A 72,089-nucleotide genomic window follows, 5' to 3' on the forward strand; every position below is an offset into this window, starting at 1 on the left:
AGTGGCGCCTAATCTTGTCTGTGTATCTATCCTAATCACCACAGGTGATTAAAATTTCTGATGCCAGCTCTCACCACAGAGAGGCCGACTCTGTCTGGGTTAGGGCTGGGACATAGATGTTTTTCTAAAGTCCCTCAGAAGAGTGTGCTGTATTCCTGAGGTGTGAAACTGCTACTCTAAACACTTCTTGTTTAGAAATCACACTCTTTTATCATTTAAGGATGAAGGGCCTCTTCTGGGTTGCTCCCCTGCCTCATGGGCTATAATTTCCTTGATCTGGCCATTACAGTTTTACCCTTTAGTAGTTTGAACATGTGCTTTCAATCTTGCTTTGTTCTCTGGATGATTTGAATGTCTTCATGCTTGGTTTCCAGGCAGGATTTCTAAGGGATCTTGAAGCTCCCTTCCTGTGTACTTGAAGCACATATTAAAGTTGAAATCACAGTCACTGATAACTTTAACTACATGACTTCATCACCACGAGGAAAATAAATGGGATTAAGTTGTCAGTTTTCTCATAAACCTTGCCTTGCTATTTTTATTAGGGAAACTGTTGTTGAGAAACCAGAGGCTGTTTCACTGGAAAGGCAAAGTGTAATGACTAGGGAGAGGCAGAGAGCACTATAAATTAAAGACCTCAGCCACTCACTCTACATAGCTTCCTAGTTCCTGTCCAGCCACTGTTGTCTCTTCAGAGCCAGGTAAGTTCTTCCTCAGATCCAGCTTGAGTTCTCTGCTTTGAAAATATAGCTGTTGTGGATTTGAAATAAATATATTTTGTTGTGCATAGACTCTTCTTGAGGTGATTTTATTTATTTCAGCACCCACATGGACTTGGCAATTTATCTTCTTTGATAATGAGTTAAATCCTTTTATTTCTGAGTAAGTACTCACCATAAAGAACGGAGGTGGAACCTCTAACAGCAGGATGGCGGACTTCATAGCAGGGATGAGACCTAAAGTGTGAGGGCTGTTGGGAACTTTATGTATCTTAACTTATTTTTCTTTTTTCTTTTTTTTAAAACCTTTATTACATAAATGCTGAAGCATTTCATAAAGCATATTCATACTTTACTTGCTTATTTGGTTGATATTGACAGCTCTTTGAAAATTACTTTTTGTGATTTAATAGCAGTAAGATTAGCTCACTGAATAAATCCAAAATAAATTTTTAAAAAGTGCAAGAAAGGAAAACCCTTAACCTAATAACCCATGACTAGGGATACTCCACTGCCCTTTAGGGAAAATTCAGACCACACTAAACTTTTTGTGGACTTAGGAATCAGGGATTAGGGATTTAACTCTGTTCTTATATCCTGGACTCTATTTGGATCTCTCGAGAAATGAAAAGTGTCAGATAAGAATACAACTGGTGTCACTGTGATGAGTCTGGATTGGAGAATACTGCTTGAATGTAAGGCCAGTCGGGAGTCCCATGCTTTCAGAACTCTGCCTTCCCACAAGCTGGGTAGCTGGATAAGCTACATTTGTGTAGGTCAAAGGGTGGGTCTGCTCAGTGGAGCTTAGGTGATGTGAGGAGGGAAGCAGATTCTGACTACAAGGAAACCAGAGGAGAAACCATTAAGGCATTACCACACCTCGCTGGGAAACAAGAACTGATAACTACTGGATGAAACTAGTTTATGCTTCTTATGCTGACTTACATCTTCTATTATGGGAGCAGGGCAGGGAGTGGGCAGTAGTTCTGAGGGTCAGAAATCACAGTGTTCTGGATAAATGAAGGAAAGAATAACTAGAGCACAAAGCAGCCACTCAAGACTTTGTGTTGATTGTTATTGCTGTTCTAGATCACTTGGAAACCATCATGGACTCACTAGGCACAGCAACCACACGGTTCCTGTTTCATCTTTTTAAAGAACTGAATAAAACAAATGACGGCAATGTCTTCTTCTCCCCGGTGGGCATCTCAACAGCCTTCGGCATGATCCTCCTGGGGACCCGAGGAGCCACTGCCTCTGAGTTACAGAAGGTGGGGAGCTTCCTTTCCTTTCCAGGCAAGGAAAGGTTTTGAGATTCAATCCTCTAGCATTGCCTTGAAAATGTGTGCAACTTGACCTGCTGCTGAAGATGTGGAAGAATTTCAGGTCTGTCAGGGAAGGCCTCTTCCCTTTCCAGGTCCCATTTGCTCCTTGATGCTTGGCATTCCTTGAAGCAGGGATATGATAAATACCCTTTTCAAAAGCCATTATTCTCATAGTTAAAGAGAATATGAAAACCCAAAGTAACTATGATCACCTATGGAGTTTCTATTTGGCCTAAATGACATATCAAAGATGAAGACCCAAATGAGCCATCAGTAGGCTTCTTTGAAGATATCAGTGGACAACTTAGACATTTCCCTGGTGTTTCAAGGAGATGATGTTCCCTACATACCATTGAAAACATGAGTATCAGCTTTTCCTTGACCATGTGACATTTCTGTCTATTTTGACAATAGTAACAATATTTTCTCTCTGCTAGGTACTCTACTCTGAACAAGACACAGAAAGCTCCAAAATGAAGTCTGAAGAAAAAGAGGTGAGACACACGTGTTGACTACCGTGTAGGATCTGTGTAGAAAAGTAGGAAAAGCGTGGAAGAGGCTAGTGTTGCTTACATCACACTCTCAAGTAGTAGTCACTAAAGCCAGATCATATTTATAGGCATATTAGTTTATTTTCTGTTGCTATAGCAAAGTCCTGGGGGCTAGATGTTTTATAAGCAAGAGTTTGCTCAAAAGCTCCTGGTTTGGGGATTGAAAGTTCCAGACTGGGTGGCTTTATCTCTTTGTTTCTTTGGAGAGTCTTCTGGAATGCATTATAATGTAAGGGGATGAACTCTGGTGGCCCCACAGAAGGGGCTGAGTTGTGGCTGGTCTCTCAGAGAGCTAACTTCTTCTGGGGGAATCTCATTAACCTTTTCTGAGGGTAGTGCCTTCGGTGACCTAATCACCAGGTCTCTTAAATGTTTCTCTCTCTTGACACCAATTATACCTGGTGTAGGCTTTTAGAACATGAACTCTGCGGAGAAAATCCACCTCCAATCACAGCATTTGGACTGCACAAAACTAAATTTCTACTAAGAAGAAATCACAACAGCCAGTAGTCACTATGACTACTAACACACCAAAGTTATAACAGCTTTGGAGTTACAGAGAATTCGGTCAAGTTCTGTCTTGGGCTTGTCAGGACTATGAGACTTTGGCAAGTAATTCACTTTCTTTAATCCTGTGACATTTCCAGTAGAATCTTCTAGATCATGCATTTAACTCACCCAGTAATGCTAATTTGAATTAATTATTGCTAAATGGAATTAATTTTTTGCCCCTCCTGCTAGTATTTCCTTAAATTCTATCAACACAGGGCCATTGCGCTTCTTCCAGATCTAGTGTTCTGATCTCTCCCATTGGTCTTATTGAATACAGGGTGGGGATAAGGCTCATTAGGTCAGGGAGAGCATCAGGAGGTGATCAATGCCCTCAGTAGGTCACACTGGCTCCAACAATAATCTCAGCCCAGTGCCTTTCATAAAGCCAAGAGGTTCTTTGGACCTCTTGGCATTGTGTTCTATTAGTTTCACAATCCCATAATGCTGTGTTGTCTGAAAGGCTCAGTTTCAGTTGGGGGCTTCTTTCTCAGGATTGTTTAACTGACTTAGGTCAGGAGGCTGCTCTCCTGTGAGATCAGTTGTGATATGCAGTGGCTTCCAGAATACTCCCCTTTCTAAGCATAGTAGTGTCTGCAGAACCTTCCTGAGGACTAGACAAGGCATCTTACCTAAGACAGCTGCCCTTCTCCTGGGTGGAGAGCTTCAGAACTGGGTGGAAGTTGACTTTCAGCTTTAAGCAGGTCTAACCTGTAATCTTCCACCAAGAGCCAGCCTCCTTCCTCAGGAGATTTTAAGAGCTAAGGCTAGACAATCCAATCTCCTTATTAACAGATGAAGAAAGAGATGAGTAAGGTCCAGTGAGGCAGAGGTGCGTACCACTTGAATATCACATGAATTCAGAGTATTCTGAATCTTTCTCTTACAAAGTGATGTTAAAATCTCAAGGCTACATAGTAAGGTAGAAGGAATAATGCAATGAGTACCTCTCCTAGTGTGAGAAACAAGAGATTATCACTCCCCGATGCACTGGCTAGAAACCTTCTCGCTGGAGAATGCAGGCTCCGTTCTCCTGAAGGAGGAATTCGTTATCCCAATGTACTTCTTACTTCGTTACATATGGCAGCTTTGGTCCTCATCTTGGCAGTCTGGTTATTTATTTTTGGACCAACACTGTAGACCTAGTTTGCCCATTTTTACAGGTGTGTTTTTGTTTGTTGTGTTAATGGGCCCTTCTTTCTTCTCTCCATCTCTCCCTTTCCTCTTTTCTATTACAAAGAATGTGTAAGTTATCCTTTACACAAGTCTCCTGGTATGCCTGGAATGTGGGTGGTACTCAGCCAAGTGAACACTGGAGATGCATCTGGCTTGAACTGAGATGTGCTAAAGGTATAAACTACTCACAGGATTTCGGGAGCTTAGTATAACATTCATATCAAAATCACTAATTCTGTGTGCTGCATGTTGAAACACTCTATGGGCTCTATCATATATGAGCATATAATTTATTTATCTTGCATTTATATACGAAAATGAAATTCTAGACATTTTGGATTAGATAAAGTTTTAAAAGTTAATTTAGTTAAAAAAGTTAAAGATTTTAAAGTTAATTTAATTTCTTTACTTTTACTTGTTTTAAAACAGATTTATTAAACTATAACTCATGTATCCTGAAATCTACCTATTTCAGTTGTGCAATTCAGTGGTTCTTAGTAAGATTATACAATTGTGTGGCCATCATAATCACATTTAGAAAATTTTGTCACCCAAAATGAGATCTTCATAGCTACCAGCACTGATCCACATCTCCCTGTGGGATCCCCATAGCCACCAGCACTGATCCCCATCTCCCTGTAGGATCCCCATAGCCACCAGCACTGATCCTCCATCTCCCTGTGGGATCCCCATAGCTACCATTGGTGATCCCCATCTCCCTGTGGGATCCCCATAGCCACCATTGCTGATCCCCATCTCCCTGTGGGATCCCCATAGCCACCAGTGCTGATCCCCTTTCCTCCCCTCTACTCATCATTTCTCCTTCCTCTTCTGCCCTAGAAAGTCACTTACTGACTCTGTCTGTTTCTCTATACTAGACATGATTTTTAAAAACTATCCCTTCTGTCTGAGGATAAGCATATATATACTCTGACCAATGTTTCCCCCTGATTTATTTTCTCCTATCTACCCTGCCTCTGGTAAACAGCATTTACTCTCTACTGTAAGAACAATTTCAGATTCTCCATCTGAGTGGGACTATGTGGAATGTGTTATCGTATGCTTGGCTTATTTCATGCTGTATCAGAGGACAAGAGTTTTAATGGCTAAGTAGTGTTTAGTTGTGTATGTAAGTCTGAGTATGTGGGACATTTTCTTTAGTTTCTCACCTGCTTTTTCAACCTTTAAAACATAGTTACTAAGGAGTTTGTATTACATGTGAGGTTCACATCTATATGCAAATGTCTATAAAAATTAATTGCTACTAAGCAGTTTGCTAAAGGGACTGTATTAACACTTATCACTATCAATAGTGATTATAGGTTCATTTCATAATTTCATTCAGCTGTCTAAAGTCTTAATCAAGGCTTGAAATCCCATAGGCTAACAGCCTTTGGGAATCTGTGAATACATGTACTGTATTCTATATTCTGTTGCTCCTGGTGATCATATATGACTTTTCTTTGTCATTGGAATAGATTTCCTTAACAGAATTTCTAGTGATAAACTTCTATTTGTGGGATAATATACTTAGTCATAATATTTAAAAATCAAATGGATTTGGTTTACTAATTTTTTACTTTTTAAAAATGTTATAATGTCAGAAATATTTTTCTTGAGCATTTTTGCGCTGTTTCAGTACCAGAATAACATTAAACTCTTAAAATAAGTGTGGACTTACTACATATTTTAAGTATATAATATTTTACAAAATTTGCAAAAGTTTTATCATGTATATAGTGTACTACTGATCATATTCACCCCTTTTTCCCCCAAGTCCTTGAAGATTGCTCCACCTTCCTCATTTCATCTTTTTTTTTTTTTTTAATTTAAATAAGCCACGGAGTTGATGCTGTTCATACACTCACGAATACAGTGCCATCTACTGTAGTATCATCCACCCACCATGGGCAACAGCTTAAAGAAGGCTGACTTTCTCTCCCGAGGAACCCACCAACTGTTAATAGCTTCCTGGATTCCCCCCTCCTCCCCAATCTCCATGCTGGAACCCGAGCCTTGTGGAGGTCTTGTTCAGGCAACCACAGCTATTGTGAGCTAATGGGTACAGAGGTCTTGTCATGTCCTGAAGACACTTTTGTTGTGGTCCTTCCCAACTTCTTGCTCTTAATCTTCTGTGATGGTCCCTGGAAGGAAAGAATGTGATATAGAAGTTTCAATAATGGTACAGTACTTCTTCTCTGTATTTTGACCAAATTTTAAAAAAAAAATTTGTGGGTTAATTTCTGTAATTCAGAAACATTCCAGCTGGGCAGTGGTGCCACACGCCTTTAATCCCAGATCTTTGGAGGCAGAGGCAGGCAGATTTCTGAGTTTGAGGCCGGCCTGGTCTACAGAGTGAGTTCCAGGACAGCCAGGGCTATACAGGGAAATCCTGTCTTGAAACAAAACAAAACAAAACAAAAAAAACCCCAAAACCAAACCAAACCAACCAAACCAAAAAAACAAAAAACAAAAAAACCACTCCTAATTAATCGGGTAGCAAACCCATGGGTTTTGCTACCAGTGCCCCAATTCCTTAATAATTAATAACCCAGAGGCTTATTTATTTATGAATAAATGCCTACTCTGTAAGGTTTGGCTTGTTCCCTGACTGGCTTACAACTTGTATAGCCCATTTAAACTATTCTATGTCTGCCCCGAGGCTAGTTACCTTTCTACAGTTTCACGTGTGCAGCTTCCGCAGAGTCCCGGGCAAATCTCCTACCTCTGAGCATCTTCCAGAGTTCCAGTCTTTCCAGCAGAACTTGCAGCTTCTCTGTCCTGCCTTTGCTAACAGACCATCAGCACATTATTGACAGGTGATCTTCCATACAGTGCACAAGAGGCTATCCCTACAGGGCAGAATTTGGACTCAAACTCTCTTGGCCTTTGCTTTTGTTTCTTTTTTATGAGACTTGGGTTTGTACTTATTTAGTGGATTTCTTATAAACGAGTAGTTTTGCTTCCTTTCTCATTTTTATAGACAGAACATTTAACCTCATAACAGTCTGTTATTTGAAATTGATAATCACATAACATCTATCATATGCAACACTTTATTCCTTGCATCCTTAATGTACATCTTTCCCTCTCTGGTACCAAAAGGCAGCTTGCCTCCTCTTCTTAGATTATGTATTAGTAATATAGATTTTTGTGCTGAAATTTTTCTACCAAATATAAACGTGTTTTATGAGCTACAGGATTCTTTATTTTCTATATATTTATTGTATCAAGACAGTTTTAGCTTTTATACAGTTTTTTTTTTATAGTTTAAGAACATCATCCTAAGTGAGGTAACCCAGTCTCAAAAGAACACTCATGGTATGCACGCACTGTTTAGTGGATATTAGCCTAGAAGCTTGGACTACCCAAGACACGATGCACATATCAAATGATGCCCAAGAAGAAGAAAGGAGTGGCCCCGGTCCTGGAAAAGCTCAGTGCAGCAGTGTTGGGGAATACCAGAACAAGGAAGTGGGAAGGGGTGGATTGGGGGACAGGGGGAGGGAAGAGGTCTTATGGGACTTTCTGGGAGGGGGGATCCAGGAAAGGAAAAAAATCACTTGAAATATAAATAAAGAATATATCGAATAAAAAAAAATAAAAAAAAAATCAAATAGCTCCATTCAGTACTTTTCTCCCCCTCCTTTGGTATTCTTTTTTTTTTTTTAAATTTTTTTTATTCCATATGTTCTTTATTTACATATCAAATGATTTCCCCTTTTCTGGGTCCCCACTCCCCGCAAGTCCCATAACCCTCTTCCCTCCCCCTGTTCCTCCATCTACTCCTTCCCACTTCCCTGTTCTGGTATTCCCCTATACTGTTGCATTGAGTCTTTCCAGAACCAGGGGCCACTCCTCTGTTCTTTTTGGACATCATTTAATATGTGGATTATTTCTTGGGTATTCCAAGTTTCTAGGTTACTATCCACTTATTAGTGAGTGCATACCATGATTGATCTTTTGAGACTGGGTTACCTCACTTAGTATGATGTTCTCCAGCTCCATCCATTTGTCTAAGAATTTCATGAATTCATTGTTTCTAATGGCTGAATAGTACTCCATTGTGTAAATATACCACATTTTTTGCATCCATTCCTCTGTTGAGGGACACCTGGGTTGTTTCCAGCTTCTGGCTACTACAACAAATAGGGCTGCTATGAACATAGTGGAGCATGTGTCCTTATTACATGCTGGGGAATCCTCTGGGTATATGCCCAGGAGTGGTATAGCAGGGTCCTCCGGAAGTGTCATGCCCAGTTTTCTGAGGAACCTCCAGACTGATTTCCAAAGTGGTTGCACCATTCTTACAATCCCACCAGCAGTGGAGGAGTGTTCCTCTTTCTCCACATCCTCGCCAGCACCTGCTGTCTCCTGAGTTTTTGACCTTAGCCATTCTGACTGGTGTGAGGTGAAATCTCAGGGTTGTTTTGATTTGCATTTCCCTAATGATTAATGATGTTGAACATTTCGTAAGGTGTTTCTCAGCCCTCCAAAGTTCTTCATGTGAAAAATCTTTGTTTAGCTCAGTACCCCACTTTTTAATGGGGTTATTTGGTTCTCTAGGTTCTACCTTCTTGAGTTCTCTCTCTATATTAGATATTAGCCCCCTGTCAGATTTAGGGTTGGTGAAGATCCTTTCCCAATCTGTTGGTTGACATTTTGTCCTTTTGACAGTGTCCTTTGCCTTACAGAAACTTTGTAGTTTTATGAGCTCCCATTTGTCAATTCTTGATCTTAGAGCATAAGCTATTGGTGTTCTATTCAGGAACTTTTCCCCTGTGCCCATGTCCTCAAGGGTCTTCCCCAGTTGATTTTCTATTAGTTTCAGTGTGTCAGGTTTTATGTGGAGGTCCTTGGACCATTTGGAGTTGAGCTTAGTACAAGGAGATAAGAATGGATCAATTCTCATTCTTCAGCATGCTGACCTCCAATTGAACCAGCACCATTTGTAGAAAAGACTATCTTTTTTCCACTGGATGCTTTCAGCTCCTTTGGTCTCCTACTTTCATTTAACTAAGAAAGTCTTAATTTCCCCTTTGCTTTTATTTTTTTCATTTTTGTTGGTTATTTTATTTATATTTCAAATGTAATCTCCCTTTCCAGTTTCCTATCCAAAGTCCTCTATCCCCCTCCCCCTGCCTCCTATGAGGGTGCTCTCCCACCTGGTCACCCACTCCTACCTCAGTGTCCTAGTATTCCCCTAACCTAAGTCATAGAGCTTTCACAGGATCAAGGGGTTCCCCTTCCAGGGGACCCAAATAAGGCAGTTCTCTGCTACATATGCAGCTGGAATCATGGGTCCCTCTATCTGTTCTCTTTAGTTTCTGGTTTAGTCCTTTGGAGCTATGGGAGGTCCGGTTGGTTAATATTGTGGTTCTTTCTATGGGGTTGCAAACCCCTTCAGCTCCTGCAGTTCTTTCCTTAACTTCTCCATTGGGCCCCCCTTGCTCAGTCTGAAGTTTGGCTGCACAATCTGCGCCTGTATTGGTCAAGCTCTGGCGCCTCTCAGGGAACAGCTATACCAGACTCCTATCAGTAAGCACTTCTTGGCATCAGCAATACTGTCTGGGTTTGGTGTCTGCAGATGAGATGGATCCATAGGGACAGTCGCTGGATGGCCTTTCCTCCAGTCTCTGCTCCACTCTCTCTCCCTGCATTTCCTTTGGACAGGAGGAATTTTGGATTAATATTTTTGAGGTGGATGGGTGGCCCCATCCCTCAGCCGTGGGCCATGCCTATTTACTGGATATGGTCTCTACAGGTTCTTTCTCCCCTTTGTTGGGTATTTCTGCTAATGTCCTCCCTGTTGGGTTCTCCCTGTTGGGAACCTCTTGATCCTTGATATCTGGAACTTTCCAGTAGGTACCCCCAGTTCTCCCCTCCACTGCTACACACCTCCTTTCATTTTCCTGACCCTCTGTACTTCTCCCCCATCTCCTGCCATATCTGAACCTGCCCCCCTTTCCCTCCCCTCCTCTCCCCCTCCCACATCTCTCTACCTCTACTTCCTGGAGCTTATTCTCTTCCCCCTTCTTCGCAGGACTTTAGTATCCACACTTTGGTGTGACCTTCTTTCTTCTTGGGTTTCATATGGTCTGTGAGTTGTATCTTGGGTATTCTGAGCTTCTGGGCTAATATCCACTTATCAGTGAGTGCATACCATGTGTGTTCTTTTGTGTCTGGGTTACCTCACTCAGGATGATAGTTTCAAGTTCCATCTATTTGCCTGTAAATTTTATAAAGTCATTGTTTTTAATAGCTAAGTAGTACTCCATAGTGTAAATGTTCCACATTTTCTGTATTCATTCCTCTGGTGAGGGACATCTGGATTCTTTCCAGCTTCTGGTTATTATAAATAAGGCTGTTATGAACATAGGGGAACATGTGTCCTTATTATATGTTGGAGCATCATTTGGGTATATGTCCAAGAGTGGTATTGCTGGGTCCTCAGGTAGAACTATTTTCGATTTTCTGAGGAACCACCAGACTGATTTTCAGAGAGGTTATATTAGCTTGCAATCCTACCAGCAAAGGAGTTTTCCTCTTTCTCTACATCCTTGTCAGCAGCTGCTGTCATCTGAGTTTTTCATCTTAGCCATTCTTACTGGTGTTTTGTTCTGACTCACATTTCCCTTATGATTAAGGATGTTGAACATTTCTTTGAGTGCTTCTTAGCCATTCAAAATTCCTCAGGATGAGAATTCCTCAGTTGAGAATTCTGTTTAGCTCTGTACCCCATTTTTAATAGAGTTATTTGATTCTCTGGATTGTAGCTTCTTGAGTTCTTCATATATTTTGGATGTTAGTTCTCTACTGGATGTTTATTTCCCTTTGCTTTTAAATGACAGTTCAATACTGTCCTTTCGAATATAGTATTCTTGGTATATTCTATAGTATTTTTCTTTTCTTTGAGTACATTTTCTTTTTTTTTTCTTTTCTATATTTTTTGCTTACATTCCAAATGATTTCCCCTTTCCTGGTTCCCTCCTCCCCATATGTCCCATAAGTCTTCTTCTTTCCACCCATTCTCCAATCACCTCCCTCCTTTTTCTCTGTCCTGGTACTCTCCTACAATGCTGGATCAAGCCTTTCCAGGATCAGGGCCCTCTCCTTACTTCTTCAAGGAAGTCATTTGTTATGCTAATTGTATCTTGGGTATTCAGAGCTTCTGGGCTAATTAATATCCACTTATCAGTGATTGCATTCCATGTATATTCTTTTGTGATTGGGTTACCTCACTTAGGATGATATTTTCCAGTTCCAACCATTTGCCTAAAAATTTCATGAATTCATTGTTTTTAATTGCTGAGTAGTACTCCATTGTGTAAATATATCAAATTTTCTGTATCCATTCCTCCATTGAGGGACATCTGGGTTCTTTCCAGTTTCTGGCTATTATAAAAAAGGCTGCTATAAACATAGTGGAACATGTATCCTTATTGCATGCCGGGGAATCCTCTGGGTATATGCCCAGGAGTGGTATAGCAGGGTCCTTCGGAAGTGTCATGTCCAGTTTTCTGAGGAACCTCCAGACTAATTTCCATAGTGGTTGTAGCCTCTTATAATCCCACCAGCAGTGGAGGAGTGTTCCTCTTTCTCCACATCCTCGCCAGCACCTGCTGTCTCCTGAGGTTTTAATCTTAGCCATTCTGACTGGTGTGAGGTGAAAGCTCAGGGTTGTTTTGATTTGCATTTACCTAATGACTAATGATGTTGAGCATTTCTTAAGGTGCTTCTCAGTCATCTGAATTTCTTCAGGTGAAAATTTTTTGTTTAGATTTGTACCCCACTTTTTAATAGGGTTATTTGGTTCCCTGATGTCTAACTTCTTGAGTTCTTTGTATATATTGGATATTAGCCCTTTATTGGATGTAGGGTTGGTAAAGATCTTTTCCCAATTTGTTGCTTGACATTTTGTCCTTTTGACAATGTCCTTTGCCTTATAGAAACTTTGTAATTTTATGAGGTCCCATTTGTCAATTCTTGATCTTAGAGCATAAGCTATTGGTGTTCTGTTCAGGAACTTTCCCCCTGTGCCCATGTCCTCAAGGGTTTTCCCCAGTTTCTTTTCTATTAGTTTCAGAGTGTCTGATTTTATGTGGAGGTCCTTGATCCACTATGGAGTTGAACTTAGTACAAGGAGATAAGAATTCACATTCTTCTGCCTGCTGACCTCCAGTTGAACCAGCACCATTTGTTGAAAAGGCTATCTTTTTTCCACTGGATGTTTTCAGCTCCTTTGTCGAAGATCAAGTGACCATAGGTGTGTGGGTTCATTTCTTGGTCTTCAATTCTATTCTACTGGTCCACTTGCCTGTCACTGTGCCAATACCATGCAGTTTTTAACACTATTGCTCTGTAGTATTGCTTAAGGTCTGGGATACTGATTCCCCCAGAAGTTCTTTTACTGTTGAGAATATTTTTAGCTATCCTGGGTTTTTTGTTATTCCAGATGAATTTGAGAATTGCTTTTTCTAACTCTGTGAAGAACTGAGTTGGGATTTTGATGGGGATTGCGTTGAATCTGTATCTTGCTTTTGGCAAGATGGCCATTTTAACTATATTAATCCTGCCAATCCATGAGCATGGAAGATTTTTCCATTTTCTGAGGTCTTCTTCGATTTCCTTCTTCAGAGACCTGAAGTTCTTGTCGTATAGATCTTTCACTTGTTTGGTTAGAGTCATATCAAGATACCTTATATTGTTTGTAGCTATTGTGAAGGGTGTCATTTCCCTAACTTCTTTCTCAGCCTGCTTATCCTTTGAGTATAGGAAGGCAACTGATTTGCTTGAGTTTATTTTTTTTTAAAGACAGCATTTATTTATTTATTTTATATTCTTTGTTTACATTGCAAATAATTTCCCCTTTCTCTGTTTCCCCTTCCCCACAAGTCCCACAACTTGCTGTTGTGGGAGAACTGGGTTCTGATGTTGTAATGTGGCCTTGGTTTCTGTTGGTAGGGTTCTTGTGCTTGCCTTTCACCATCTGGTGCTAGTTGGTATTCTTGTCTCTGGCTGGAGTTTGTTCCTCCTGTGGCCCTATAAGCCTGTGTCCTTACTCCTCTGAGCTCAAAAGTGAAAGTACTGCTGGGAGATCTCTCTCTCTCCTGGCCAGCTATGCACAGAAGGCTGTGGAGTTTTCCCTGGTGCAAATGGGGCGGGGCAGGAAGACTTCTGTCCCAGCTGCTTCACTGAGCATAGACCCTGTGTGATCCTAGCTGGGTCCCCTGCAGAGAGAAGGTGGAGATCTCACCTATGTGCTCAAAAGTGAAATCCTGCTGGGAAATCACTCCCTCCTGATGGACTATGCACAGAAGGCTGTGGAGTCTCCTTGGTCCCTGGTGCAAATCTGTGAGTTCTAAATTTATTGAATATCCTATGATTTTTGTTTTGGAAATTTCTGTGGTAATTCATGCATCTTTACTTTTTGCTTTCAGTTTCTAGAAATTTACTTTTGCTTTGATTAATTATGTTCCCATTTCATGGTATTCCTCATTGTCTGCTATTGGTCTACAGCATTTGAAAACTTTGCCACCTGGACTTTTCCCAGTGAGGACAGGTAGAGACTCTGGAGGATCTTTCCAAATTCTTCTAGCATTTTATGTAATGGAAAACACATACATTCTGAAATTTTTAAATATTCATTAGACTATCTTTTATTTTTCTAGAAAATAGGTGGTTCTTATATCCATACTAAACATTTTTATACAAAAACTCTGGCCTCAATATTGTCCCATTGGAAATAGTCTCTATTGTAGTAGGAACTCAAAAGGATTTATCTTTCAAAACATTTTGATTTACTTCATTAATAGATTCAAGATAGATATAGCATTCTAGAAGTTTATACTCTGTCCCATTTTTAAAAAAAATCTGCTATCATTTCTAGGTAGAATTTTATTTCAAAAGGGGACGAATACTTTCTTATATTTTTCTGTACTGTGTCTAAGACCAGCAAGTAGGCACTTTTACAACTTTGAGTCAGTGGCATCATGCCCTGGACTTTCCACTTTGGCCAGTGAGTAAGAAGTCATTCAGTGGTGCACTGTAGCCCATGGCTGCTGAGGATGATGCACAGTCTGCACTCAGAGAGCTTGTTACTAATTTTTGTGTTAGATTGTCAATAAATACAATTCTTAAAACCATCAAGGATAGTATAATTTATCTTTAATATTTGCAAAAGTTTTTTTGGGGGGGGCATGTTTTTGGATAGCTTTTTAGTTTTCCCAAGAGGCTAAAATACATAATTGTTTTGAAGTATCAAGTGTCAGTTTTGAGTTGGTGACGGGAACTGAACTGAACCAACTACCACTATGCTTGGTATGAAGAACCAGCCTCCCTCTCTCCCTCCATCCCTTCCTTTCTCTCTCCCTTCCTCCCTTCCCTCCCTCCCCTCCTTCCTTTCCTCCTTTCCTTCCTTTTTCCCTCCCTCTTTTCCTTCCCCTCCCTTCTCCTCCCTCCCCTCCCTTCTCCTCCCTTCCCCTCCCTCCTTCTTCCTCCCTCCCTTCTTCCTTCTCTCCCTCTTTCCCTCCATGTTTCCCTTTCCTTTCCCCCCTCTCTCCCTTCCCCACCCTTCCTCTCCCTTCCCCTTCCTCTCTGTCTCCATTCTTTTTTTTCATTCTCCTCTCCTTTCTCTTTTCTTTTCTTTTCTTTCTTTTCTGTTTTTTAAGACAGGATCTCACTATATATTTGTAGTTGGCCTGAACGAGATTATGCTATGTAGGGAAGCTGACTTTCAATTCACAGAGATTTACCTGCTTCTGCCTTCTGAGGCATGATTTAAGTCATGCACCACCACACCCAGATAACATTTCAATAAGATTATTGAAATGCACAACATGTGCTAGACAGACAACTAGCACTTCTCTGGTATTGTCTACGAGAAGCTTGTGTTCATGCTGCAGCTAAAGTTTAGTGACTTGGAAATCCAGCACTCTCTCTGATGGCTTTTAGTTCAGTGCTGAGCTCAGTGGACAGGTACCTTGCTTGTGTGACAATTTAAATTCAAGTGAGACAGAGAGAGTTCCCCACAAGCCAGAGTGCTAGACAAATCTTTTCCTCTTCTGTTTCTCTCTTTTCCTTTGGGTAGAGTTAGAAGCAGGCTGAATCTACTGTCTCTGGGCTGTGTCATGGGAAGGCGCTTTGGTGAGTTCTATTGATTTTCCTGTTGATTTCTTCATATTCCTCTACACACTCCCTTAAGGATTACAAAACTATTGAACAAGGTGACTTTGTTATCATGACATGTCTTTGTGGGGAGGCTTGCATGCATTTTCTGCCAGTTTCTGGATGTCAATCCTTTGTGGTTCCTCCTACTAATGAATTCCATACAGTGGATGTTTGTCAGACTATATTCAACTCTGAGTATGCTGACTGTGTATAGGATTCTTGGTTTATATTTTTGGCAGCCTTTACAAGATTCCATTCTCAGATTCTAATATTACTACTGACAAGCTGTTTGAGTTGACAACCTTGGTAATGCTTCAATACTTTTTTTTCATTTTTTTAAAAAATAACTTTACTACTGTATCTCTAATCATGGATTTCTTTTATCTACTGGAACTTGGACTTGTCATAATTTCTGGACCAAAAACTCATGCATTCCATCACATGTTTCAGGAGTCACCTACCTTCATTCACCATGTGGGCCCCAGCGACTGAACTGAGGGCGCATCAGGCTTGGTGGTGGCCAACACTTCATCTGATGAACCATCCTGCAGTCCTTTTACGTTTTTTGACATAAAATAAGAAATAAAAATGTTTTATATCATAATTTCTAACATTCTGTTGTTCTCAACAAGAATTTTTATTTTCTTATTTAACCATTTTTCTCCTTAAAACCCAGCATTCATAGCGAATTAGATTTTTGTATTAAAAAAAAAAAACACCCATACCTTTCATTAGTGGTGAAGATTCTTTTTTTTAAATATTTTTATTTTCTATATTCTTTGTTTACATTCCAAATGATTTCCCCTTTCCCCGATCTCCCCTCCCCATATGTCCCATAAACCTTCTTCTCTCCATCCCTTCTCCAATCACCTCCCTCCTTTTTCTCTGTCCTTATAATCCCTTCCACTGCTAGATCGATCCTTTCCAGGATTAGGACCCTCTCCATACTTCTTCATGGGAGTCATTTCTTATTCAATTTGTGCCTTGGGTATTCAGGGCTTCTGGGCTAATTAATAGCCACTTATCAGAGATTGCATTCCATGTGTATTCTTTTGTGATTGGGTTACCTCACTTAGGATGATATTTTCCAGATCAAACCATTTGCCTAAAAATTTTGTGAATTCATTGTTTCTAATTGCTGAGTAGTATTCCATTGTGTAAATATACCACATTTTCTGAATCCATTCCTCCTTTGAGGGGCATTTGGGTTCTTTCCAGCTTCTGGCTAGTATAAATAAGGCTGCAATGAACATAATGGAGCATGTGTCTTTATTGCATGCCGGGGAATCTTTTGGGTATATGCCCAGGAGAGGTATAGCAGGGTCCTCTGGAAGTCTCATGTCCAGTTTTCTGAGGAACCTCCAGACTGATTTCCACAGTGGTTGTACCATCTTACAGCCCCACCAGCAGTGGAGGAGTGTTCCTCTTTCTCCACATCCTCGCCAACACCTGCTGTCTCCTGAGTTTTTGACCTTAGCCATTCTGACTGGTGTAAGGTGAAATCTCAGGGTTGTTTTGATCTGCATTTCCCTAATGACTAATGATGTTGAGCACTTCTTAAGGTGCCTCTCGGCCATCTGACTTTCTTCAGGTAAAAATTCTTTGTTAAGATCTGTACCCCATTTTTAATAGGGTTATTTGGTTCCCTGGGGTCTAACTCCTTGAGTTCTTTGTATATATTAGATATTAGCTCTCTATCAGATGTGGGGTTGGTGAATTTCCCAATTTGATGGTTGCCATTTTGTCCTTTTAACAGTGTCCTTTGCCTTACAGAAACTGTGTAATTTTATGAGGTCCCATTTGTCAATTCTTGATCTTAAAGCATAAGCTATTGGTGATCTGTTCAGAAACTTTTCCCCTGTGCCCATGTCCTCAAGGGTCTTCCCCAGTTTCTTTTCTATTAGTTTCAGTTTACATGGAGGTCCTTGATCCACTTGGAGTGAAGTTTAGTACATGGAGATCCATCAATGCTATCCACTACATAAATAAACTCAAAGAAAAAAACCATATGATCATCTCATTAGATGCAGAAAAAGCATTTGACAAAATCCAGCATCCTTTCATGCTAAAAGTATTGGAAAGAACAGGAATTCAAGGCCCATACCTAAACATCATTAAAGCAATATACAGCAAACCGGTAGCCAACATCAAACTAAATGGAGAGAAACTTGAAGCAATCCCACTAAAATCAGGGACTAGACAAGGCTGTCCTCTCTCTCCATATCTTTTCAATATAGTACTTGAAGTTCTAGCTAGAGCAATTAGACAACATAAGGAGGTCAAGGGGATACAAATTGGAAAGGAAGAAGTCAAATTATCACTATTTGCAGATGATATGATAGTCTACTTAAGTGACCCGAAAACCTCCACCAGAGAACTCCTACAGCTGATAAACAACTTCAGCAAAGTGGCTGGTTATAAAATCAACTCAAGCAAATCAGTTGCCTTCCTATACTCAAAGGATAAGCAGGCTGAGACATAAGTTGGGGAAATGACACCCTTCACAATAGCCACAAATAATATAAAGTATCTTTGTGTGACTCTAACCAAACAAGTGAAAGATATGTATGACAAGAACTTCAGGTCTCTGAAGAAGGAAATCGAAGACCTCAGAAAATGGAAAAATCTGCCATGCTTGTGGATTGACAGGATTAATATAGTTAAAATGGCCATCTTGCCAAAAGCGATCTACAGATTCAATACAATCCCCATCAAAATCCCAACTCAGTTCTTCACAGAGTTAGAAAAAGTAATTCTCAAATTCATCTGGAATAACAAGAAACCCAGGATAGCTAAAACTATTCTCAACAACAAAAGGAATTCTGGGGGAATCAGTATCCCTGACTTCAAGCAATACTACAGAGCAATAGTGTTAAAAACTGCATGGTATAGGCACAGTGACAGACAAGTGGACCAATGGAATAGAATTGAAGATTCAGAAATGAATCCACACACCTATGGTCACTTGATCTTCGACAAAGGAGCCAAAAACATCCAGTGGAAAAAAGATAGCCTTTTTAACAAATGGTGCTGGATCAATTGGAGTTCAGCATGTAGAAGAAGATTCTTTTAAATAACCAAGCTTCCCCATTTTCTGTTCATTGCCTTTCAGAAAAATGCTGGAATGCTTCTATTATCCAGATTTCTTAATTTCAGGCACATTTTGTCACTTTTTGTCCTCTGTGTAACTCAGAGACAGCTCATTAGCACCATTATCTGGTCTCTGATTCAGCTTTAACAGCACAGATAAGCTTTCTAACCAAAATACTAGGCTTTTAAATTAAATGTAAATCAAATATTAATTTCTAGGTGCTATAGTTGCTTGTCAATCCAAATTGGAAACTATGGACAATCACTTGTTTCTTAAATGTTTTCCCCCTTCTATTGAAAATAGATCTCTTTCTCATACAATATAACCTGATTAGAGTTTCACCTCCTTCTACTTCTCCTAGTTCTTCCATACACCCCTTCTATCTGTATCCAATACTTTTCTGACTCTTATTAGAAAAGAACAGTTGTCTTATTCTAAAAGACAACAATGAAATACAACAGAATTACATATAGCAAGATAATACAAAACCCATTACACTGAAGTTGGACAAAGCAACCTACCAAAAGGAAAAAAGCCCCAGGAAAAGGCATAAGAATCAAAGATCCAATTGTTTACAAACTCAGGAGTCTCATAAAAATATTAAACCGAAAGCCATGATATGTATGCAGAGGAGCTGGGGCAATCCTGTGCAGGCCCTGTGCTTTCTGCTTCAGTCTCTGAGAGTTCATACGAACTTTTCTCAGTTGATTCAGAAGGCCTTGTTCTTCTGTCTTTTCTGGTTCTTACAATTTTCTGCCTTCTCTTCCCAGGGGTTTCTGAGATCTGATGGGAGGGATTTTATGGAGATATTCCATTTAGTACTATGTGTTCCAAGGACACTTTCTCTGTATAATTACTGGCTGTGGATCTCTATATCTGTTCTCATCCACTGCTGGAGGACACCTCTCGGATATTGACTGAATAAGACACTGACCTATGTATGAGTGTAGCTCACTAACATTAGGAGTCATTTTATTTTTCCTTTTTATTTATTTATTTTTGACCAGTAGTATTTGGTTGTACCCTAGGTCTCTGGTTCTTGGTCACATGAGAACTCTCAGGTATGGGATACATCTTGTGGAGCTGCCCTAAATCAAACCAGACATTGGCTGGCTACTTTCCCTAAGTTCTGTGCCACCATTGTCCTAGCATATTTTGCAGGCAGGAAAGATTGTAGGTCAAAGGTTTTGTGTCTGGGTTGCTGTTTACATTTCCCTTTGTTAGCCTGCAGGGAACCTTCCCAAACCAAGGACATTCCAGTGTAGGAGTGAAGGTTCCATGTGGACACCAGCTTGGCTTCTCCATAGTCATAAAATTGTTTGCATGTTGTTCTCAGCAATCGGGCCCTGATGTCAGTTTTCACAGAGCAACCCATTCTCTTGGTAACAGCTTGGAATGTTTGCAGATTTCCATAGGAAACCCTTAGCCAAAAACTAAATTCTATGCAACCCAGTTCCATTACTGGAAGCCTCATTTGATGGTCAGTTGAGATTCTGTCTCGTCCTTTATTAGCAGATTTCAGTAGGGTAAAATTATTTTTATTATTTATATTAGGATGTTTCCTTTGCACTTGCTTTCCACACTACCCCTCAAATGCCCCTCAATTCCATCTCTTCCCACCCCCCGCATTTCCTCCCTCAACTCTGTCTCCCCATTCCCCACCTGATCCCCCTGTTCCTGTCTCCACAGGCCCCTAGTCCACTTGTAGAAACTCTTCTACTTTCCCCTTGCAGGGAGATCCATGTGTTCTCCCTAGTTCCTTCTATCCCTAACCTTTCTCAGTCTACAGATTGTAGGATTATAGGTCGGTCATCATTTGTTTAACGGCTTATAATCATATATAAGTAAATACATAGCATATTTATCTTTCTGAGTTTGAGTTAACACACTCAGGGTGATCGTTTTCTAGTTCTAAACATTTGCCTATACATTTCAGGATGTCACTTTTTAACAGCTGAGTAATATGCCACTGTGTAAATGTAGCACATTTCCTTATCCATTTTTCAGTTAAGAAACATCTAGGCTGTTTCTAGTTTCTGGCTACTAAGAATAAAGCTGTAATAAAAACAACTGAGCAAGTGTCCTTGTGATAAGATAGACTGTCCTTTGGGTATAAGCCTAAGAGTGGTAATCTGGACCTAGAGGTAGGTTCCCAAGGGATTACTGAGGAGCCCATATTGATTTACAAAGTGGATATACAAGTTTGAATTCCTACTATCAATGGAGAAGTGTTTCATTTGTTCCACATCCTTGCCAGCGTGAGCTGGCACTTGAGTTTTGATCTTAGCCATTCTGACAGGTGTAAGACAGAATGTTGGAGTCATTTTGATTTGCATTTCCCTGATGACTAAGGATGTTAAGCATTTCTTTAAGTGCTTCTCAGCCATCTAAGATTCCTCTGTTGAGAATTCTGTTTTGGTATGTACTTGTAATTGTAATTGGATTATTTAGGTTTTATGATATTTAGTTTCTTGAGTTCTTAATATAATTTGAAATCTCTGTGAGATTTGGGGTTGGTGAAGGACTTTTCTCATACTGTAGGCTGCTGTTCTGCCCTTTTTACATGGTGTCTTTTCCCCTCCAGAAGCTTTACAGTTTGGTGAAGTCCCATTTTTTTGATGGTTGACTTTAGTGTCTGAGCTGTTGGTGTTCTGTTTAGGAAGTTGTCTCATCTGCCAGTTCGTCACAGGCTATTCCTCATGTTCTCTTCTATCAGGTTCAGTGTATCTGGCTTTATGTTGAGGTCTTTGATCCATTTGGACTTGAGTTTTGTGCAGGGTGGTAAGTATTGATCTATTTGTATTTTTCCACAAAGAGACATCTCATTTTATCAGCACCATTTGTTGAAGATGTTTTCTTTTAAATATCTTTTTAAGGACTAAGATCCTCCATGTATGATGATGTTTTTTTCTATCCAAAGAGCAATGTGAATGTCTGGACATACTCATGTGAACATCTAAATGTCTCTGTCTCTGCTGTAACTGTTACTATTTTCCCATGAGATTTGATTGGGGGCTTGTTTGTTAACAGTTTATAATTTTGGAACCTGATGGTTGATGATCTTGGGGATACAGTGAAGACTGATGTAGTCAGATTTTGGAACATGATCCTACACATGGTTAATCATCTTGGGGATTCAATGAAGCCTGTGATGTAGTCCCTTTTGTGATGTGGATATCGTTCTTATCTCTGGAATAAGATCTTGGGATTTTACCAACTTCAGATCACTTTGATCCTCGGAGGTTGCGACCTCTGAGGATATCAAACCCCAAAAACCTGTTTGAAAACAGCATTTTCTTCTCTTCAATTATTTGTAGGTCAGCTTAGTCACAAATGGTTCACTGAGAAAATTAATGAGCATCAAACTCTTAAATACCCAAAGGGTGTGATACAATGACTGGTTCACTGCATGTCTCAATCAACTGAAGCTGTCAACAACTGATTGCTAGCCACTTAAAGTTTCCTAACAGCAAGGAGGCAGCAAATGTCAACTTCAGCTCTGCAAACACTGCCAGAACATTGTGGACATACATTTTCAACTTAAATGTCTTCAAATCATTATTAATTATTTGTAAAATTCAGCTGTCCATTCCCTTTTCTAGAACTGTGGTAGGCAGTTGGAGAATGAGAAATGAGAATAAGAGATACAATAGTGAATTAAATAAACATTTAGGCATTCTTGTATTGTACAAGAAAATGGCTTTTCAGTTCTGGTGTGGAATCAGAAATAGACTGCTCACTCTAGAACTAAACTGCAACTCCTTGTATCCTCTGAATTAAAATAGCTAGAGTCCACTCAATAGGTCATGAGATGATGTTCTGCTCTCTTCTAATGGAGTGTTTTGGCTCACCCAATGTTGCCATGCAATGCCTAGACTATACTACAATCAGAAACATGGTATGTCTTATAGAAGATGTCCAGAAGACTTTGATTTTTTTCATTTTAGTCCAGTTTGTAGCTCTGATAAATGATGGCTTTCTCCATCAAGAATAACTTTTATTATCCACCATTTAAAACAGAAATATCCAAGTGTCCTGGAGAGGAATTATCTGGGGAATCATTTACCCTTTTCAAATATTTAGCGTCTATAAATAGATAAAAAACAAATGCAGGAAATCACTTAGTGAGCAGTTACATTTCAGACTCAAAGTGCAAACTGGATCAGAAAAGGCAGATATGTGGTATCAGGGCTGGTGGAGGAAGCTGCTTTATGCAGCTGAGACTGGCTTGCATCTGGCTGGGCAGAAAGACAAATGACATCTAGGGACCAATGGACATCTCTGTTCTTCCCTCATATTTGTTCACCAGAGGAAGGACTGTAGCCAGATCCTTTAGGAAGAGAATCTAGACTTGCTTCTGCCAAAATGACCCACTGAGTTTTTTGTCTTGATTTTGAAGATCGAGAAGAGAGAAGAAATATATCATCAATTCCAAAAGCTCTTGACTGAAATAAGCAATTTTTCTACTGATTATGACCTGATCATAAACAACAGGCTGTTTGGAGAAAAAACATACCTGTTCCTTCAAGTAAGTTCTGCTGTGTTTGCCACATCTATATATGGTAGCAACAAATGGGCAGTATCCCTGTGAGGACTGAGTCCCGGGCCATGTTGCTATGTTGGCTGCTCGCCAAGGGACTGTTTCACTAGTGTTTCTAGTCTGCTTTCCAGGCAAACAGTTCCATTTTAAGTCTTCTGAGTCTGTGTCTGGTTTGTTTCTTTAATCATATTGTACCTGCATGGCCATTCATGGAGGAGGGAATGAAAAACATTTTTCTCAAGACCTGAAAGTCCAGGTTTTGGCGTTAATGCTTCTAATGAACAGAGACATTTAGTAAGAGGCACAGGTGCTCAATAAGCAAATCCCTCAATTTCTTTCTATTTCTTTCCTAAAGAAATACATAGATTATGTTGAAAAATATTACCATGCATCTCTGGAGCCTGTTGATTTTCTAAATGCTGCAGACGAAAGTCGAAAGAAGATTAATTCCTGGGTTGAAAGCCAAACAAATGGTAGAGTATGAATTGGGTTTCCACCAAGAAACACTTCTTGATTACTGGCTGTGACCAAAGCCTCGGGCTTGATAACCATACAGATGCCAGGTGGATAAGCTTTGGGAGAAGGTAGCGATGGGTTTTGCAGAATAGTACAGGCCAGGGCCAGCGTAAAGGACGGCTAGGGCACTGCAGAGAGCAGAATGGCCTTGGCATGTGTGGAGAGGTACAACAATGGGGAGTTGTTTGCACGGGCTGTGACTCACACTACCTTTGCAGTCTCAGGGCTGGTGCCATGCTTACCTTTAGCTTACTCACTGTACCACAGACTGAGTCTGGGGCCCTCAGTGCAAATGGCACAGAGGATTTCCACTTTCTTTGTTAAGTGAGGTGCATACAGCTCTTCCACCAGGACCCATGTGATGCCTACAGCTAGGATCACTTGGGACTTTTCCACACTTGGGCATCTTGTAGGAATTAAACCTTTAGACCCTTCCACAGTGGAAAATTTGAGGAATCCCTCCCTGATCCTTCTCTTCTTATCCTATTATAAATCAATCATATAAGAAACATTAAGATGAAAATACTCTTTGGGGAGCAATAGGTAATACCTACCATTTTCTATCATCTCTATTAATGAAATCTGTCCTATCAGTGAATTTTTCTTAGTATTTTATCTAAAGAAAGAAAATCAAAGCAACTAGGAGATAGGAGTTTCCTAAAAAGTCAGCTGAACAGAATTTTTCAGTATTGAGTATGGAGAGAGAACTGAACAAGAATCCAAAAAGTAAATTTCTGGGGCCGAGGAGATACCTACATAGCAGAGATACTGGGGTTCAGATCTGCAGAGCCCATGTCAAAGCTGACGATAGTGGGGCGCATCTGTAACTAGCATTGTGGGCTGCAGGGTGGAGAGAGGTAGACACTTGCTAAGCCAGCTAGCTTACTCGAAGTGCTGAGCTCCAGGCTCAGGAAACATCTCTGTCAAGGTGGAGTGTGATAGTGAAAGAAAATCTGATGTTGGACTTTGGGTGCACAGGCAAGCACCCCATCTCAAATATATGCCACAAATTATGTTTCTGATAAAATAAGTAACTTCTAAACCACAGCTGTGAGGTCTCTATTCGATAGATAAGAATAAATAGCCAAAACCGAGTGAATGGGGCATGCCAGGTAGTGATCGAAGGTCCACACATATTAAAACATTGATTCATTTCAACAATCCTAGGAAGCAGGTCATATTTCTACTTTATAAGTATGGAAACCAAGGCACAGAGAGTGTAGATAAGTTGCCTCAGTTGGTAATAAATACAACTGTATGGAAACAGACGTTATGAGAAAGTCCCCACTGACCCTTGGTGACCAAAGCCCCTCAGGTGTTCACTTGGCTACAGTGTCAATGATTAACCAAGCCCACCCACATCCACACCTGCCACACACACGGTTCATGATTTGCAGGAAAAACCAGTCTTTTCTGTTCCTTTTTTTCTCCCCAGAAAAAGTCAAGGACCTGTTTCCAGAAGGCTCTTTGAACAGCTCCACCAAGCTGGTGCTAATAAATACAGTTTATTTTAAAGGCCTGTGGAACAGAGAATTTAAGAAAGAAAACACCAAGGAGGAGGACTTCTGGCTGAATAAGGTGTGTTTCTTTATATATGTCTGCTTATATCTGGCATGTGTAGTCTAATGGCATTTGGCCAAATGCTTATTCAGTCACTCAGACTTTTGGCACTGCGTGAGGTTGTATTATTTCTATGGGCTACTTGGGTGCCATATGACTTTGATTTTTAACAACTTTGTTTCTGTTTATATGTTGAAGACCTTAACTAAACCCGTGCAGATGATGGCCCAGTGCAGCTCCTTCAGCTTCACCCTCCTAGAGGACCTGCAGGCCAAAATTGTGGGGATCCCATATAAAAACAATGATCTCAGCATGTTCGTGCTTCTGCCCAATGACATCGATGGTCTGGAGAAGGTAAACTGTAAACCTTGGCATCTCCTGGTCTATACCGTTTTCTGTCACTGTGTTGCATCCCCTGTACCCAGTGAACCTGGGAACAAGGCTTCTGAACATTTGTTGCCTGGATGCGTCAACTGGGAAGTATTCTCACTTTGTGAAGTGGGTACTGGCTGATGTCTGTCGAAGAATAGACTTACTGAGAATAACTACCATGCAATTGTATTGAGATAAGCTAAATGGATATTTTAAGTTGTATGGGTGTGTGTGTGAAGATTCTCTAGCCTTTTGAGGAGTAATCAATGGCTATGAACATTTCTCCTGGAAAACTATGTAATTATGAATGCAAAGATTTTTGCATGTAATTCAGCAAACCCTTCGATTTTGAATGTAAGATTTCTTGTGATCCTTATTCCTGACTTAGGTCCAACCCCTTCTCTTTTCAAACCAGTGTTGATGCTAGTGTTTTGTGTTTTGGACACCTGAAAGGTGTAGCTCCAAATACTTATTCTATAGTTATTTTCCAAACATAAATCTCCCAGACTTCCTTGTTACCCAGTATTCTCTCTATTAAACTAGCCTCTGGGGCTTAATATGTGTCATGTTTCTATGACTAGGGAAGTGCAGCCTAGCATGTGTGGAGGGCATAGAAAGCCCTCATTGAATTTAATATGTGCCATGGAATGTTGCTGGCTTTGTAAGTTGAATACAATATGGAACAATATGGGACATACATTGTTGCTTTACACACATACACATAAGCACACACATGAGTGCGCACATGCACACACACATACACCACACACACACAAAAACATACACATGAGCATGCACATGCACACACCCATACACCACACATACATGCACACACACACACACACACACACACACACACACACACACGCACGCACATCTCTTTATGGGTATCACTCTAAAGAAGTGGCTCAGAAGGTGAAAACTGGCTTTGCTGGTCATATCAGCAATTTCACTTTCAACATTGAATACAGAAGGGCGCCTAATTTGAAATTTATAGTAATTGTTAAGTTTCTATTTGCACAATTTATCAGCAAAAATCACGAAGCTTCATACATATTAGATGTCTGTAAGGGGAATAAATAATGTTGACCGTTGTCAAACACTTAGGAACTTGACAGAAGTACTATATAACTTTATCAGTTTATGGGAGACTTACAGTGTAAAAAGTTAAATACACAAAAAGTAGATATCCATTGTGATTACATGTATTCACACATTTAGAAAAACTAGAGGAGAGCAGAAATGGAAATGCAGAATTTGAAATGTCTTGTTTTTAGTTTGAGAAATCTACGTCATGCTATATACAGATGATATAATACAGGAAAATAGAAAATATAAGACAATAGTCTTTCATGAAGACAACAGAGTGAAACTGATAGTCTGCATTAATTTCTAAGAGTAATGCTTTCTGGCTGTCTCAAGCCAGTGTGTGGATTTTAACATGTCCTTGCATCCCTTTCCAAATGTAGATAATCGATAAAATATCTCCCGAGGAGTTGGTGGAGTGGACCAGCCCCGGACACCTGGAGCAAAGGCAGGTGGACCTGCGCTTGCCCCGCTTGCATGTGGAGGACACCTATGAGCTGGAACCCACGCTGGGAGCTGTGGGCATTCACAGCGCCTTCAGCGAGCACGCGGACTACTCAGGAATGCCTGCGCACTCCGGGCTGCATGCCCAGAATTTCCTGCACAGATCATCCTTGGTGGTGACCGAGGAAGGCGTTGAGGCCACTGCGGGCACTGGAGTGGGCTTCACGGTCTCATCAGCTGCGAGCTGCGAACTTGTGCACTGTAACCATCCATTCTTGTTCTTCATCAGGCACAGAGACTCTGACAGCATTCTCTTTTTCGGCAAGATTTCTTCTCCCTAAGACAGTCAAACTGGAACATGAGAGCACCAAGCAGCACTAAGGGTTGAGAGACCATGGGGTTCATATATGTCCTTTCTTTGTGCTCAGACCTCAGTGTTAAGTCAAGGCACAGTGGCGGCAACAGCACAATTTTATAATTTGTTTGAATGTGTGCACCATTCAGGAGGCCAGTCAGCTTTAGCTCAGTTCTTAGCTTGTTTTTTGTTTTTGTTTGTTTGTCTTTTTTTTACATTTATTTTTATTAGACATTTTCTTTATTTACATTTCAAATATTATCCCCTTTCCTCGTTTCCCCTCTAAAAACTCCTTATCCCATCCCCATTCCCCCTGCTCACTAATTTACCCATTCCTGCTTCCCTGTCCTAGCATTCCCCTACGCTAGGGCAATTAGCCTTCACAGAATCAAGAGTCTCTTCTCTTGTTGATGCGCAACAAGGCCATCCTCTGCTACATATGCAGCTGGAGCCATTGGTCCCTCAATGTGTACTCTTTGGCTAGTGGTTTAGTCCCTATGAGCTCTGGGGGTACTGCTTAGTTCATATTGTTGTTCCTCCTATGGGGTTGCAAACCTCTTCAGCTCCTTGGGACCTTTCTCTAGCTCCTCCTTTGGTTGGGTGAGAGCATCCACCTCTGTATTTGCCAGGCACTGGCAGAGCTTCTCAGGAAATAGTTATGTCAGGCTCCTGTCAGCAAGCACTTCCTGGCATCCACAATAGTGCCTAGGTTTGGTAACTGTATATGGGATGGATCCCCAGGTGGAACAGTCTCTGGATGGCCTTTCCTTCAGTCTCTGCTCCACACTTTGTCTCTGTATCTCCTCCCATGGGTATTTTTTGTTCCCCCTTTTAAGAAGCACCGAAGTATCCGCACTTTGGTCTTCCTTCTTCTTGAGCTTCATATGGTCTGTGAATTATATCTTGGGTATTCTGAGCTTCTGGGCTAATATCTACTTATCATACCATGCATGTGTGCATACCATGTGTGTTCTTTTGTGATTGGGTTACCTCACTCAGGATGATATTTTCTAGTTCAATCCACTTACCTTGTAGTCCTTCAAAAGTCCATCAGTACCATGAACTGATTTTGTTTTGGGGAGGAGGTTTTGTTTTTGTTTTTTGTTTGTTTGTTTTAAATGAACAGTATAGATTCTAGGACTTTAGGGTTCATCCACTTCTATTATCTTGCCATACTGTAAGGCATAAGTAAAATAAAACAGCAATTTACTAGCTCATGTGTTTCTTTTTTCCTTTCCCATTAGGTACTGGGAATCAGTATTCAGGAAAGGGAATTTAGAAACATTCCAGTGGAATGTAGAAGTTAAATGCCAGAACAAATTAAATAACAGTATGGCAGTCAGAGAGATTTCCTTGGTTTTGTCTGGTGTTCTGACAGTCAGTTTCAGAAATGGTTTGGTATTAGAAATAATTATGAATGTAAGCGTGCCTACTCAATATTCTAACCCTGTAATTCTTTTGGGATTTGGAAAGTAAAAATTTGGACTATCCTTTAGAAGAGCAGCCTTTTTCTTTCTTTAAGTTTTGTATTGGATTCTTGAGTGAGAGATGGCTACACTCAGATGACATTTCTTTTTAATGTTTTTTCTTCTTTATTTTTCAGATTATAATATAGTTACAATATTTCTTCCTCCCTTCAAGCTCTCTCATATACTCCTCCTTTCTCTGTTTCAAATCCATGACATTCTATTTCATTAATTGTTACATACCCATATATACATACATACATATATATTCCTAAACATAATCTGCTCAGTCTGTACAGTCAGTCATACATGTGGTTTCAGGGCTTTTGGTTTGGTGTTGGATAACCTAGGGTGTGCTTTCCCTGGTGAAGACTATTTCTCCCACTCTCAGCCTTCCTTTGTATTTCTTTTGGTTCGAGAACTCATGGGCTTATTTGTTATCTTTTTCACTTACCACAGTGATTTATCCATATGAGTGTTCAGTTCTTTATAATATTTCAGTTCTTTTAATATTTCAGGTACAGATATATCAGATTTTGTTTAGTCAATTGTCAGTTGATAAACATTTACCTTTGACTTATTAGCTATTATGAATAATTATCTGTGTAAGTTTCTGTTTTTCATGGATATGTTCCCAAGTTTCTTGGATTATACTGGACATATGGCATCTTTATGGTTACCATTTTGAGAAAATGTTAACTTTACAATCCTGCAGCAAAGAATAATCGATTTCTTCTGGGTGAGGTGGTGCACAGCTTTAGTCTCAGCACTGAGGAAGGCAGAGACTCTCTGAGAGAGGAGATCTGCCTGATCTAAGACCAAGTTCCAGGCTAGTAGGATGCTGTCTGAAACAACAGAACCAAAACTAATTAGTTTCTCTATATCTTTGTTAATATTTATTATAATCTTTAAATTTTAACAAGTATATTCTGGAGAATGTGGCATTGTATCTTACTATAGTTTCTTCTCCTTCCTTCTTTCCATCCTTCCTTTCTGCCTTCCTCTTCCCCCCTCTCTTCCTCCCTCCTTTCTTTTCTTTTTCATGTTTTGAGACATGGTCTTTCTATACAGCGCTGACTGCTCATGACTCACTGTGTACTTAGATTAAAGGCACGTGCTCCTGTGTCTGGCCTGCAGCCTCACCCTTTAAAGTATGATCAGAGACCAGCTAGCTCATCAGTATTAGTGCTTGAGATTACACTTTTGCTCTCACATCTCTTTTCCCACGCAAAGAACACCTCATTTTGTTTTATTCTACAAGTTTTGTGGGTTTGGTTCTTCCTCATAGACCAACAGGCCAAGTGCAGTCTCTGTATGTGTGTTGTGTGGGGAGAGGTTAGAGCCCCAGTTTAGTTTACTTATTTATTGCACGTGGATATCAAACTGTTCATTTATAGAAGTAATCACAGTGATGTAAAATTCACTTGGCATCTTTATCTTTAAAAGCTCAACTGATTAAAAGTATACAATTTTGTATCTGTGCCCTTAATTCTGTTCCAGTGATTTATGGTGCTGTTTACCAGTACTGAGTCTTCTCATCCACTCGTGTGAAATAGCTCCTCAGTTATTTAGCCATTCCATCTCTTTGAAAATATTTGTATGGGAGAAATATGTTTGCTCAGCACATAGCCTTCTTCTGTTGAACTTGCCTTGACTTTCTGATGCTGTCAAAGGCGACAGTCTTAATTTCACCTCTGATTATTTACTATTAACTTGTATAATTATGACATTCTCACAAACTGTATTCTTCCATGTTGATATTCTCTACATCCTAAGTTGCTCTAACTGGTTTCACGTGGGTGTCACAAGACTAAAGCTTACTTTTCTAGATGTTCCTTATTATGTCCCTTTCCATACTTGATTCATGGGCATTTCCAGGACATTTTGTAAGGCACATATTTTTCTTTTTCTTTATTAGCATGTACATTAGGTGTTAAATAATGCACACCCTCCTCGGAAAAATACACTTGATCATCATGTGTAATCTTATTATTTTATTGGATGCAGTTAAATACTACCTGTTGGTGGATTTGCATCCATGTGAAAGGAACAAATGCTCCACTTACATAAGGTCCTGAGTAATTGGTACCAGGCATCTTTTCAGACAGAGGATGAGAAGGTGGAACCAGCTCTGCTGCTTCTCTCATTCACATGGCCGCCTCTTCTCAGCCTATTAAAAAGGTAGAGAAGAAAGAGATGGGTGAGTCATCATCGCTATTAAGAAGTATAGCAACTCAAAATGCAATAGCTACAGTCGACATCCTGGGTGTTGGCCAATGCTCCCCAGCAGCTACACAGAAGGGGTTTCTCCACTCTACACACACTTTTCTATTTGAGCTTTCCTTATGTGGGTTTCCAAGTGTGTTCAATGGATGTTTAATATCTCTGTAAGTTGTAAAAATAAGTGATGGAAAACCCAAGTCACATTGTTTGGCAGCATACAATTTGACAAAAGCAGAGAGCTTCTTGCTACACACTGTTTGACTGAAACAGGAAGTGTAGTAGAATTAAACCCCAAACATTTGCTAGTTAAGTGGTGTTTTCAAATAAAAATTCTTGCCTCTCACTTTCATTGAAGACAATTTCTGCACTGTGTACTTCACATCTCTTTCAAAATCATTTTGTTTGAGTTGGGCAGAGATCAGTTGAAGGACTATAGTGACAACTGGCAACACAAATCCAGGGACTCCACTACCTAGGTGTTATTTAGGAAAATTTCCCAGAAGTGCCCCTGCCTGATTCCCCCATATACACAACTAGAAGTGCCCCTCCCAATCCTGTATGTATACAGCTAGAAGTACCCCTCCTCATCCTGTATGTATACAGCTAGAAGTACCCCTCCTCATCCTGTATGTATACAGCTAGAAGTACCCCTCCTCATCCTGTATGTATACAGCTAGAAGTACCCCTCCTCATCCTGTATGTATACAGCTAGAAGTACCCCTCCTCATCCTGTATGTATACAGCTAGAAGTGCCCCTGCCTGATCCTCCATGTACACAGGTAGAATTATTCCTTCTTCACTGGTGCATAGTTGTTTGCTTTTTTTATGTTCTTGAAAACAAGCTAGTTAACTGTACGTTTATCCCTTGATCAAATATTATGCTCTTGAGGCTAACAACTATATCTTATTTGTCATTTCCTAATAATTTCTCATGGTAAATATTAAGTATTTTTCTGACACCTTTTACTAAAAACTAAATAGCTTTATTTAGAAAGGTTTCAGTGGAATTGATCCAACTTTATGGAAAAATAATATGTTTGTGAAGGAACATACACTCATTAAAATGATCTCTGAGCTTCAGAGAGTAAAATAAGACCCATGGTCCCTGAGAAGCAAGTATTCTTTCTGCAAGCTGATTGAAGACAATGTGTCTTGGTTTGGGTGGTGATGAGTCACATTGAGAGAAGTATTCAAGCCCAATGTAAATGACTGGCCATATTACATTCTTCACACGTATCCTTCTGTGAAATGGGCCGAGAGGCTGAAGGAATGGGGGGGGGTGCTGCAGAATGGGAGGATTGCGACTGGATGAAGATGTGCTTCCAAAGGAAGATTCCAGAAACTCACTACCCAAGTCTGATTTCAAATTCTACCATTTACCACACGCCCTATCACAATTTAGCATGTCACAATTTAGACACCCATAAAATGCAAGTCACTCTCAAACTAATAGCATATGGTATTGTTTTGAAGATTAAATAATACAGATTGTAATTTAAGTCTAAAATGTTTTCCGTAAGGTCCTGTGTTTGAACACATGATCCCCAGGTACTGGAGCTTTTGGAGTTTTGGGAGGGGTGGAACCTTTAGGAAGTGGGGTCTTACTGGAGGGAGTGATTTGCTGGTAGTGGGCTTCGAGGCCTGATAGCGGAGCCTGTTCCTTTCTACAGTTCACACCCTGACTGTGGACTCTGTTACTCTCCATGCTACCTCAGTGGACTCCACTTTCCAATTGTAAAGCGAAACAAACCCTTCTTCCTTTAAATGGGTTCTAATAGGCTTTTTGTCTCTGTAAGAAGAAAGGTAACTAATACAAAAGGTCTTCAGGAAATGCTTAGAAATCAATAAATGTCCAATATGTACCAGTTGTTACCTTCCTCTTTCATGTGCCCCCTTGAAATCTCCACCATCTTCTTTGTTCTCTTATTGGCTCTGATAATTGAGTTTTGTATGATGACCATCAGAGTTGGATAGTCTTCAAATACACAGACTTTAAAAATATAGTTTAGACATCAGAGATTTAACCTGAGCGAAATTCCCTTACTAGCTTTGAAGAGAACACCATGAAATACCATTAAGCTGTTTGTACCCACATGCATTTTTCTGCTTAATTCACTAAAGTGAAGAATTTTTATTTTCATTTATTATTTTTTATTAGATATATTCTTTATTTACATTTCAAATGATTTCCCCTTTCCTGGTCGCCCTCTCCTTGCCCCTGGAAAGCCCATAAGCCATCTCCCCTCCCCCTGTTCCCCAGAGTGGGACAGAGCCTTCAATTACACAGACTATAAAAATATTGTTTAGACATCAGAGATTTGACCTGAGTGAAATTTCCTTTCTAGGTTTGAAGAGAACACCATGCAATACCATTAAGCTATTTGTACCCTTATGTATTTTTCTGCTTAATTCACTAAAGTGAAGAATTTGTATCAATCTAGCTGTCCATCAGTAGATGAATGGATAATGAAAATTTGGTAGTATATGAATAAAAGTATATATATATATATTACTATATATATAAGTATATGAATAAGTATATATAAGTATATGAATAAAAGTATATATATTACTTTTTGGGTTTTTTTTTTTTTTGAAGCTGAGAAAGTAGCTCTTTCTCTCTTTTTTTAATTGGATATTTTGTTTATTTGCATTTAAAATATTATCCCCTTTCCAGGTCTCCCTTCCAGAATGCCCTATCCAATCTCCCCTCCTCCTGTCTCTATGAGGGTGCTTTCCCACCCATCCACCCATTCCTGCCTTCCAGCCCAGGCAATCCCCTCCATTGGGAAATCAAACCCCTACAGGAACCAGGGCCTCTCCTCCCACTGATATCCAAAAAGGCCATCCATTGCCACATATGCAGCTGGATCCATGGCTCCCTCCACGTGTACTCTTTGGTTAGTCATCCAGTCCCTGGGACCTACGGGGCGTCTGGCAGGTGGACACTGTTGCATCCCTCATAGGGCTGCAAACCTCCTCAGCTCCTTCAGTCCCTTCTCCAACTTCTCCATCCGGGATCCTCTTCCCAGTCCAATGTATGGCTGTAAGCATCCATATCTGTATTTGTCAGGCTGTGGCAGAGCCTTTCAGTAGGATCTTGTAAGCAAGCACTTCTCGGCATCCATAATAATGTCTGGGTTTCACAACTGTATATGAGATGGATCTCCAAGTGGGTCAGTGTCTGGATGGCCTTTCCTTCAGTCTCTACTCCATGCTTGGTCTCCATATTTCTTCCTGTGAGTATTTTGTTCCCCATTCTAAGAAGCACTGAAGCATCCACACTTTGGTTTTCCTTCTTCTTGAGCTTCGTATGGTCTATGAATTGTATCTTTGATATTCTGAACTTTTGGGCTAATATCCACTTATCACTGAGTGCATACCATGTGTGTTCTTTTGTGAATGGGTTACCTAACTCAGGATGATATTTTCAAGTTCCATCCACTTGCCAGTGAATTTCATTAAGTCACTTTTTTAAATAGCCAAGTAGTATTCTATTGTGCAAATGTTGAACATTGTCTGTATCCATTCCTCTGGTGAAGAACATCTGGGTTGCTTCCAGTTTCTGGCTATTATAAATATGGCTGCTATGAACATAGTGGAGCATGTGTCCTTATTAAATGTTTGAACATCTTCTAGGTATATGCCCTGGAGTGGTATAGCTGGATCCTCAGGAAGTACTATGTCCAGTTTTCTGAGGAATCACCAGACTGATTTCCAGAGTGGTTGTACCAGCTTGCAATCCCAACAACAATGGAGGAGTGTTTCTCTTTCTCCACATCCACGACAGCCTCTGCTGTCACCTGAGTTTTTGACTTAGACATTCTGACTGATGTAAGGTGGAATCTCAAGTGGTTTTGATTTGCATTTCCCTGATGACTAAGGATGCTGAACTCAGCCATTTGAGTTTCCTCAGTTGAGAATTCTCTGTTTATGTCTGTGCCCCATTTTTAATGGGGGCTATTTGGTTTTCTGGAGTCTAACTTGTTGAGTTCTCTGTATATATTAGCCCTCTATTGGATGTAGGCTTGGTAAATCTCTTTTCCCAATTTGTTAGTTGCTGTTTTGTCCTGTTGACAGTGTCCTTCACTTTACAGAAGCTTGGCAATTTTATGAGGTCCCATCTGGCCATTCTTGATCTTAGACCACAAGCCATTGGTGTTCTGTTCAGGAAAATTTCCTCTGTGCCCATGCATTTGAGGCTTTTCCCCACTTTCTCTTCTATTAGATTCAGTGTACCTGGTTTTATGTGGAGGTCCTTGATACACATGGACTTGAGCTTTGTACAAGAAGATAAGAATGGATCAATTAAAATTCTTGTACATGTTGACTGCCACTTGAACCAGTACCATTTGTTGAAAATGCTGTCTTTTTTTACACTGGATGGTTTTAACTTCATTATAAAAGATCAAGTGACCATAGGTGTGGGTTCATTTCTAGGTCTTCAGTTCTATTCCATTGATCTACCTGCCTGTCACTGTACCAATACCATGCAGTTTTTATCAATATTATTTTGTAGAACATATTGAGGTCAGGTTTGGCAATTCCCCCAGAAATTCTTTTATTATTGAGAATAGTTTTCACTATCCTGTGTTTTTTGTTATTCCAAATGAATTTGAGAATTGCTTTTTCTAACTCTGAAGAACTGAGTTGGAACTTTGATGGGGATTTCATTGAATCTGTAAATTATTTTCAGTAAGATAGACATTTTTATTATATTAATCCTGCCAATCCATGAGCATGGGAGATCTTTCCATCTTCTGAGGTCTTTTCCAGTTTCTTCTTCAGAGATTTGAAGTTCTTAGCATACACATAACTCACTTATTTAGTTAGAGTCACACTAAGATATTTTATATTGTTTGTGACTACTGTGAAGGGTGTCATTTCCCTAATTTCTTTCTCAGTGTGTTTATCCTTTGAGTATAGGATGGCTACTGATTTCTTTGAGTTGAATTTATATCCAGATACTTAGCTGAAATTGTTTATCAGTTGTAAAGTTCTTTGGTGTAATTTTTGGGTCATGTAAGTATACTATCATATCATCTGCAAATAATGATACTTTGACTTCTTCCTTTTTAATTTTCATTACATTGACCTCTTTTTGTTGTTTAATTGCTCTAGCTAGAATTTCGAGTACTATATCGAATTGGTAGGGAGAGATTGGGCAGCCTTGTTTTTAGTGGGATTGCTTCAGGTTTTTCCCCATTTAGTTTGATGTTGGCTACTGATTTGCTGCATATTGCTTTTACTATGTTTAGGTATGGGCCTTGAATTCCTGTTCTTTCCAAGACTTTTAACATGAAGGGATGTTGAATTTTGTCAAATGCTTTTTCAGCATCTAATGAAATGATCATGGGTTTGTTTATGTAGTGGATTATGTTGATGGATTTCAGTATATTGAACCATCCCAGCATCCCTGGGATGATGCCTGCTTGATCATGGTGAATAATGGTTTTGATGTGTTTTGGGATTTAGCTTGCAAGAATTTTATTGGGTATTTTTGCATCGATATTCATAAAGAAATTGGTCTGAAGTTCTCTTTCTTTGTTGGGTCTTCGTGTGATTTTGGTATTAGCACAACTGTGGCTTCACAGAATGATTTGGGTAGTGTTACTTCTTTTCTTTTTTGTTGAATAGTTTGAATAATATTGGTATTAGGTCTTCTCTGAAGGTCTAATAGAATTCAGCACTAAACCCATCTGGTTTTGTGATTTTTTTTGTTTGGCAGACTTTTAATAACTGCTTCTATTTCTTTAGGGGTTATGGGACTGTTCATATGGTTTGTCTTTTCCTGGTTTAACTTTGGTATTTAGTATCTGTCTAGAAAATTATCCATTCCTCCTGATTTTCCAATTTGTTGAGTATATGCTTTTGTAGTAGGATATGATGATTTTTTAAAATTTCCTCAGTTTCTGTTGTTATATCTCCATTTTCATTTATTATTTTGCCAATCTGGATACTGTCTCTGTGCCTTCTCAGTCTGGCTAAGAATTTACATACCTTGTTGATTTTCTCAAAGAACCAGCTCCTGGTTTTCCTGATTCTCTGAAAAGTTCTTTTTGTTTCTGCTTGGACGATTTCAACTCCTCTTGGGTGTATTTGCTTCTTTTTTTTCTAGAGCTTTCAGGTGTGCAATTAAGCTACTAGTGTACTCTCTCTCCAGTTTCTTTTTGGAGGTACTCATAACTATGAGATTTTGTCTTATCATTTCTTTTATTGTGTCCCATAAGTTTTGGTATGTTGTACTTTCATTAAATTCTTAAATGTCATTAATTTGTTTCTTTATTTTTCCCTTGACCAAGCTATCATTGAGTACGGCATTGCTCAGCTTCCATGTGTATGTGGGCTTTCTGTTGCTTTTGTTCTTATTGAAGACCAGCATTAGGCCATGGTGATGTGACAGGATGCATGGGATTATTTCAGTCTTCTTGTATCTGCTGAGGCATGTTTTGTGACTGATTATATAGGTAATTTTGGAGAAGGTACCATGAGGTGCTGAGAAGAAAGTATATTCTTTTGTTTTAGGATGAACTGTTTTATAGATATCTGTTAAATCCATTTGGTTCACAAATTCTGTTAGTTTCACTGTGTCTTTGTTTAGTTCGTGTTTCCATTATCTGTTCATTGAGGAGAGTGGGGTGTTGAAATCTCCCACTATTATTGTATGAGGTGCAATGTGTGCTTTGAGCTTTAGTAAAGTTTCTTTTATGAATGTGGATGCCCTTGCATTTGGAGCATACATGTTCAGAATTGAAATTTCATCTTGGTAGATTTTTTTTTCCTTTGATGAGTATGAAGCATCCTTCCTTCTTTTTTGATAACTTTTGGTTCAAAGTTCTTTTTTTCTTTTTTTGGTTTTTTGGATTTTTTTTTTTTTGAGACAGGGTTTCTCTGTATAACTCTGGCTGTCCTGGAACTCACTCTTTAGACCAGGCTGGCCTCGAAATCAGAAATCCGCCTGCCTCTGCCTCCCAGAGTGCTGGGATTACAGGTGTGTGCCACCACTTCCCAGTCTCAAAGTTGATTTTATTCGATATTAGAATGGCTATTCCAGCTTGTTTCTTGGGACCATTTGCCTAGAAAATTGTTTTCTGCCATTTACTCTGAAGAACTGTCTGTCTTTGTCACTGAGGTATGTTTACTGTATGCAGCAAAATGCTGTGTCCTGTTTATGTATCCAGTCTGTTAGTCTATGTCTTTATTGGGTAATTGAGTCCTTTGATGTTAAGAGATATTGAGCGATAGTGATTGTTGCTTCTTGTTATTTTTGTTGTTAGCAGTAGAATTATGTTTGTGTGGCTATTTTTGGGGGGGTTGCTGAAAGAAGATTACTCTCTTGCTTTTTCTAGGTTGTAGTTTCTGTCTTTGTGTTAGATTTTTTAAATCTATCATCCTCTATAGATTGGGATTTGTGGAAGGATATTGTGTAAATTTTGTTTTATCATGGAATATCTTGGTTTCCCCATCTATGGTAATTGAGAGGTTTGCTGGGTATAGTAGTCTGGGCTGGCATTTATGTTCTCTTAGGGTCTGTATGACATCTGCCCAGGATCTTCTAGCTTTCATAGTCTCTGCTGCCAAGTCTGATGTATTTCTGATAGGTCTGCCCTTTTATGTTATTTGATCTTTTTCTCTTATTGCTTTTAGTATTCGTTCTTTGCTTTTTTTGTATTTGGTGTTTTGACTATTATGTGATGGGAGGGATTTCTTTTCTGATCCAATCTATTTGGATTTCTGTAGGCTACTTTTATGTTTATGGTCATCTCTTTCTTTAGGTCACAGGAGTTTTTTTTTTTTCTTTAGTTTGTTGAAGATATTTACTGGCCCTTTAAGTTGGGAATCTTCACTCTCTTCTATACCTATTGTCCTTCGTTTTGGTCTTCTCATTGTGTCCTGGATTTCCTGAATATTTTGAGTTAGGAGCATTTTGCATTTGCTTTGCCTGCTGTGCCAATATTTTCTATGGTATCTTCTGTACTTGAGATTCTTTCTTCTACTGTGTTCTGTTGGTGATGCCTGCATCTATGACCCCTGATCTCTTTCCTAAGTTTTCTATCTCCAGAGTTGTCTCCCTTTGTGATTGCTTTATTGTTTCTATTTCCATTTTTAGATCCTGGATGGCTTTGTTCAATTCCTTCACTTGTTTGGTAGTGTTTTCCTGTAATTCTTTAAGGGATTTTTTTGTGTTTCCTCTTTAAGGACTTCTACCTGTTTACTTGTCATCTCCTGTATTTGTTTAAGGGAGTTATTTATGTCCTTCTTATCTGTGCTCTCTGGTGTGTCAGCAATCCCAGGAGTCCTCTCTCTACTGGTGCTATTTGGGTTTGAAGAGCCGGAGACAAGATCAGCTCTGGGCACTGTGGCACAGGATCAGCTCTGGGTGCAGACTGAAACTGGAAGTATCCTTAATATTCCAATAATAATATTCCAAAATAATATGGAACGCTTAACAAATTTGCGTGTCATCCCTGTGCAAGGGCCATGCCAATCTCTGTATCATTCCAATTTTAGTATACATGCTGCCGAATCAAGCACTATATTTTACTTCTTGTTAGTGTGTTTTAAAATTAGTTTTAAATTTTGCCAAATCCAACTTATTGTATTTTGTTTTACATCTACTTTTCTAGGCCTTATCTAAGATTTTTCTTTTCATCCATTTTAACTTTACTATGACCTGTGTTTTGTTTCTAAGTTTCAGAGTTTCACTTTTGCATTTAGTCCTATGGTTCATTATGTGGATTTTTATGAAAGTAGAGCTAAAATTGACTGACTTTCATATAAATATTTGGTTGCCTGAGCCTCTGAGACTAGAAGGAGCTTACTTGAAAGAACAGCTGCTGTCTGACAACTGAAATGTGGAGTTATCTGTGGCATGTCTAGTCTTTTATTGATCTCTGTTATCCAAATTCCACTGTATATCTCATCACATTAGAAATTGTTCTAAACCTCGAATTGTCCTTTATTGACAGCCGATCAGACCTTTGTCTATGAGTGTTATTATGGTATGTATATTTTCATGTTTTCTTCATGATTCACAATTTAATCACTTTTATAATGAAAATTTAAAGAGTGTCATATACTTGGATGCAGAGATCACTCTTGGAAGTTGGAAAATCCTAGCAACACAAAGTGGTGTGATATGATAGCAAGTGCCTCACATGTACCATGAGAGTTTGGAGAGATTTTTACACACTGAGGCCTTATGGGGAGAACAAAGACAGCCACAAGAAAGTTTAAGAAGCTCTAATAAGGTCAACATTTTTTACTCCTATTAAGCTTAAAGGTAGGAACGAAGATGAAGAAGGTTAATGCTGTGGTCCAGCCTTGCTTGCTTTGAATTTCCTTTGCCGGCCGCCAGAGGGAGCTCAACCTCTTTCTTACCAGCATTATGGTGTTCAGAGGAAGAAAAGATTGATGCATCCAAAAATTGAGTCAGCTGTGGATCTCTGCATCTGCTCCCATCAGTTGTCAGAGGAAGCTTCTCTGGTGACAGTTGGGTTAGGCAGCAATCTATGAGTATAACTGTCTCTTATTAGTAATCATTCCATTGATTTTTTTTCCAGTCATTTGGTTCTATCTTGGGACTCTGGGCTGTCTACTCTCTGGATTCTGATGTAGATCTGAGTGGGTTTCTTGTAGCTTATACGTTTGCAAAAGAGATACATTTGTTAACAACATGAACATTATTTAAGATGAACAAAAATCCTTTTGTGGAACAGAAAGAGAAAGAAGGGCTTTTCTCTTCTGTCTAGGAGACTGGACATATATATATATATATATATATATATATATATATATATATATATATATATATACATTTAAATATATACATTTAAAGGATTATATTACATTTAAAGACAATTAAAGGGAACTCAAATATTTGATGACCTTGTGAATATGATAGTTGATCATATAGTTTAAGCATGAGAAATACCTTAAGTCTATAGTTAAAAGATAACCATAGGAAACTTCCATTTATAACTATGATAGCTGTAGTATAAATTTAGCATAAGAAACAGTTTAAGTTCATAATTAAAGGGCAACCAAAGGAAACTTAAAGTTTGAACTTGTGATTATAAAAGTTGGATCATGTATTGGAATGTTTTATTAGGGTGAGTCTAATTTTTAATAAGTCTAGTGGTTAATGTTAGGACAGTGGCATAGGAAGGAGAGGAAATATGAAGTATTTAGTCACTGGTGACTGAGTTTAGATAACAGAAGCTTACATCTGTGAAAGTTTATATCTGAACTTGTGGACCCTTTTTCATCAAACCTCTGAGCAAGGCAAACCTGTCTGTCTTTTTGATAGGAGACCTGGTAACATTAACTAGTTAATAAATCAATTAATGAGCTGATATAGTGGTGGATTACCTTAGGGCAAGGAGCTAGGTCTGTTTTCTAGCTGTCATGCTACAGTTAGCTTAGCTGTCAGTGTACTCAGAAATCTGGGAAAGATAAATTGTAATTAGGAGTGGTTATGTATTAATTAAAATGACAGAGGTTGGTCTATAGTTCCCTACCTAAACAGTTCCCAGGTCCCTGTGGTTTCCATTGTAACTTGGACAGACTCAGTCTTGCCATCGGGCTCAGAAGATGAAAAGCTTTTTCTTACGGAGTAGGCACTTGGGAAAGAAATGACCCACCTTGACTTAGCCAATAGACAGTTAACTATCTGGGTATCCTGTTTTCTTCTCCTAATCTTGCTTTCTCCTCCTGCTCTGATGTAACAATAATGTTCTCACTCTCAATGCCTTTTCTCCCAAAGCTATGCCTCTAAGTTCTTGAGTTCACTTCTGTCTAAAACGTGTTCTGTCAAAAAAAAGTTCTCCTCCACTCAGTTCCCTTGAGTGTTCTCTTTGTTTTCCACACTTATACATTGTTTTAAAATACATGATCACATTTGCACTGGGAAGCCAGGCAGCTTCACAGCCTTGTGTGCACTGCTTGCCAGGAAAGAGTGATCTTCCAGCAGTGCTTTCACTTCTGAGCACAGAGGTGAGATCTCCTCTCTGGAGAGAAACAGCTAGGAGTGCACAGGGCATACCATCAGTGGAGCAGCTGGGACAGAGGTCTTCAGGCTGCCATTTGCACCAGGGAGCCAGGCAGCTCCACAGCCTTCTGTGCACAGACCCTGCCAGAAGAGAGTTGTTCTCCCAGGAGTATGGAAACAGGCTTACAGGTCCACAGAAGGGACAAGCTCCAGCCAGAGACAGCAAGACCAACCAGCACCAGAGATAACCTGATGGTGAAAGGCAAGCACAAGAACTATACCAAGAGAAACCAAGGCAACATTAGAACCCAATTCTCCCACCACAGCAAGTCCTGGATACCCCAACACACTGGAAAAGCAAGAATTGGATTTAAAATTGTATCTCATGATGCTGATAGAGGACTTCAAGAAGGACTTAAACAACTCCCTCAAAAAAATACAGAACATGGGTCAATAGGTAAAAGCCCTTAAAGAGGAAACACAAAAAGCCCTTAAAGAAATAAAGGAGAACATGGGTCAATAGGCAGAAGCACTTAAAGAAGAAACACAAAAATCCCTTAAACAATTACAGGAAAACACAAACAATCAAGTGAAGGAACTGAACAAAACCACCCAAGATCTAAAAGTGGAAGTAGAAACAATAAAGAAATCACAAAGTGAGACATCTCTGGAGATAGAAAACCTTGGGAATAATTCAGGGGTCAAACATCAACAACAGAATACAAAAGATAGAAGAAAGAATCTCAGGTTCTGAAGATACCATAGGAAACATTGACTTAACAGTCAAAGAAAATGCAAAATGCACAACGCTTGTTACCCAAAACATCCAGGAAATCCAAGACACAATGACAAGACCAAACCTAAGGATTATAGGTAGAGAAGAGAGTGAAAATCTTCAACTTAAAGGGCCAGTAAATATCTTCAACAAAATTATAGAAGAAAACTTCCCTAACCTAAAGAAAGAGATACCCATGAACATACAAGAAGCCTACAGAACTCCAAATAGACTGGACCAGAGCAGAAATTCCTCCCATCACATAATAATCAAAATACCAAATGCACTAAAAAAAGAAAGAATATTAAAAGCAGTAAGGGGGAAAGGGCAAATGCACAAATAACTTATAAAGGCAGACCTATCAGAATTAACCAGACTGCTCACCTGAGATGATGAAAGCTAGAAGATCCTGGGCAGATCTCATACAGACCCTAAGAGAACAAAAATGCCAGTCCAGATTACTATACTCAGCAAAACTCTAAATCACTATAGATGGAGAAACCAAGATATTCCATGATAAAACCAAATTTACACAATTATCTGTCCACAAATCCAGCCCAACAAAGGATAATAGATGGAAAACTCCAACACAAGGAGGGAAACTACATCCTAGTAAAAGCAAGAAAGTAATCTTCCAACTAATCTAAAAGAAGATAACCATACAAACATAAAAATAACATCAAAAATAACAGGAAGCAATAATCACTATTCCTTAATATCTGTTAACATCAATGAACCCAATTCCCCAACTTAAAGACATAGACTAACAGAAATATTTTTCATGGAAATCTTCAATTTTATCAGAAAATGTTTGCGTACTGGCTGATTTTGTGTGTCAACTTGACACAGGCTGGAGTTATCACCGAGAAAGGAGCTTCAGTTGGGGAAGTGCCTCCATGAGATCCAGCTGTGGGGCATTTTCTCAATTAGTCATCAAGTGGGGAGGGCACCTTGTGGGTGGTACCACCTTTGGGCTGGTGCTCTTGGGTTCTATAAGAGAGCAGACTGAGCAAGCCAGGGGAAGCAAGCCAGTAAGAAACATCCCTCCATGGCCTCTGTATCAGCTCCTGCTTCCTGACCTGCTTGAGTTCCAGTCCTGACTTCTTTTAGTGATGAACTGCAACATAGAAGTGTAAGCTCAATAAACCCTTTCCTCCCCAACTTGCTTCTTGGTCATGATGTTTGTACAGGAATAGAAATCCTGACTAAGACAGTTTGTAATTCCTCTTTCAATTAATTTAGTAATTTTTTTATGTCTACCATTTTATCTGCATTATTTTTCATGATAATCTTCAATTTTAATATGTTTTTCTATATATTTCTATTTTATCAGATATGTTTTCCATGTAAATCTCTGATTTTTATCACAAAATATTTTCAATTCGACCTTCACTTAATTTAGAAAGGTTTTTTATGTCTACCATTTTATCTGTATAATTTCCCATGAAATAGTCAATTTTAACATGGTTTTATAAATTTTTGAATTTTACCAGAAATATTTCCCATGTAAATCTTCAGTTTTACCTGAAAATGTTTATAATTCCACTTTCAACTTAGAATTATTTTTATGTCTACCATTTTATCTGTATAATAGTCCATGGTAACCTTCAATTTTAACATGTTTTTCTATATATTTCTTCAATTTTATCAGAAATATTTTCTGTGTAAATCTTCAACTTTATCAGAAAATGCTTATAATTCCACTTTCGATCAACTTAGTAATACTTTTATACTTACAATTATTATATCTATATAAAAATTTCCATGACAATCTTCAATTTTAACATGTTTTTCTACATTTTCTACAATTTTATCAGAAATATTTTCCATGTAAATCTTCAATTCTATCATAAAATGTTTCTACTTTCTTTTTCTATTAATTTAGCAATGTTTTTATGTCTACCACTTTACTATTCAATTTTCCATAAAATTGTAAATTTTTATGTTTTTTCTATATATCTCTTCTATTTTATCAGAATTATTTTCCATGTAAAATCTTCAATTTTATCATAAAATGTTTTTACTTCTTTTTTCAACAAAAGAACATGTTTTTCAAAAAAGAATACATGATCACATGGTAATAAACTCATCAGAAATTCACACAGAATATTCAAATCATAAATTGTAATAGAAGTTTACAACAGAATGTTTATGTGTATATCCATTAGGCATAATTATATGGCTAAACAGTCATCATTTGTCACAGCTCCGCAGCTTCGTTGAAAGGTAAAAACCATAACTAAGTTATTAATGAAATTTTTTTTCTTTTTTACATGTATTATTTTTAAATTTATTTATTTGATTTTTTTTATACTCCGTATTTTATCTCCCCTGCCCCAGTCTACCCTCCAACTGTTCCACATCCCATACCTCCTTCCCAGCCCGTCTCCATGTGGATGTCCCCACCCCAAAACCCAACTGACCTCTAAACTTACTGGGTCCTCCAGTCTCTTGGTTAGGCGCATCATTTCTGAATGAACACAGACCTGACAGTCCTCTTACTTTGTGTGTGTTGGGGGCCTCATGTCAGCTGGTATATACTGCCTGTGTGGTGGTCCAGTGTTTGAGGGATCTCATGGGTCCAGATTAATTGAGACTGCTGGTCCTCCTACAGGGTCACACTTCTCAGCTTCTTTCAGCCTTCCCTAGTTCAACAACAGGGGTCACCTGTTTCTGTCCATAGGTTGGGTGCAAATATCTGCATCTGACTCTGCTGCTTGTTGGGTCTTCTGGAGTGTGGTCATGATAGGTTCCTTTTTGTGAGTGCTCCATAGCTCCGGTAATAGTGTCAGGCCTTGGGACCTCCCCTTGAGCTGGATCCCACTTTGGGGTTGTTGCTGGACTTTTCTTTTCCTCAGGCTCCTCTCCATTTCCATCACTGTAATTCTTTCAGACAGGAACAATTATGGGTCAGAGTTGTGACTGTGGGATGGTCCCCTCTCCCTCATTTGATACCCTGTCTTCTTGTTGGAGGTAGGCTCTCTAAGTTCCTTTTCCCTACTGTTGGGCATTTCATCTAAGGTCTTTCCCTTTGAATCCTGACAGTCTCTCACCTCCCAGGTCTCTGGTTCATTCTAGAGGTTCCCCTCAACCTCCTATCCCCTGAGGTTGCCTGTTTCTCTTCTTTCTTCTGGCCCTCAGGGCTTCAGTCCTTTTCCATCACCCAATATCAGGTTCCCCACTCCCCCACAACTCTCCACCCTTTCCACATTCTCTCCCAGGTCCCTCCCTCCATCCCCATTAGTGATTGCTTTCTTCTCCCTCCCAAGTGGGACTGAGGCATCCTCACTTGGGCACTTCAGTTTGCTGACCTAGTTCTGTGGCTAATGTCCACTTATTAGTGAGTGAATACCATGTGTGTCCTCTTGGGTCCGAGTTACCTCACCCTTGATAATATTTTATAGTTCCATCCCCATTTGCCTGCAAAACTCAGGATGTCCTTGTTCTTAATAGCTTAGTAGTATTCCATTGTGTAAATGAGCCACATTTGCTGTATCTATTCTTCTGTCATGGGACATCTAGTTTTTTTTTTCCCAGCTTCTGGCTATGACATATAAAGCCACTATGAATATAGTGGAACACATGCCCCTGTGGCATGGTGAGGCATCTTTTGGGTATATTCCCAAAAGAGGTATAACTAGATCTTCAGGTTTTCCAATTTTCTATTTCCAATTTTCTGAGGAACCTCCAGATTGATGTCCAGAGTGGTTGTACCAGTTTACAATCCCACCAGCAATAGACGAGTGTTCCTCTTTCTCCACAACCTCTCCAACATGTGTTGTTACCTGATGTTCTGATCATAGCTATTCTGATTGGTGCAAAGTGGAATTGCAGGGTCATTTGATTTGCATTTCTCTGACCACTAAGAACTCTGAGCATTTCTTTAGGTGCTTCTCAGCTATTCAAAATTTCTCAGTTGTGAAATCTTGGTTTAGTTCTATACCCCATATTTTGATTGGGTTGTTTGGTTTTTAGGTGATTAGCTTCTTGAGTTCTTTATAAATTTTGGATATTAAGCCCTCTATCAGATGTGGGGTTAGTGAAGATTTTTTTTTTCGAATCTGTAGGTTGCTGATTTGTCTTATTAATTATGTCCTTTTCCTTACAGAAGCTTTCCAGTTTCATGAGGTCCCATTTATGAATTCTTGATCTTAGAGCTTGAGCCATTGAAGTTCTGTTTAGGAAATTTTCTCCCGTGCCAATGAGTTCAAGACTCCCACTTTCTCTTCTATTTGATTCAGTGTATCCAGTTTCATATTGAGGTCCTTCATCTACTTGGACTTGAGCTTTGTGCAAGGTGACAATATGGGTCTATTTTCATTTTTCTACATACAGACAGTCCATTAGACCAGTACCATTTATTGATGATACTTTCTTTTGTCCATTGTATATTTTTGGATTCTTTGGCAAAGATCAATTGTCCATAAGTGTGTGGTTTTATTTCTGGGTCTTCAATTCTATTCCATTGATCAACGTGTCTGTCTCTGTACCAATACCATGCAGGTGAAACCTGCTCTGTAGTAAAGCTAGAGGTCGGGGATGATGAATTCCCCAGGCAGTCCTTTATTGCTAAGAATTGTTTTCACTATTCTGGGTTTTTTTGCTTTTCCAGATGAATTTGAGAATTGCTCTTTCCAAGTCTTTGAAGAATTGTGTTGGGATTTTGATGGGGATTGCATTGATTCTATAGATTGCCTTTGGTAGGATGGCCATTTTTACTATGTTAATTCTGCTAATCCATGAACATGGGAGATCTCTTCATTTTCTGAGATCTACTATTTCTTTCTTTCTTGAGAATATTGAAATTATTGTCATATAGGTCTTTCACTTGTTTGGTTAGAGTTACCCCAAAATATTATTTGTGGCTATTATGAAGGGAATTATTTCCCTAATTTCTTTCTCAGCCTCATTATCATTTGTATAAAGGAATGTTACTGATTTTATTTGAGTTAACTTTATATCTGCCCACTTTGCTGAAGTTGTTTATCAGCTGCAGAAGTTCTCTAGTAGAATTTTTAGAGTCACTTATGTATACTATCATATTATCCGAAAATAGTGATACCTTTATTTTATTATTATTTTTTTGCCTATTTCTATCCCTTGGATCTGTTTTTGTTGTCTTATTGTTCTAGCTAGCAGTTTGAGTACTATATTGAACAAATATGGGGAGAGTGGACATTCTTGTCTTGTCCCCGATTTCAGTAGGATTGCTTCAAATATTTCTCCATTTAATTTGATATCGGCCGTTGGTTTGCAGTAAATTGTTTTTATTATGCTTAGGTATGGGCCTTGAATTCCTGATCTCTCCAATACTTTTAACATGAAGGGGTGTTATATTCTTACCCCTTCATGTTATATTGTTTACATAGTGGATTACCTTAATGGATTTTCATATATTGAACCAACCTTGCATCCCTGGGATGAAGCCTACCTGAACATGGTGAATTTTTTTCTCTTATTGAATATAGTCTTCATTTGCATTTTTATTCGATATATTTTTTATTAACATTTCAAATGATTTCCCCTTTTCTGGCCCCCCACACCCTGAAAATCCCATAAGCCCTTTTCCCTCCCCCTATTCCCCGATCTATCCCTTCCTACTCCCCTGTTCTGGTATTCCCCTATACTGCTGCACTGAGTCTTTCCAGAACCAGGGGCCACTCCTTCGTTCTTCTTGGACATCATTTAATATGTGGATTATGTCTTGGGTATTCCAATTTTCTAGGCTAATATCCACTTATTAGTGAGTGCATACCATGATTGATCTTTTGAGACTGGGTTGCCTCACTTAGTATAATGTTCTCCAGCTCCATCCATTTGTCTAAGAATTTCATGAATTCGTTGTTTCTAATGCCTGAATAATACTCCATTGTGTAAATATACCACATTTTTTATATCCATTCCTTCCTTGAGGGACACCTGGGTTCTTTCTAGCTTCTGGCTATTACAAATAGGGCTGCTATGAACATAGTGGAGCATGTGTCCTTATTGCATGCCGGGGAATCCTCTGGGTATATGCTCAGGAGTGGTATAGCAGGGTCTTCCGGAAGTGTCATGCCCAGATTTTTGAGAACCACCAGACTGATTTCCAAAGTGGTTGTATCATCTTGCAATCCCACCAGCAGTGGAGGAGTGTTCCTCTTTCTCCACATCTTCGCCAACACCTGCTGTCTCCTGCGTTTTTAACCTTAGCCATTCTGACTTGTGTGAGGTGAAATCTCAGGGTTGTTTTGATTTGCATTTCCCTAATGATTAATGTTGTTGAACATTTCTTAAGGTGCTTCTCAGCCATCTGAAGTTCTTCATGTGAAAATTCTTTGTTTAGCTCTGTACCCCACTTTTTAATAGGGTTATTTGGTTTTCTGGGGTCTACCTTCTTGTGTTCTTTGTATATATTAGATATCAGCCCTCTGTCAGATTTAGGGTTGGTGAAGATCCTTTCCCAAACTGTTGGTTGCTATTTTGTCCTTTTGACAGAGTCCTTTGCCTTACAGAAACTTTGTAATTTTATGAGGTCCCATTTGCCAATTCTTGATCTTAGAGCATAAGCTATTGGTGTTCTCCTCAGGAACTTTTCCCCTGTGCCCATGTCCTCAAGGGTCTTCCACAGTTTCTTTTCTATTAGTTTCAGTGTGTCTGGTTTTATGTGGAGGTCCTTGATCTACTTGGAGTTGAGCTTAGTACAAGGAGATAAGAATGGATCAATTTGCATTCTTCTGCATGCTGACCTTCAGTTGAACCAGCACCATTTGTTGAAAAGGCTATCTTTCTTCCACTGGATGTTTTCAGCTCCTTTGTCAAAGATCAAGTGACCATAGGTGTGTGGGTTCGTTTCTGGGTCTTCAATCCTAATCCACTGATCCACTTGCCTGACATTGTACCAATACCATGCAGTTTTTATCACTATTGCTCTGTAGTAATATTTGAGGTCTGGGATACTGATTCCCCCAGAAGTTCTTTTACTGTTGAGAATAGTTTCATCTATCCTGGTTTTTTTGTTATTCCAGATGAATTTGAGAATTGCTCTTTCTAACTCTATGAAGAACTGAGTTGGGATTTTGATGGGGATTGCATTGAACTGTAGATTGCTTTTGGCAAGATGGCCCTTTTCACTATATTAATCCTGCTAATCCAAGAGCATGGAAGATTTTTCCATTTTCTGAGGTCTTCTTTTATTTCCTTCTTCAGAGATCTGAAGTTCTTATCTATTAGGTCTTTCACTTGTTTGGTTAGAGTCACCCCAAGATACTTTATGCTGTTTGTGGCTATTGTGAAGGGTGTGTTTTCCCTAATTTCTTTCTCAGTCTGCTTATTCTTTGAGTATAGAAAGGCTACAGATTTTCATGGGTTGATTTTGTAACCAGCCACTTTGCTGAAGTTGTTTATCAGCTGTAGGAGTTCTCTGGTGGAGGTTTTTGGGTAACTTAAGTATACTATCATATCATCTGCAAATGGTGATAGCTTTGGTCAAAGGAAAAATCCACCAAGAAGAACTCTCAATCCTTAACATCTATGCTCCAAATACAAGGACACCCTCATTCATAAAAGAAACTTTACTAAGGCTCAAAGCACACATTGCACCTAACACAATAATTGTGGGTGACTTTAACACCTCCTCTCCTCAATAGACTGATCAGGAAAACATAACCTAAACACAGGGACACAGTGAAACTAATTGAAGTTAAGTTTTGGATGAATTGGGTTTAACATATATATAATTTTTCATCCCAAAGCAAAAGAATATACCTTTTTCTCAGCACCTCATGGTACCTTTTCCAAAAATCTATCATATAGTTGGTCACAAGACAGATCTCAACAAATATAAGAAAATTGAAATAATTCCATGACTCCTATCAGGTCACTCTGGAGTAAAAGTGGTCTTTAATAGTAACAAAAGCAACAGAAAGCCCACATACACATGGAAACTGTACAATACTCTACTCAGTGATACCTTGGTCAAGGAAGAAATAAAGAAAGAAATCTAAGACTTTTTAGAATTTAACTGAAAATGAAGGCACAACATACCCAAATCTATGGGACACAATGAAAGCAGTGCTAAGAGGAAAACTCATAGCTTTGAGTGACTCCAAAAAGAAATTGGAGAGAGCATACACTAGAAGCTTAATGACACACCTGAAAGCCCTGGAACAAAAAGAAGCGAATTCACCCAGGAGGAGGAGAAGACAGGAAATCATCAAACTCAGGACTGAAATCAATCAAGTAGAAACAAAGAGAACCATACAAAGAATCAACAAAACCAGGAGCTGGTTCTTTGAAAAAATCAACAAGATAGATAAACCCTTAGCCAGACTAACCAAAGGGCACAGAGAAAGTATCCAAATTAACAAAATTAGAAAATGAAAATTAGAAATGAAAAGGGAGATATAACAACAGAAACTGAGGAAATTCAAAAAATTATCAGATCCTATTACAAAAGCCTATACTCAACACAACTGGAGAATCTGGAGGAAATGGACTATTTCTTTGATACCAAATACCAAAATTAAGTCAGGATCAAATAGATGATCTAAACAGACCCATAACCCCTAAAGAAATAGAAGGGGTCATAGAAAGCTTTCCAACCAAAAAAAGCACAAGACCAGATGATTTTAGTGCAGAATTCTATCAGACCTTCAAAGAAGACTTAGCACCAGTACTCTTCAAACTATTCCATCAAATAGAAACAGAAGGAACAGTACCCAACTCGTTCTACGAAGCCACAATTAAGCTGATACCAAACCCACACAAAGATCTGTCCTGAACCGCAGGACAGCCAACAGGGTTCCTTAAGCCACCTAGAAGAAAGGCGATGGGGCGACAAGACAATAGATAGAGGCTGGACAGCCTGTCTGATCCCGATCAAGCTGTCAAACTTTAATTTTCACACAAGTCAATATAAAGGGAAGCATACAAGGTTTGGGAGGGGTAAAAGGGGGGGAACAATCTCAGGGGGTTGGCATCATTTCTAAGAAACAGTTTCTCATAATTTCTGGTAAAGCTAGTTATTGCTGTTGGAATTCTAGCATGATAAAAGGTGGGGTCATGAGGCAGTGAAGTGGAAAGGGGTTGCTACAATAACCTATCTACAGATGAACTTCAAAAGGAGGAGGTTTTTAGATTTATGTTGGAATTGTTCCTGGCATGGAGATCTATGTGAGAATGACTCCTGGAATCGAGGTCTCCTGGCATTGAGAGCCAGGTGGGGATGGCTCCTGGTATGGAGAGTTCTTGGCATTGAGTTCTAAGTGAGGGTGGCTCCTGGCATCTCTCCCTTGTCTGTATAGAGAGCAGAGGTCAGACAGTCATTGATGGCAAGCAGATAAGGCATCAAGATAATGGGACAGCGCCTGCCTTAGGAATCCTGGTCATCCATCATCCCGTTCCCTTTCGGTAGTCTCTGCCAGCCTCCAGAAACACCTGTCTTAGGTGGGAGTGGCCCTGGGAAGTTGCCCGTCATTGGCTAACTGCCCAGCAAGTTAATTGTTATTGATGCCGTTAGCTTGTGGGGCTCCTTCTGTAGTCCCAGCTGGAATGGCTGTGACAAGGATGCTCCTTCTGTAAAGGCACTAGAGTGTGCTGTTTGGGCTATTTTTCCCTGAGGGTTTAGGTAGCCATCTCTCAATCGTCCATAGCCAAACGATGGTAATGTACCTGAATAGGTTTGGCTGCCAAGTCATCTATCTGCTTCTTAATTAGGGCTGTGAGGTGTTTAAAAGCCCATGGTCCAAAAGAAAATAACAATAACAGAGCTATAAAGGGTCCTAGGATACTGGGTAAAAGTGTAGTGAGCCATGGAGAGGTGGAAAACCAATTTTCATACCAACTTTCTTTCTGTTCTCTTTCTCTCTTGTGTTTTTCTAGGCCTTGTCTGACTATTTTCATGCTGTCTTTTACAACTCCTGTCTTACTAACATAAAAACAACACTCTTCTTTTAAAGCTGCACAAAGTCCACCCTGTTGGAGGAACAGGAGTTCAAGTCCTCACCTATTTTGGAGGACAGTCTCAGCTAGGGAGTCAATGGAGTCAGAGAGATCAATTTTCCCCTGCTGAAGGCATTGGATGTCTTGATCGATGGTAACACTTAGCTCCGTGTACCTAGAGTTGGAAAGAACAAGGGAAGAAATACCTGTCCCAGCTCCACAGCTCCAAGGCCAAGTAGGACAGAGAGAGTAACAGCAGAAATAGGTTCTCTGTGAGGGCGGCTCAAAAAAGTGGAGGCTCCAGTAGATGTAGATCGACCCCACAAGTGAAAAAATTCTTCAGAGTGATAATAAACTAAACGAGGGAACATCTTAATAAGGATGCAAAACTCAGGGTTCTCCCCATTCTTTTGATTTTGAAAAACTGAGGCAGAGAGGCAAGGTGTAAGACCATCGAGGCACGCCCACCAAGTTCCCTCTGGGGGGAGAATAAAATAATTGCCAGGAGGGGGGAAATAGATTTCATTACATAAGTGAGCATAAAGTGAGGGGACATTTGTTCCACTAGGGATCACACAAAGTCCCAGGCCAGATATCTGGGTTAATGAAAGATCTGGCCAAGCGCCCTTTTGCCAACGGCAGCGCTGTGGATTGTCAGCATGTGTGTGTGTGTGTGTGGGGTCACCAAGAACAGCAATTCCTTCATAAAAGGGTGGTTGGTAATGGTAGCACAGCCAGCAATCTTCAACAAGTTGAGGGGAAGTTTCATTTAAGGTGAAAAAAAGTCTGATTAACTAAAGAAAGTACAAGATTTTTAGTGGGAGCTGGCTGTACAGGCAGTGTAGTGGCTGATGGCTTAGCTGGTGGCTGGAGGGGAAATACAGAAGGTAGGGAAGTGTCTTTAATAGAAGGAGCATGGGTGGTGTCCTGATCAATTCCTTTAGGAGGAATAGGATGAGGTTCCAACATAGAATTAGGTCCCATTGGGACTGGCTGAGCATGATATAAAGACTCTTTAAGGAGCTTAATGGAGAAAATAATACCTGCATCAAAGCCAGGTACATAGAGGCGAGGACCCCATTCATAGCCTCTTTGCCAATGTAAATTGGGAGACTTTGCATGGGTGGTGAATGTAATTCGTAAAGGTGTGCACCATCCCTTTGTAGAAGAATTAGAGGCCAGGCAGGACTCATCATATTTTTGAAAAGCAGCTGAGGGTGTAACATTATGTTTTACTTGGATGTAATCCCATGAGGTAGTGGGATTCCAAGATGCATCTCTAACAGTTACACAAGCCCAGGAGGCACAGAAAAAGTCTGCTTTGTCTCCACATTTTTTATCTACAGAACTGCCACGATGGTACCCAGTGCAGACATAAAACTCAGTTCTCCTTAGTAAGGCACGTCGAACTGAGTTGCCACAGCCAGGCTTAGGGTTGCGTGCAGGGAATTCTGGGGCCATGGAGATATCTAAAGGATGCTCAATTCCCCAAGGTGCTCCTGTACTAAGTGTGATCTTGCAAAGATCAGGGGTCAGGGCATCTGGCCACCAAATTTGATTAGATAATTTGGAGATAGACCAGACAGGGTCCTTTTTATCTGAGAGGACCATCCATGTAAAATTCCAAACCAAGTGCCTAGAGGACATTCCTGAAGAGGGCTTATGGGGCAGTTGAATTGTCGCCAGTGCATCCTGCCCTAGTAGGGTCCTCAGAAGCATCTGGATCAGGTGAGGTAGCAGCATCTGTAAGAGAAGGAGAATGAGTCTCAGAGGGAGACGAATGCTCCACTCTGGACATAGGATTAACTTGTTTTATAAGGCGTTCTGGGAGTCATCTGGGCTCAGAGTTCTTTTGATCATAAATGCATGCTGAGCCAGGACCCCAAATAAGTACAGGATCAGGCCCCTCCCATTGACTGGTAAGGGGGTCCCTCCAAAGCACTGTGGCATGAGAATGTTTGGAACCAGAATGTCAATGACGATCAGCAGCTGAACGTCCATCATTATCCAGTCTTAAGAAATTAAGCACAAACAGGGCAGGAACAAGTTTATTTTGAGGTGAAGGAGTCATGAAGGTTTCTGTGGAGGTGGAAAGTCATTGAAGCATAATTTTTAAAGTCTGATGTGCTCTTTCAACAATTCCTTGACCTTGATGGTTGTAAGGAATACCCGTGATGTGTTTAATACCAAAGAGTGAGCAAAACTTTTGAAACTTAGTACCTGTGTATCCTGGCCCATTGTCAGTCTTAATGATTTGAGGTTTTCCCATAACCATCATACATTGAATAACATGAGAAATAACATCCCGAGAGGCCTCACCCGAAAGGGGAGAATCAAAGAGAAACCCACTAATAGTATCAATTGTGACATGAACATATTTGGACCTTCCAAATGAAGGGAAGTGAGTCACATCCATTTGCCAACATTCATTTGGAAGCAGACCTTTTGGATTAACTCCTAAATGAGGACTGGGGAGTAAAGAGACACAAGCTGGTCAGTCTTTGACTATTGATCGAGCTTGTTCCCAAGAAATTTTAAACATCTGTCTCAATGTAGAGGCATTGAGGTAATGGAGGGCATGTGCTTGTTGAGTCTTTATTAAAGGAGTAGACAGAACGGTGGAAACAAGGCGAGGGGCTTCATCTGCCTTGGCAGTACCTTCAGAGAGGGGGCCCTTTAGGCCTGCATGTGCTCTTAGATGACCAACAAAGAAGGGAGTGGTTCTTGTAAGGATAAGCTGTTGAGTTTTAGCAAACAGATGAGAAGCAGTGGAGGTGGTCCGTATGTATGGGACCATCTTGAGGAGTGGAATAGAGTTAGCTACATAGGCACTGTCCGTGTACAGGTTGAAGGGGGAGGAACATAATCTTTCAATAACCTGTTGTACAGCAAACAACTCAACCAAGTGTGCTGAGGAATGTGGAGAATGGGACACAAAAGCCTCGTCACCTAGGACATAGGCAGCACGTCCATTTGAGGAACCATCAGTGAAAACAGTAACTCCCTCTTTAAATGGCTGCTTGGGGGTGACTCTGGGGAACACAAATGGGTGAATTCTAGCAAACTGTATAAGAGGATCATTGGGGAAATGATTGCCAATAGTGCCAGCAAAGGCAGCACATGCAATGGCCCAATCATTGTCTGCTTGAAGAAGCCAGTCAACCTGCTCTGAGGTATAAGGAACTATAAGGATGTCAGGGTCCTTGCCAAAATATTGTCTGGCCAGTTTCCTACCTTTTAAAATTAAATTAGCAGATAAGGAATAATAAGTGGCTAAAATCTTGCTAAGCTTAGGATAGAGGGGAACCCACATCAGGGGGCACCCCGAAGAAGTTCCTGAACCCCTTTGTCAAAAGACACCCAAAGGAGAATGAGAATTAGTACACACAATAAAATGTAGGGGGAAGTTAGGGTTAAACTGAAAAGTGGTCTGTGAAGATATAGCCTGCCCAATTTGTGCAAGATCCTTTGAAGCCTGAGGGTTAAGTAAGCGAGGTGAAAGTGGATGGGTATCACCTTTCAATAGATCATAAAGGGGAAGCAAATATCTGGCGAGATTTTAAGATAAGGTTGAAGAAACTGCAAATTACCCAAAAGTTGTTGAAAGTCGTGCAAAGTTTTTAGGGAAGCTAAATGGAGTTCTATCTTTGGGGTAAAGACACAGTCTTGTGAAAGCTGGAAGCCTAAATACGAGTAAGGGGCTTGGAGTTGAATCTTATCAGGGGCAATTTTCAAGCCTCGACCAGACAAAGCTGCCTGGAGCTGCTGGAAGCATTGTAAGGCTTGGGCTTTAGTGGGAGCTCCAAGAAAAATATCATCCCTGTAGTGAAGAAGGTGTGGCCATGCTTCACGGATGGGGCAGATGGCTTGAGCCACAAACCTCTGGGCCAGGGTAGGACTATTAGCCATGCCCTGGGGAAGTACTCGCCATTGGAACCTATCCATGGGCCCCTGAAAATTAATTTGTGGGAGACTGAAAGCAAAATGAGGGCAGTCATCAGGATGTAAGGGAATAGTGAAGAAACAATCTTTCAAATCAATAACAATTTTGGCAAGGTCCTTGGTAATAGCTGCAGGGGTAGGCGGACCAGGCTGAAGAGCTCCCATAGGAATCATAACTTTATTAACAGCCCTAAGATCTTGCAGAAGTCTCCATCTACCAGATTTTTTCTTAATTACAAAGATAGGCGTATTCCAAGGGGAAGAAGAAGGTTCTATATGACCTGCAACGAGTTGCTCCTGCACTAGCTCTCGAGCTGCTTTTAATTTTTCTTGAGTTAGAGGCCACTGATCAACCCACACGGGGGGGGGGGGGGAGGGGGATCCCTCCAGCAGATCTTATCTGCATGAGTGGGGGGTGCAGACATGACAGTGGCCATTAGGGAAAATCCGAATCTGGGAAGCCTACTCCTTGTCGATCTGGCTTCTGCTGGACTTGTATTGGGCATCGAATGCCTTGAGCTTCCTTACCCAGTCTGCGTCCTGGAAGGAATCCTTGTGCCAGCATTTGCTTTGTAACAATCTCATTAGGGCTGCACATGATAATATTCATTTGAGAAAGAATATCTCGGCCCCAAATATTAACAGGGAGATCCCTGATGACAACAGGAGTGACAGTCCCCGAATTGCCTTCCTGATCTGTCCAAGTAAGTATCTTGGCACTGACCTGTGGATTACTGGAGTGGCCTATGCCTCGCAGATGGGTTATAGAGGCTGTCAACGGCCAGCTATTAGGCCACTGTTTCAAGAAATGACAGTAGCATCTGCTCTGAGTCGAGGAGACCTGTAAAAGCCTTGCCATCCAATTTTAAAGTAAGCATGGGGCGGGAAGGAGAAATCTTGTGTATCCAGAAGACATCTGCTATTCCCATTTCTCCCTGGTCCCTATGTTCCTTATTAGCAGGGTTGTGGAGGGCAACTTGTGGAAGGAGGAGTAATTGAGCTATAGGCTGTCCTGGAGAGATGGACATAAGTCCTTCCAGAACTCTGGCTAGGACTACAATTTCTCCCTCATATGGTGAGTCTACAGGAGTTGGAATAACTTGAAATCCTCCTTTAGACAAAGAAGCCCTTCCTATGACTAAGCCAAATGTCCCAGGTGGTAGGGGACCATAAACTCCAGTTGGAAATACCTGCACACCATCCTCAGGCTTTAATACTGAGCTGGTGGTAGCGCAAAAATCTAGGCCTGCACTGCCTGGGGTGGCTGGTTGCAGCTGGGAGATTGAATTGTGCTGTTGACTGGAGGGAACACTGATTGCTGTTGTTGTTGTGGGACAAACCCAATTGCCCCGGGGTTGGTCCGCGGGTAGGGGGCCATTGGCTGCCCCTGCAGGGTGTTTCCCGAAGGCCTGGGAGAGGACGACCAGGAATATCTCTCTTGGAATTACAGTCCTTTAGCCAATGATAACCTTTACAGCAGGGAGGACAAAAGGTAGTTGGAAGTTTTTGCCTTAGGAAAGGTGGACCTGTAGATTGAGGAGCTGAAGCTTGAGACAAAGAATTCCTGTCAGCTCTGGGATGAGGACAATCACGTTGGAAGTGTCCAAGGTGTTTGCAATTGAAGCAAGTCTTTGATTGCGCCTGAATGCCTGCTTTCTGAAGTGCAACTCCTATCGCTAGCCCCATAGCGTGACTGGTTCCCAAGCCTGCGCATAAGCGAACGTATTCTGCCAAAGATTTAGTACTGTGATGTTTAAGCACGTCCTGGCAGGATGGATTTGCCTTTTCAAAGGCAACCTGTTTGAGAAATGGACTATCGGGGTCTTGGGGCCCAAAGATATGCTCCCCAAAGATACAGTTTCAGTGAGACAACTAATGAATGAGTTATAGGGTTCGTCTGGACCTTGAAGGACTTTAGTCAGAGTGGCGGATGACCCTGTCTTGGGTGGTAGTTTTTTCCAGGTGGTGAGATAGATTTGTCTAACTTGAACTAGGAGTCCTGGAGGGTACTTCATTTGGGATTCTAATCAATTAAAAGGGGAATCACCTAGGAGTTTCTGAGCAGTCCAGGACTTACACTCTGCCTGTAAGCGGTTTTTACTTTCGATTTCCTTAGCTACTTCAGCTGCTTCTGATTTTCAAAGAACAAATTCTCCCCCAGAGAGTGTAGTTAGGGCAAGCTGGATAAATTCCTTGGGTATAAGCCAGCCCTCAGTAGAAGACTCTAACAAAGCCAGTGTGAAGGGAGCTGTCGGCCCATAGGCTGTGACTGCAGACTTTAATTTTTCTAAAATTTTAAAGTCAAGAGGCTTGTAAAAATAATTTGAATTTGATACATTGCTGTCCTTGCCCTCATCTGGGGTCGGAGTTCCCAAGGAATGTGGTTGTGGGGTACCTGGAGACTGATCTCCTATTTCTCCCTCCTCCTCTCCCTCTAAATCATCCCGATTTTCCTCCTCAACCTCAGCTGGAGCCTCTAGGGGGACAGTGGCTCCACTGCGCAAGGAGAGTGGGAAAACCAGGACTGGATCTTTTTGCAAGGATCTTTGCTCTGACTTTCTCGGGGTCTCCCTCTTTGAGACAAATCCCGAAGTTAAAGTTACCATCTGCCCTTCTAAAAGTGCCACTTGCTCCATGTGGCTCTCTACCATTTGACTGAGAGAAGAAATCTCCTCCGTTACTCTCCTGTGGGCAGCCGAAGCTGCGGGAGCAGTAATTATCTCATCCAAGGGCATGCACGATGGAGGGACAAAAGGTGGAACTACCTCTGGTGCAGAGGGTGCAGATGCAAAGGCAATGGTAGTGGTATGAGCAACAACCTTAGGTGGGTTTGGGTCAGATATCATTGCTTCCTCCTCTAAATTGGCTCCCTCCCCTAGGGGGACATCCTCAGGACCATGACCTGATTTTAGAGTTTGTAAAGGTGGGTAACTTATCTTATTGCATAGTTCTTTAGAAAGATCAGGAGGAGAAAGAGCAGACACAGACACAGAGCGGTTTAAATTCCCTTCCTCCATATCAATTACAGCAGAGGCGGAAGGGTCGAGAGTGCACAGACAGTGCCCTGGAAGAACGCTTTCTCAGAGTGCATTCTCCTTCAGAAACTAGATCCTGGAAGCGAGAGGAGTTCTGAATAATGTCATTTATCAGAGACCAATAGTTAAAAGCAGTAACCGGGATTTTTTCCGGGCCAAATGTTGTATAGTAATCTCTAAAACAATCACCTACTCTAGCCCAAGTTCTTTTATCTATGGTTCCTTCCTCCAGGAACCAGGGACAAATTTGTCTGATAAAGTCTAAGAAATGCTTAAGGTCTTTTTCCTTTACCCTAGCCCCTCCTGTCTTGAGAGAATCCTTTAGCCCTGAAATGAACAGGGATTGTTGAGTAAAAGCTTGCCCCATGAGGGTCTTACCTTCTGAGACAAGTTGTCTTGGAGATTTTCCCCTGGCCGAGCGCAGCTGCAGGTCAACCTTGCTTTGACCAAATCTGCTCTTCTCGGGCGGAGGGCCTTCCTCCTTTGATCCACGACCTCCTTTCTCTAGATCGTTCAACAGGTACTTCAGTGTTGGGCACCAGAGTGTCCTGACCAGCAGGACAGTCAACAGGGTTCCTTAAGCCACCTAGAAGAAAGGCGATGGGGTGACAAGACAATAGAGAGAGGCCGGACAGCCTGTCTGATCCCGATCAAGCTGTCAAACTTTAATTTTCACACAAGTCAATATAAAGGGAAGCATACAAGGTTTGAGAGGGGTAAAAGGGGGGGGGGGAACAACCTCAGGGGGTTGGCATCATTTCTAAGAAACAGTTTCTCATAATTTCTGGTAAAGCTAGTTATTGCTGTTGGAATGTTGGCATGATAAAAGGGGGGTCATGAGGTGGTAAAGTGGAAAGGGGTTGCTATAGTAACCTATCTACAGATGAACTTCAAAAGGAGGGGGTTTTGAGATTTATGTAGGAATAGTTCCTGGCATGGAGATCTAAGCGAGAATGACTCCTGGTATTGAGGTCTCCTGGCATTGAGAGCCAGGTGGGGATGGCTCCTGGGATGGAGAGTTCTTGGCATTGAGTTCTAAGTGAGGATGGCTCCTGGCAAAGATCAAACAAAGAAAGAGAATTTCAGGCCAATTTCCCTTATGAATATCAATGCAAAAATACTCAATAAAATTCTTGCCAACCGAATCCAAGAACACATCAAAATGATCATCCACCATGATCAAGTAGGTTTCATCCCAGGGATGCAGGGATGGTTCAATATATGGAAATCCATCAATGCTATCCACTACATAAACAAACTCAAAGAAAAAAAACCACATGATTATTTCATTAGATGCTGAAAAAGCATTTAACAAAATTCAGCATCCTTTCATGCTAAAAGTCTTGGAAAGAACAGGAATTCACGACCCATATCTAAGCATAGTTAAAGCAACATACAGCAAACTGGTAGCCAACATCAAACTAAATGGAGAGAAACTTGAAGCAATCCCACTAAAATCAGGGACTAGAAAAGGCTGCCCCCTCTGTCCATATCTTTTCAATATAGTTCTTGAAGTCCTACCTAGAGCAATTAGACAACATAAGGAGGTCAAAGGGATACAAATTGGAAAGGAAGAAGTTCATTTGCATTTCAAATTCTAAAAACTTTCTTGGTTTCTCCCTTTCTGGAGAACCCCTCAACCCCTCCTCTCACCCGCTGCCTCCAAGTATATGCTCCTCTACCTGACCCACTCCAACCTCCCCGCCCCCTTCGATTTCCCTTTGTTGGGGCATCTATTGAGCCTTCACCTGACCAATGACCACTCCTTCCAGTGATGCCCAAAAAGGCATTCCTCTGCCACATTTTTGGCTAGAACCATGTACATCCCTTGGTTGATAGTTTAGTCCCTGGGAGTCCTGAGGCATCTGGGTGGTCAACATCATTGTTCTTCCCATGGGTCTGTAAAACCTTTCAGCTCCTCCAGACCATCCTCCAACTCCTCCATTGGGGACCCCATGCCCAGTCCAATGGTTGGCTGCTAGCATCTGCCTCTGTAAGGCTCTGGCAGGGCCCCTCTGGAGACAACCATGACATGCTCCTTTTGGTATGCATTTCTTGTCATCCATGATAATGTCGGGGTTTGGTGGCTGTTTATAGGATAAATCCTGAGGTAGGGCAGTCACTGGGTGGCCCTTCCTTCAGTCTCTGCTTCACACTTTGTCTCCTTTATTATTATCTGTGAGTATTTTGTTCCCTTTCTCAGAGGAACCAAACCACCCCCACTTCAGTCTTCCTTCTTCTTGAGTTTCCTGTGCTGGGTGAATTGTAACTTGTTTATTTTGAGTTTTTGGGCTAACATCCACTTATCAGTGAGTGCATACCATTTGCATTCTTTTGTGATTGGGTTACCTGGCTCAGGATGACCTAAAGAAATGTTCAGCATCTTTAGTTGTCAGGGAAATGCAAATCAAAACAACACTGAGATTCTACCTCACACCAGTTAGAATGGCTAAGATCAAAAACTCAGGGGACAGCAGATGCTGGATAGGATGTGGGGAAAGAGGAACACTTCTTCATTGTTGGCGGAATTGCAAGCTGGTAAAATCACTCTGGAAATCACTTTGGCAATTCCTCAGAAAATTAGACATAGTACTATCTGAGGATCCAGCTGTACTACTCCTGTGCATATACCCAGAAGATGCCCCTACATGTAATAAGGACACATGCTACACTATGTTCATAGCAGCCTTATTTATAATAGCCAGAAGCTGGAAAGAACCCAGATGTCCTTCAACAGAGGAATGGATACAGAAACTGTGGTATAAATACACAATGGAGTACTCTTCAGCTATCAAAAACAATGAATTCATGAAATTCTTAGGCAAATGGATGGAATGTTGGTTTTGATGTGTTCTCAGGTCTTTGAAGGTCTGGTAGAATTCTGCACCAACTCCATCTGGCCCTGTTTTTTTTTTTTTTTTTTTGGTTGGAAGGTTTTTAGTGACTTCTATTTCCTTGTATGATATGGGCCTGTTTAGATAGTTTACCTGCTCTTGATTTAAATAAAATGCTGTAGAGAGATACCTGGTATCTCTCTCTGGAAAACCATCCATTTCATCTAGATTTTTCAGTTTTGTTGAGTATAGACTTTTATAGTAGGACCTGATGAATTTTTTAATTTCTTCCATTTCTGTTGTTATGTCTCTCTTTTCATTTCTGATTTTGTTACTTAGGATACTGCCTCTGGGCCCTTTAGATAGTTTGGCTAGGTGTTTATCTATGTTGTTTATTCTCTCAAAGAGCCAGCTTCTGGTTTTGTTAATTCTTTGTATTGTTTTCTTTGTTTCTACTTGGTTGATTTGGGCCCTGAATTTGACTATTTCCTACCTTCTACTCTTCTTGGGTGAGTTTGCTTCTTTTTGTTCTAGAGCTCTCAGGTGTGCTGCTAAGTTGTTAGTGTAAGACCTCTCCAGTTTGTTTATCTGGGCACTTAGTGCTATGAATTTTCCTCTTAGCACTGCTTTCATTGTGTCCCATAAGTTTGGGTATGATGCGTCAATATTTTCATTAAATTTCAGGAAGCCTTTAATTTTTTTCTTTATTTCTTCCCTGACCAAGTTATCATTGAGTAAAGAGTTGTTCAGTTTCCATGTGTATGTGGGCTATTTGGAGTTTTTGTTGTTATTGAAGACCAGCCTTAGGTTATGGTGATCTGATAGGATGCATGGTATTATTTCTATTTTCTTGTACTGGTTGAGGGTTGTTTTGTAACCAATTATATGGTTGATTGTGGAGAAGATACCATAAGGTGCTGAGAAAAAGATGTATTCTTTTGTTTTAGGGTGAAATTCTGCAGATATCTGTTAAATCCATTTAGTTTATAACTTCTCTTAGTTTCACTGTATCTCTGTTTAGTTTCTGTTTCAATGACTTGTCCATTGGTGAAAGTGGGGTGTTGAAGTCTTTCACTATTATTGTGTGTGTTTCAATGTGTGTTTTGAGCTTTAGTAAAGTTTCTTCTATGAATGTAGGTGCTCTTGTATTTGGTGCATTTATGTTGAGAATTTAGACTTTCTCTTGGTGGATTTTCCCCTTGATGAATAGAAAGTGTACTTCTTCATAACACTTGCTAAATTTGGGTTGAAAGTCTATTTTATTGGATATTAGAATGGCAAATCTTGCTTGTTTCCTGGCACCATTTGCTTGGAAGACATTTTTCCATCCTTATACTCTGAGATAGTGTCTGTCTTTGTTATTGGGGTGTGTTTCTTATATGCAGCAAAATGATGGATCTTGTTTGCGTATGCAGTCTGTTAGCTTATGTCTTTTTATACATGATTTGAGCCCATTAATATTGAGAGATATTAAAGAGAGATGACTGTTGGTTCCTGATATGTTTGGTTTTGTAAGTGGCTTCATGTGCTTGTGGTTCTCTCCTTTTGGCTTTGTTGTGAGATGCTTAATATCTTGTCCTTTCTTAGGTGAAGGTAACTTCTTTGTGTTGGAGTTTTCCTTCTAGGATCCTCTGTAGGGCTAGATTGGTAGATAGGTACTGTTTGCATTTAGTTTTGTCCTGAAATATTTTGATTTCTCCATCTATGTTGATCCGAGAGTTTTGCTGGTTATAGTAGACTAGGCTGGTATTTGTGTTCTCTTAGAGTCTGCATGACCTCTGACCATGCTCTTCTGGCTTTCTCAGTCTTTGTTGAGAAGTTTGGTGTAATTCTGATACGTCTACCTTTGTATGTTACTTAGCTCTTTTCCCTTGCAGCCTTTAATATTCTTTCTTTGTTTCATGTGTTTAGTGTTTTGATATTATATGATGTGAGGATTTTCTTTTCTGGTCGCATTAATTTGATGTTCTATAGGCTTCTTGTACCTTTACGGCCATCTCTTTCTTTAGGTTGGGGAAGTTTTCTTCTATAATTTTGTTGAAGATATTTTCAGGTCCTTTGAGCTGGGAATCTCCATTCTCCTCTATTCCAATTATTCTTAGATTTGGTCTTTTCATTGTGTTTTGAATTTTCTGGAGGCTTTGGGTTAGGAGTTTTTTATATTTTGAATTTTCTTTGACAGTTGTGTCAGTCTCTTCTACAGTATCTTCTACACCTGAGATTTTCTCTTCTATCTCTTGTATTCTATTGGTAATACTTACATCTGCAATTTCTGACAGTTTTCCTAGGTTTTCCATTTCCAGGTTTGCCTCCATTTGTGTTTTCTTTATTGTTTCTTCTTCCACTTTAGTTCTTGGATTTCTTCAATTCCTTCACCTGTTTACCTGTGTTTTCCTGTATTTCTTTCAGTGAGTTATTGATATTCTCTGTAAAGGACTCTATTATCTTCATGAGGTAGGATTTTAGGACGATTCCTGATTTTCAGGTGTGTTGTTTGTTGTATTCAGGCCTTGCTGTTGTAGGAAAACAGGATTCTGATGATGCCCATGTATTTTGGCTACTGTTGTGTATGGTCTTATGTTTGCCTTTTGCCAAGTGGCTATCCATGGTGTTAATTGATCAGAGTGTCTAGAGTCTGCCTCTTTTGTCCCTGGGTTGCTTTAAGTCTCCAGGTAGGCCTGCAGCCTTGGCTATAGCAGACCACCTGTGGGAACAATCAACTGAGGGTGCTTCACCAGGACAGAGAAGGTGCTGATCTTTTGTCCTCGCTGCATTAGATATCCTGGGAGGCCTTCAGATTGTTGGTTCTTCAGTGGAGCAGTTAAGCTGTTGTCTAACTGCTCTCGGTGCAGGTGATCCTCAACTGCTCTGGGAACAATAGATCCTCAACTGCTCTGAGTGCAGCTGGTTCTCTAGGATGGATCAAGATATAATGTCTTCATGGGGGTAGACCAGCCAAGAGTCTTCTCCAGCGGAAAGGAAAGGACAGAAGGGGTGGAAGGGACAGAAGGGGAATGACATCCAGGAAGGCGGGGGTCTTGGTGGGTGATGGGTCCCAAGTCCACCAGGCTCCCAGCAGCACTTCTGAGACTCCAGGGGAGGATTCTCACAAATTGCTTGAGTGAGGGGGGTCCTCTAGGATGTGTCAGGATTTGGAGTTTTCACTGGAGCAGACCAGCTAAGAGTCTGCCCAAGCAGAGAGGAAAGAGCAGAAGCATTAATGAAGTTTTACATAGGTAAACCCATCAATATTTTATCTTCTGCCCTAGCGCCTATAATAAATCAGTAGATCCCTCCTTATGACCTTTGGCTAATTGTTTTACAACCTCTTGGAATGTTCTCTGAGTAGTAGAAAGTCTGGTTCTAGCTAGAAGCAATTAACTGGTGACAGATGGGAAACTGACAGAGTTCTCATTGCAGTTTTGACTGTCAGATAAGGGCCTAATAATAGTTCTTGTATAAAAGAGCTTCATAAATACTGATATAGTTTTAAGAATTCTTATAGGATCACCATTAAAATTTATTTGTTTGTATAGACAAATCACTACAAGACAGTACATCTTCATAGATCCGCAGAGATTGCTCAAAAAAGGTGGGTTAATACCTAATAATTGTTATATAAGTTTTTATAATAACAGGAAAAGAATATTAATAGTAGTAATCTTTCCTAAAATGAATTAATTTCTCCTGGGCCTTGCCTATGGGAGCTTCATTGTAGAGATATTATAAAGTGAGGTCATCTCTGGAAGATCACCTGTTAGTTATTTAGCCTGTCCTATGATGGCTCCTGGAAGGAGAGAAGAGGAGGAGAGAGAGAGAGAGAGAGAGAGAGAGAGAGAGAGAGAGAGAGAGAGAGAGAGAGAGAGAGAGAGAGAGAGAGAGAGAGAGGGAGAGAGGGAGAGAGAGAGAGAGAGAGAGAGAGAGAGAGAGAGGGAGAGGAGAGAGAGAGAGAGAGAGAGAGAGAGAGAGAGAGAGAGAGAGAGAGAGAGAGAGAGAGAGGAGACTGTCCAGGAACAGATGGAGAGAGAGGGGAATGCTGAGAGAAGGGACAAAGAGTATAAGAAAGTAAGAGGGTAAGAGAGTAAGAGAGAGAGAGAGAGAGGGGAGGGAACAAAGAACCCTTTTTATAGTGATATCTGGTTGTTGCCAAGTAACTGTGTGGCAAATTCTAGAATGAGTGCTAATAACCACTATCCCAGCACATCTTGCAAACAGATTGTAGGCTGAAAGTTTTGTGACTGGGTTAGTGTACCAGTTCTACTGCTGGGAGCCTTGCTTGTTTACAGAAGATAGCTGGTTCAGGCTCCATAGCCCTCCTTATTTGAAGTTGTTAAGACCATGCTCACAGATTCCAGGGATTTCACACTGCACCTTGTCTCTACATATCCCCTAAATGCTCCCAAATCTAGTCATCTGTCCCAGCACGCTTTCTAACCTAACATTTCCACTTGATCCGTCTTGCTCCAGCCCATCTTCAAAATCCATTCTATTTTTATTCTAGGGAGATTCATGCACTGTCCCCCTGTGCTATATTTGATAGTTAGCATCTCTGGGTCTGTGGATTATAGCATGACCACTTATGAGTGACTACATGTCATGTTTGTCTTTCTGGGTCTGGCTTATCTCACTCAGGACAATTTTTTTCTAGTTCCATCCATTTGCCTGCAAATTATCTAACTTTTTATTGATTCTTTGTGAATTTCACATTGTGCATCACAATTTCATTTATCTCCTATGCCTCCATACCCACCTTCTGCTTTTTCAGCCTCCACCCCCACCAGATGGAAAATCCCTGCAAATGTCACAATGTGTTCCACAGTATATGTTTGTCCATACTTTTTTACTTGCAAATGTTCATTACAATGAGTCCTTGGTTTGGTTCAAGGCTTATGGCTTCTATTAAACTACCAATACTAGATTTTAACTGGGACTCTTTCAGATATCCTTTTGTTGCCCTGTGTCATTGAGATCCTGAGCTTTGGATCTATAGGAGTGGCTCCTTCACATGCTCTAGAAGTTGACCAATGGGGCAGAAGTAGGGGTGGGCCAACCCAAAGTCCTGGATCTGGGCCTGGGCGGCAGCTGAGATGGTCAGCCAGCCAGATTTCCTATAGCCATACCACTAGAAAAAGTTCTCCAGCACTGCTTCAGCTAGCTTACCCAGTGCTACAGCTAACAAGAGGGAAAGTGCTCTCTCATTCTCATGGACTAAGGTTGGTTCACCTCTCCTCATGTATGCAGGACCAGGACTAGGTACAGAACCAGAAAGCAGAAGTTAGAAAGGGGTAGGGAATAGCCCTGAAACATCAAAATGGCCCCAGGCAGTAGCCCAGACCAAGACCATATACCTGGCCTTTCTTGGTAACAGATCCCAAATGCTACAGGGCCACAGACCAATCCAGGCCCTGATCCTGGCACCACGATCCAGGACCTCACCATTTCCTTGGGTGGCATCACTGGCTACTCACACCAAGCTGTTACACTCTCCAGTGTCCAGTTATGCCTCTCTTCATTGTGCACATATCCCTCTGTTTCTCTTAATTTTCTATCTCTCCACCACAGGTTTGCTCATCTTAGTTGATCCTGGGCCTCTGGGTGTCTGGGACTCTTCTCAGGAGTGCCAAGACCTTCCCACACTATGCTTGGCACTGGGCTGGGAGTCCTGTTAACCTAATTTCTAAGAATTATTAATTTATATTAAACAACCATTGAGCAATGAATGAGAAAAATAGTGTACAAGGCACAAACATGCAAGACTTGTGATTACATTGTTCAAGCTCAGAGAACTGGACCTCAGATAGTTTTATCTCATATTGCATGGGTGTGTTTTAAATTTGATATTACATCTACATAAATATGTAGATTACACATAGACAAATCCTTTTAGGAGGTGCACTCTGTTAAATGTTAATATATAATATCAAACTGCAAAGTAAATGAAGAAATCTCAAATCTTCACAATTCTGAATGTGTATTGACTAAGAAAATGTTCTCGCACAGTCTCACCCACAGCTTTGGTAGAGCCACTGTTTTACAACATAAAATCAATTGTTTGAATCAATGAATCTGAAAGTTTCTAAATTTCAGGCTTGTTTCTGTTGTGTAATGTGGGGTTTGGCTTTATAATCCAATCATGCCTTACTCCAGGTACAGCCTTTCTGATGTAAACCTTCTTTCCACAGACAGCAAATCCATTACACTTAGACTGGCATCAGGTGACATCCAAGGCTTGGTGGATTGGTACATCAGAGGTGCATCCTTACATGGTCTAAGACACTGTAACTCTCAAAACATTACCAGATTCCCATAATGACTCCTGGGTTTCCTGAAAAAGGTCATGTCCTTCTGAGGCGCTAAGTGTTGTATCTGGTAAAGAATTTGAATCATGATAAGGATTCCTCCCAGTATTCTTCCAATAAAAGTGAAGACATTGATGGTAGGAGTTCTAGTGGGGATTTTTGGTGAAACCCTGGTCTTCTGTTAATTTCTGTCTCTGGTCTAGCTTCTGGTGTGGGGATGAATTCTGATGGAGACTTCTCCCTGGAAACTGTTCAACACATTGACCAGGAAAAAAGGTTGATGTCATTCTGCAACATCACATCACAGTACAAGTTTCACTGAACAGGCTCCATACATTTTCATTCTTCTGGAGAGAAATCAAGGGCAACATCCCAGAAGGACAGCATTTCTTCCATATCAGATACACAACAGGAATGTACAGCAGGAAAGAACTCTTGCCCAACTTTGAGGAAGATGCACCTATACAAAACGAAAGCTTAATTGGGATTTCCTAAATCCATTCTTCTGTTGAGGGACATCTAGATTGTGTCTAGTTTCTGGTTATTATGAATAAAACTGCAATGAACATGTTCAATCAAGTGTCCTTGTGGTAGAATGGCACATCTTTTAGGAATATGCTCAAGAGTGCTAGAACTGGGTCTTAAGGTAGATAGTTTCCTAATGTTCTGAGGAGCTGTCATATTAATTTTTATAATGGTTGTACAAGTTTGCACAATTGCATTTTTTTTTATCTTAGCCATTCTGACAGGTGTAAAATGGAATTTCAAAGTTCTTCAGACTTTCATTTCCATGATGACTAAGAATGTTGAACATGAATGAAGTTTTTCTCAAGCCTTTTGTTTATATCTGTGCCCCATTTTTTAATGGATTATTTGGCTTATTGATGGTTAGTTTTTTGAGTTCTTTGCATATATTACATATTAGTTGTCTTTTGGATGTGGAGTTGATAAAACTTGTTTCCTATTCTGTAGGCAGTGTTTTTGTTCTTTGCCTTACAGAAGCTTTTCAGTTTCATGAGATATCATTATTGATTGTTGATCATTGTGCCTGCACTATTGGTCTTTACAAGAAGTTGTATCCTGTACAATGTATTCAGGATGACGCTCTACTTTCTTCCCTAACAGGTTAAATGTACCTGGTTTTATGTTCTTGTCTTTGATACATTTGGGCTTGAGTTTTGTGAAGGGTAATAGATATGAATGTATTTTCTATTTTCTACATGTAGACAACCTGATGAAAACGGAACTGAAGGAGCTGAGGGGGTTTGCATTCCCATGGGGGGAGCAACACTGCTGACTGGCCAGACCCCTCCGGAGGTTCCGGGGACTTGACCACCAACAAAAGAGTACAAAAGGAGGGACCCATGGCTCCAGCCATCTATGTGGCAGAGGATAGCCTTGTTGGACATCAGGGGGGAGAAGCAACCCTTGGCACTGTGGGGGTTTGATGCCTCAATGTAGGGGAATGCAAGAGCAGGAAGGTAGGAGTGGGTCGGCGGGGGAGCACCCTCATAGAGGGGGAATGGGCTAGAGGGTTCAGGAGAGGAGACCTGGAAAGAGGATAACATTTGAAATGTAAATAAAGAAAATATCCAATGAGAAAAATATTGTAAGAGCCATTGGAGTTGAGGACACTAGGAAAATGGCCCACAAAATTAACTAAGTAGCACTCATAGGAGATCACAGACTAAAGAGAGACAGAAGACCATGGACCCAGCATAGGTTTAAGCTAGGACCTTTGCATATAAGTTATAGGTATGTAGTTGAGTGTTCTTGTGGTTACTTCTCAAAGTGGGAGTGGGGTTTGTCTCTGAATCTTCGCCTGTTCTTGGAACCCCTTTTCTCTTATTGACTTGCCTCATAAAGCCTTTTTATTTTTATTTTTTTATTTTCTAAATTCTTTGTTTACATTCCAAATTATTTCCCCTTTCCTGGTTCCCCCTACCCCTTATGTCCCATAAGCCCTCTTTTCTCCACCCCTTCTCCAATCACCTCCATCCTTTTTCCTCTATCCTGGTATTCCCCTACAATGCTGGATCAAGCCTTTCCAGGATCAGGGCCCTCTCCTTACTTCTTCATGGGAGTCATTTGATATACTTTGGGTATTCAGAGCTTCTGGGCTAATTAATACCCACTTATCAGTGATTGCATTCCATGTGTATTCTTTTGTGATTAGGTTACCTCACTTAGGATGATATTTTCCAGTTCCAACCATTTGCCTAAAAATTTCATGAATTCATTGTTTTTAACTGCAGATTGTGTAAATAACTTCCATTGTGTAAATATACAACATTTTCTGTATCCATTCCTCCACTGAGGGACATCTGGGTTCTTTCCAGCTTCTGGCTATTATATATAAGGCTGCTATGAATATAGTGGAGCATGTGTCCTTATTGCATGCTGGGGAATCCTCTGGGTATATGCCCAGGAGAGGTATAGCAGGGTCTTCCAGAAGTGTCATGTCCAGTTTTCTGAGGAACCGCCAGACTGATTTCCATAGTGGTTGTACTGTCTTGCAATCCCACCAGCAGTGGAGGAATGTTCCCCTTTCTCCACATCCTTGCCAACACCTGCTGTCTCCTGAGTTTTTAACCTTAGCCATTCTGACTGTTGTGAGATGAAATCTCAGGATTGTTTTGACTTGCCTTTCCCTAATGTTGAGCGTTTCTTAAGGGGCTTCTTGGCCATCCGAATTTCTTCAGGTGCAAATTCTTTGTTTAGATCTATATCCCATTTTTTAATAGGGTTATTTGGTTCCCTGGAGTCTAACTTCTTGAGTTCTTTGTATATATTGGATATTAGCCCTCTATCGGATGTAGGGTTGGTGAAGATCTTTTCCCAACTTGTTGGTTGCTGTTTTGTCCTTTTTTTTTGTTGATATATTTATTTACATTTCAAATGATTTCCCCTTTTCTGGACCCCCACTTCCCGAAAGTCCCATCAGTCCCCTTCCCTCCCCCTGTTTTCCCACCCAACCCTTCCCACTTCCCTGTTCTGATTTTGCTCTATACTGCTTCACTGAGTCTTTTCAGAACAAGGGGCCACTCCTCCGTTCTTCTTGTACCTCATTTGATGTGTGGATTATGTTTTGGCGTTTTGTCCTTTTGACAGTGTCTTTTGCCTTATAGAAACTTTGTAATTTTATGAGGTC

At 40.3% G+C, this 72,089-nt stretch overlaps 1 protein-coding gene and 1 non-coding gene across 3 annotated transcripts; one reads left to right on the forward strand and one right to left on the reverse strand.

Moving 5' to 3' along the window:
• Positions 1 to 1,825: 1,825 nt before the first annotated feature.
• On the forward strand, positions 1,826 to 27,439 carry Serpinb13 (serpin family B member 13). 2 transcript variants are annotated; one of them, XM_052200990.1, is made up of 7 exons: positions 1,826 to 1,990; positions 2,482 to 2,549; positions 22,991 to 23,108; positions 23,476 to 23,593; positions 25,072 to 25,214; positions 25,395 to 25,550; positions 27,038 to 27,439. In XM_052200990.1, the coding sequence occupies exons 1-7, from the start codon at positions 1,826 to 1,828 to the stop codon at positions 27,437 to 27,439; spliced, it is 1,170 nt and encodes a 389-aa protein (XP_052056950.1). The 2 variants fall into 2 exon arrangements, with proteins under 2 accessions (XP_052056950.1, XP_052056949.1); XM_052200989.1 differs by having other exon boundaries at positions 2,482 to 2,538; positions 22,980 to 23,108.
• A 12,134-nt stretch (positions 27,440 to 39,573) lies between these two features.
• LOC127698028 (U6 spliceosomal RNA) lies at positions 39,574 to 39,677 on the reverse strand. The gene has a single exon (XR_007980670.1). It is a non-coding gene; the product is annotated as a U6 spliceosomal RNA (small nuclear RNA).
• Positions 39,678 to 72,089: the final 32,412 nt, after the last annotated feature.

This window comes from Apodemus sylvaticus, chromosome 12 (genome assembly GCF_947179515.1).
Source record: "Apodemus sylvaticus chromosome 12, mApoSyl1.1, whole genome shotgun sequence".
In the NCBI taxonomy this organism is placed as follows: Eukaryota; Metazoa; Chordata; class Mammalia; order Rodentia; family Muridae; genus Apodemus; species Apodemus sylvaticus.

What these genes read in the sequence shown, in the direction of transcription:
- Serpinb13 (XM_052200990.1), top strand. Translation starts at nt 1,826, where the DNA reads ATGGACTCACTAGGCACAGCAACCACACGGTTCCTGTTTCATCTTTTT. An exon ending in GGTTGAAAGCCAAACAAATG is followed by an intron (nt 23,594 to 25,071) that starts GTAGAGTATGAA and finishes TTTTCTCCCCAG; the next exon opens with AAAAAGTCAAGGACCTGTTT. An exon ending in ACATCGATGGTCTGGAGAAG is followed by an intron (nt 25,551 to 27,037) that starts GTAAACTGTAAA and finishes TTCCAAATGTAG; the next exon opens with ATAATCGATAAAATATCTCC.